This window comes from Megascapheus bottae, chromosome 15 (genome assembly GCF_031878675.1).
Source record: "Megascapheus bottae isolate mThoBot1 chromosome 15, mThoBot2.hap1, whole genome shotgun sequence".
NCBI lineage: Eukaryota > Metazoa > Chordata > Mammalia > Rodentia > Geomyidae > Megascapheus > Megascapheus bottae.
The window spans coordinates 58,517,267-58,589,355 of record NC_143523.1 but is presented as its reverse complement, the minus strand read 5'-3'; the positions used below and the strand labels follow the sequence as shown (position 1 = coordinate 58,589,355).

Genomic DNA, 72,089 nt, shown 5'->3' with positions numbered 1-72,089 from the left:
GAGATGAGAGATAACATAGTACATTAAGGAAAACAGTAACTCATTATATGTCTTTTGTTTCCTTCTCCTGGAGGTCCTTACATTTAGTGTCATACTATTTGGCCTTATGTATCTAGATTTTGTTCTATTGTAAATCTCTGCTAGGAGAGCCCAAGGTTTCTACTGATTATGACAAATGAGGGAAACCATTGAGCCTAAGTTCCTTTGAGTCTGGCTTACTTCACTTAATATGATTTTTTCTAAGTCTTTCCATTTCCTTACAAATGGGGCAGTGTCATTCTTTCTGACAGCAGCATAGAATTCCATTGTGTAAAAATACCACATCTGGTTGATCCATTCATCAACTGAGGGACATCTGGGTTGGTTCCATATCTTTGCTATGGTAAATAGTGCTGCAATGAACATAGTTGTGTTAGTGGATTTAGTATGCCCTTGTTTCTGGATGATTGGGTAAATGCCAAGTAGTGGAATTGCTGGGTCATAGGGGAGCTCTATGTTTAGTCTTTTGAGGAACTGCCATACTGCTTTCCATAGTGGTTGAATGAGTTTGCACTCCCACCAACAGTGTAGTAGTGATCTCTCTTGGCCAGATCCCCTCCATCATCTGTTGTTAGGTTATCTTTTAAAAAATTTTTTGTTGTAAATGAGGCATTTCCATTCAAGAATGTATGTGTGCATTATTACTTTACATTATAGGTTAAACTGCTAAGGAACAAAAAGACTAAATATATGGTATTGTAACTTTGCGCAAAACTTTAGGTGCATGCCTGGGTGATGTAGTGGTTGGAAGGCTGTTGGGCCAGCCATGCTCTGTTACATCTTTAGAGGAGCCAGATTTTTCCTGAGTCAGTGTTTCTCCATCTCCTAGGCCATTTTTTTCTTCACCATAACTGATACAACCTCAACTGTTTAGTTCAAAGGAAGGACAATAATCAGATAGCTCAGATAATGTAATTCAAGTTAACCATGTAAGTCAGATATTTCACCCATAACTTCTGTTCACTGTCTATTGATAAAAATGTAGTCACATTGCTTTACCTACCTGCAAGGGAGTCTAGAAAGTATAACCAACCAGGGAAGATATGTAATAGAAAAAGGAAATTACGTTTTGGAAAATGTATCAATTTAGAAATAAGACTTTGAGTGAGAGTAAACTTTATAGTACATTCAAAAAACACCAGACTGACCAAGAAACAAAGGGCAATTATCTTATAGATCTACGAAAAGGAGAGACAAAAGTGAAAAAAAGATGAAATAGAGATATTCTTATAAAATATGCATGAAGAGTCTCAAAATATTGGGCCTTTGTAAGGTTGTACAGTGCACCAACAGGTGCCATGGGATAGAGAATATTGGAAAACAGGAGTGCAGAGTAATGCAGCGGAAGAGGCAGGATCTGAGTTGAGAGACTATTGGCTATGAGAATGGATATCCTTGGAAGCTTGGGAATATCTTGGGAAGTTTCCTGTCTGAGGAATGATATGGCCCACTTTTCCTAGGTCCATGACCTAAGAATCAGGCCAGGCCACTGGAGTTAGGGTTCAGCTCTTCAGTCCCCAGAACATTAAAAATTCCTTTCAAATTCATTTTAGGTTGTTTCTGATCATCTAGCCACAGTCCTCATTTCATACTGAATAATACCCTCCCTTCCATTTTTTCTGCACCTCATTCAACTATAATTCTTGTTTCCTACATACCTGCAATCATGGCCCATCAGGGATTCTCATTTATCTTCTATGCACTTCAGTCTTTCGTGCATTTTTAAAATACTGTCTTTCCATTGAACCCTATCTTCTGTGCAGGATTTCTGAGTACCCAGCCGAGGAGTTAGGAAAACACATTATTCCCCTTAAGCAACCTGTTGGGCATTCTTACTTTCTTACAGTGTCTATATTGGCTTGGGATAAAAAATAATTTCCACACAAAGTATTATTTGCAAGTCATTTATTCAAATGAAGGAAACACACTCATAGCAAGAAATGGAGTCAAAACAACACAGAAATAACAAAATTAATAAAAAATAAAATAAATAGTCAGCCATTAGAGTAGTAACTTTATTATATGCATTCAAAGAGGGAAATGATTGAGCATAAATAGAGGCAGAGGAGATATGAAAGGAAATTGAATTCTAGAGATACAAACTACAATGTTAACAGTCAGCACTGTAGAAAAAAAGATGAAGTGATTTTGAAAGGAAACAACAAGCAGCAGTAACCTGACAAACACTGATGGGAAGAAAGAAAAGGTGTAAACACAACAACAGTACATTGGGGAATCATAAGGCAACTTTAATAGACTAGTACATACAAAATTAGTTCCTAAACATTTATGAGGACTTGGAGAACAGAAAAATACTTGCATGAAAACAACACTTACACGAATCTAACTAAACTTTTTCCAAATGTAATTAAAAATATGAACCTAAAAATCCAATAAGCTCAGAGAACCCAAGCACCATAATCGTGAAGAAGTCACACCAGATCCAGGCTGAAAAGCAGCTGCCAAATGGGAAACTTAAAAGCCACCAGAAGCAAAAAGGACACACTAAGCACAAAGGAAGTTGAGACTTCCAGATTATTTCTATAGACAAATGTGAATAGGGAGATAGTAAGTAAACATATTTAAAGTACTGAAAGAAGCAGGGTGCCAGTGGCTAAGGCATGTAATCCTACCTCCACAGGAGGCTAAGATCTGACGATAATGATTTGAAACCAGTTTGAGCTGAAAACTTTGTAGGACTTATTCCCAAATTAACTAACAAAAAGTCAGAAATGGAGCAGTGGCTCAAGTGATAAAGTGTCAGCAATGAGCAAAAAAGCTAAGGGCAAATGCCCAGACCTTGAGTTCAAGCACCAGCAGCAGGGTATATATACATACATACACACACACACACACACACACACACACACACACACACACACACACACACACACACATATATACATATATATATATATATTTAGCAGGGTATATTTTTATTTACAAATTAACTTTATTTACATAAATAAATGAATAAATACAGAGGGTGGAAGCAGCGTGGACGAATTCATAGAATCCACAAACAAAAAGGTGACCGAACTCCAACAAATGTTCAAAGAGAATAAAGCTGCTGAGCTAACCACTCAAATGGAAATCAAGGAGTTAAAGGGGAGTGGGTGGTGGGTGGGGGGAGTGTAATGGGTACCAAGACATGTGAAAGGGTATCAATGTATGTGAATTAATGCACCTTCTATCTGGCAAATATCATGTAACCCTTTTATTAATTACAATAAAAAATATATATATAAAAGAAATCCATACATGATCTAAAACAAGAGATGCAAGCATCAAAAATGAGCAATTAGAAGTAAGGGGATTGAAAAATAAAGTAGTAAGCATTGAAAGCAGGTTAGACAATTCAGAAGAGAGAATTTCCGGGGTTGAAGATGATTTAGTTGTTATAAAGAACAGAAAATGAGTCCATTCAAATCTAGAAATTATGAGAAAATGCTTCAGGAGGTCCAAGATACAATTAGGAAGCATAATTTAAGGCTAATTGGTATTGAGGAGGGCCTGGAGAAAGAGTTCAATAGTATTGGAAATATACTTCAGGGAATAATCTCAGAGAACTTCCCAAATATCCAGAAGGAAAGGCCCATCCAGATACAAGAATTTTTTAGAACCCCAAACAGACCTGACCAGAAAAGGACATCCCACTGCCACATTATAATCCAAACTGAATCAATAGAGACCAAAGAAAGGATCCTAAAAGCAGCCAGGGAGAAGAGAGCAATGACCTACAAAGGCAAACCAATCAGAATAACCACAGATTTCTCAGCAGAGACAATGCAAGCAAGAAGATATTGGGAGGATATATGCCATGCCCTGAAGTCAAATAACTACCAACCAGGAATATTGTACCCAGCTAAGTTCTCATTGATAATTGAAGGAACAATAAAAACATTCCATTCCAGGGAAAAGCTGAAACATTATGTAGCAACCAAACCAACAGTACAGAAAATTCTCAAAGATGTTCTACACATAGAAAACCAAGACAAATGTAATATAGAGAAAGAAATGGCACCCAAACATCATACCATCTAAGTACCACAAGAACTGTCAAGACACAGGCCCTAATGAAAGCTTTTAAAAATGGCAGGAACTAAGAAATATTTCTCAGTCCTGATTCTCAATATCAATGAACTTAACTCTCCAATTAAACAACATAGACTATCTAGGTGGATCAAAAAGCAAGTTGCATCATTCTGCTGTCTTTAACAGACACATCTTACCCCCCAAAAAACAAATATTTTTTGAAAGTGAGAGGTTGGAATAAACTCTATCAAGCTAACGGCCCCCATAAACAGGCTGGAGTTGCCATCCTCATATAGTTTAGATTTCAAACTAAAATTAGTGAGAAAAGACAAAGACGGTTACTGTATACTACTAAAAGGATCTTTCCTCCGGGAGGACATAACCATCCTAAACATCTACACACCTAATCCCGGAGCACCGAACTTCATCAAGAAAACTTTACTTTCACTGAAACCATACATAGATCGAAACACAGTGATTGTTGGTGACTTTAACACACCACTCTCACCTATGGACAGATCAACAAGGCAAAAACTCAACAGAGAAACCTTAGAATTGAACAACTGTATAGACCAACTAGATCTAACAGGCATCTGCAGATTATTCCACCCAGCGATAACATAATACACTTATTTTTCAGCAGCACATGGAACATTTTCCAAAATAGACCACATTTTAGAACATAAAACAAACCTGGGCAGATTCAGAAACACTGAAATTATTCCCTGCACTCTCTCAGACCACAAGGGCATCAAATTGGAACTGAACACACATCTCCACCAACAAAAACCCTATAACATATGAAGACTGAACAACACATTGTTGAATCACCAATGGGTCATCGGGGAGATCAGAACAGAAATACAACATTTCATGGAATTTAACAAAAAGGAGCACACAAAATGCCAGCTCCTTTGGGACACGGCAAAGGCAGTACTCAGAGGAAAATATATAGCTCGGAATGCCTATAATAACAAATTGGAAAAATCACAAAGCAACAATTTAATGTGTCACCTTAAGCGCTTGGAAAAAGAGCAACAAACCAACCCTAATCCAAGTTGAAGAAAGCAAATTATTAAAATCAAAGCAGAATTAAATGCATTGGAGTTCAAAAAAATCTATGGACAGAATCAAGGAGTTGGTTCTTTGAAAAAATTAACAAAATTGACAGACCCTTAGCAAATTTTACCAAAAAAAGAAGGGAGCATACGGAAATAAACAAAATCACAGACGAAAATGGTAATATCATGACAGAAATTACCAAGATCCAGAGCATCATGAGGGAATACTTCTCAAACCTTTATTCCAACAAATTTGAGAATCTAGAAGAAATGGATGAATTTCTAGCCAATATTAGCATAACCACACTGAAGCAAGAAGACCTAACCCAACTAAACAGGCCTATTTCAAGCACTGAAATAGAAATGGCAATAAGAGACCTTCCACCGAAGAAAAGTCCAGGGCCAGATGGATTCACGGGTGAATTCTATAAGGTGTTCAAAGCAGAGCTCACACCAATACTCCTCAACCTATTCAACGAAATTGAAAATGAAGGCTCTTTACCAAACTCATTCTATGAAGCCAGTATAACCCTCATCCCCAAACCAGACAGAGATTCATCAAAGAAAGAGAACTATAGACCCATTTCTTTGGTGAACATTGATGCAAAATTTCTCAAAAAATACTGGCCAACCATCTACAAAAAGTCATCAAAAAATATACACTATGATCAAACAGGATTCATCACAGGGAGGCAAAGCTGGTTCAACATACACAAATCAATTACTATAATTCAACATATCAACTGGAGCAAGGACAATAATCACATGATTATCTCAATAGATGCAGAAAAGGAATTTGACAAGATGCAGCACCCTTTTATGCTAAAAGCTCTGGAGAAACTAGGAATCCATGGAACATTCCTCAGTATAATAAAGGCTGTGTATGACAAACCCACAGCTAGTATTATACTTAATGGAGAAAAGCTAAAGCCATTTCCTCTAAAATCAGGAATGAGACAAGGATGCCCACTCTCTCCATTACTCTTTAACATAGTATTAGAATTCCGGCCAGAGCAATAAGGCAAGAAGCAAGCATAAAGCAGATCCAAATAGGGAAGGAGGAAGTGAAACTTTCCCTCTTTGCCAATGACATGATTCTGTACTTAAAGAACCCTAGACTCCACTCCCAAGCTACTTGAGCTGATTCAAACTTTTGCAAGGTAGCAGGATATAAAATTAACCATCAAAAATCAACTGCCTTCCTCTATCCCAACAGTGAGAGGAATGAGGCAAAAATTAGGAAAGCAACTCCTTTTGCAATAGCCTCAAAGAAAATGTAGTACCTAGGAATTATCTTAACTAAGAATATAAAGGATTTTTTTTATGAAAACTTTAAAACCCTGAAAAAGGAAATTAAAGCAGAACTGAGGAAATGGAAAATCCTCCCATGCTCCTGGATTGGAAGAATCAACATTGTGAAAATGACAGTCTTTTCAAGGCTATCTACAAATTCAATGCAATACTGATGAATATCCCAATGTCATTCATTAAAGAAATAGAAGAGTCAATTTAAAATTTCATATGTAATAACAAAAGACCCTGTATAGCAAAAACACTCCTTAGCAGAAAGAACAGTGCAGGAGGAATTTCAATACCAAACTTTAGACTATTACAGAGCTATAATTATCAAAACAGCTTGGTAGTGGCACAACAACAGGCCTGAAGACCTGAGGACCCAGGTATAGAACTGAGGACCCAGATATTAAACCACAAACCTATGGCCACCTAATCTTTGACAAGGGAGCCAAAAGAATAGAATGGAAGAAAGACAGCCTCTTCAGCAACTGGTACTGGCAGAAATGATTAAGCACCTGCAGAAAACTAAAGTTGGATCCTTCTTTGTCACCTGCACTAGAATTAACTCCAAATGGATCAAAGACATTGAGGTAAAAGCCAACACACTGAAATCTTTACAAGAAGGAACAGGAGATACACTAGGCCTCCATGGCACAGGTTGAAACTTTCTTAATAAGGACCAAGAATCACAAAAATATCAGAGAAAGACTGGATAAGTGGGACTGCATTAAATTGCAGAGCTTGTGTATGGCAAAGGACATAGCTAGTAAATTAATTAGGAAGCCTACAGAATGGGAGAAGATCTTCACTAACCATACAACAGACAAAGGCCTCATATCTAAACTATATCAACAGCTCAAAAAATTGAATCACTCCAAAACTAATCTCCAAAGTAACAAACATCGCATTACAAGATGGGCCAAAGACTTAAAGAGAGTCTTCTCTGAAGAAGAAACAAAAATGGCCTATAGACACATGAAGAAATGCTCCACATCTCTGCTCATAAAAGAAATGCAAATCAAAGCAACTCTAAGATTCCATCTCACTGCAGTTAGAATGGCCAGGATCAAGAAAACTACTAACAACAGATGCTGGAAGGGATGTGGCCAGGAGGGATCATTACTACACTATTGGTGGGAGTGCAAACTCGTTCAACCACTATGGAAAGCAATATGGCAGTTCCTCAAAAGACTAAACATAGAGCTCCCCTATGACCCAGCAATTCCACTACTTGGCATTTACCCAATCATCCAGAAACAAGGACATACTAAATCCACTAGCACAACAATGTTCATTGCAGCACTATTTACCATAGCAAAGATATGGAACCAACCCAGATGTCCCTCGCTTGATGAATGGATCAACCAGATGTGGTATTTGTACACAATGGAATTATGCTGCTGTCAGAAAGAATGACACTGCCCCATTTGTAAGGAAATGGAAAGACAGAAAAAATCCTATTAAGTGAAGTAAGCCAGACTCAAAGGAACTTAGGCTCAATGGTTTCCCTCATTTGTCATAATCAGTAGAAACCTTGGGCTCTCCTAGCAGAGATTTACAATAGAACAAAACCTAGGTACATAGGCCATACAACATGACGGTAAATGAAAGGACCTCCAGGATATTGAAACAAAAGCCATATAATGAGTATTGTTGTCCTTAATGTACTATGTTATCTCTCATCTCTTTTGCTGTCCCTTGGTTATCTCATATTGTTACAGTATCTCACTTTGTTATCTGATATATTGGATATATTTGTATTTGGTTATTTGAAATTGGATAGGGAAGGGGGAAAACAAGATGAAGTGTGGTGTGAGGGAGAGGGAAAGGGGGACCAAGAGATGAGAAAGGGTATCAATGTATGTGAAGTAATGCACCTTCTATCTGGCGAATATAATGTAACCCTTCTATTAATTACAATAAAAAATACATGGAAAAAACAAATTAACTTTTTTACATAAATAAATAAATAAATAAATAAATGCAGAGGGTGGAAGCGGGTATGTCCGTGGACATTTAAAGTTTACATGGTTCATTTGTATGTCTCAAAATACCCAGTTTCTGAGAAAATGCTCCCGGCTGAAGTCTGAGGTCCTTTGTCTGGGCGTCCTACCCTGGGGTCAGGGACTCTCTCCGAGGCAGCCAGCGGTGATAAGTCTGGACTGCAGGCTCTCTCCCTTCTCAGGGACATGGGAAGTCATGGGGGCGGGGAGGCAGCAGGACTGGCACCCCCTATCCCCCAGCCAGCACCTTGATGCTCCTCACCCCGGCCGTACAAATAGGATGAAATGGCAGCCCCGAAACAGAGCCTGCTTTCCTATAGCTTGGTGAACTGAAGGTTTTCCTTGATGCCTAATTGAGATGATTTTGTCCTGTGACATCGTGTCTTCTGCCTCATCCTGAAGCAGGTCTTGCTCAGATGTTCTCACAGGGATTCTTCCAGTAAGGCTGATTTCATTCACTAGGGCCAAGTGAGCCATGGATTCCCCACCCCAAGTCCCCCACAAAATAGAGTTGGGAGGAGGAAAACCCACAGAAGAAACCATATAATTAAGCAATTAACACATGCTGCACATTTCTCAAGTCCACCATTTCTTGTGTACTTGTAAAATGAATATTTAAGAAACATAAAGATGCATGCAAATTGTACATTTGTAAATGTCTGTTTTTTCTATTTTACCCCATATGCAGTAACTCATGTGGTTATGTCTGTAGAGAGCTCTCAGGGTACTGGTATTGCTTGAACCACGGAAGTATTATTCTTGGCAGTCAGGTGGATTTCTGGACTCCGAAAATTGTGTTTCAAGTGTTAGGATTCATGTTGTGGTGTTTACACACTCTGTGATGCTTAAATTGCTGTAGCAGATGGTTGTTTGTTCCCTCTCCTCATAATCTCAAATCATCATGTTATAAGAATCCAGATATAATTTTGTAGAGTTCATAGAAGATTGAAAAAATAAGCTGAGCCATCAGATTCTGCACAATTGTTTGGTGGTAGCTTGAGAACAATTTTTGTTCCTTCTGCATTGAAAATGGAAGCTACCTGGTACTGGCACAAGAACAGGCCTGAAGACCAACGGAATAGAACTGAGGACCCAGATATTAAACCACAGACCTATGGCCACCTAATCTTTGATAAGGAAGCAAAAAAAATAGAACAGAAGAAAGACATCCTCTTCAGCTAGTGGTGCTGGCAGAACTGGTTAAGCACCTGCAGAAAACAAAGTTGGATCCTTCTTTGTCACTCTGCACTAGAATTAACTCCAAATGGATCAAAGACCTCAAGGTAAAAGCTGATACACTGAAAACTTTACAAGAAGGAACAGGAGATATACTAGGTCTCCTTGGCACAGGTCGAAACTTTCTTAATAAGGACCCAGAAACACACAAATTAAAGAAAGTTTGAGAAAATGTGACTGCATTAAAAGGACATAGCTAGCAAATTAACTAGAAAGCCTACAGAGTGGGAGAAGATCTTCACTATCCATACAACAGACAAAGGCCTCATATCTAAACTATATCAACAGCTCAAAAAAATGAATCACTCCAAAACTAATTTCCAAAGAAACAACCATCCCATTAAAAGGTGGGCCAAAGACTTAAAGAGAGTCTTCTCTGAAGAAGAAACAAAAATGGCCTATAGACACATGAAGAAATGCTCAACATCTCTGCTCATAAAAGAAATACAAATCAAAACAACTCTAAGATTCCATCTCACTCCAGTTAGAATGGCCAGGATCAAGAAAACTACTAACAACAGATGCTGGAGGGGATGTGGCCAGGAGGGATCACTACTACACTGTTGGTGGGAGTGCAAACTCGTTCAACCACTATGGAAAGCAGTATGGCAGTTCCTCAAAAGACTAAACATAGAGCTCCCTTATGACCCAGCAATTCCACTACTAGGCATTTACCCAATTGTCCAGAAACAAGGACATACTAAATCCACTAGCACAGCGATGTTAATTGCAGCACTATTTACCATAGCAAAGATATGGAACCAACCCAGATGTCCCTCAGTTGATGAGTGGATCAACAAGATGTGGTATTTTTACACAATGGAATTATGCTGCTGTCAGAAAGAATGACACTGCCCCATTTGTAAGGAAATGGAAAGACTTAGAAAAAATCCTATTAAGTGAAGTAAGCCAGACTCAAAGGAACTTAGGCTCAATGGTTTCCCTCATTTGTCATAATCAGTAGAAACCTTGGGCTCTCCTAGCAGAGATTTACAATAGAACAAAATCTAGATACATAAGGCCATATAGTATGACGCTAAATGAAAGGACCTGCAGGATATAGAAACAAAAGCCATATAATTGGTGATTGTTGCCCTTAATGTCTATGTTATCTCTCATCTCTTTTGCCATCCCTTGGTTATCTCATATTGGTATAGTATTTCACCTTGTTATCTGACATATTTTATATGTGCTTAATTGATTATTTGAAATTGGATAGGGAAGGGGGAAATCAGGTGAGCAGGGATGGGGGGGCGGGAAATGGGGACCATGACACGAAAAAGTGTATCAATGTTTGTGAAGTAATGCACCTTCTATCTGGTGAATAAAATGTAACCCTTATATTAATTACAATAAAAATATGTCGAAAAAATGAAAATGGAATCTCCCCTGTAAAAGGCTCAATATCCCATGCAAGTGAAGCACCCATAAGCCTTCACAAAGATTGAGATTATTTTCTGGCTTTTGTCAGAATGCTCACATGATCAGACACATGCTTGGTTTCTGGCTGGGTCTGCTAAAATATTTGTAGTGGTACAGTCGCATACCATGTGATTTACCAAACTGTTTCATAAAACCATTTACACTCCAGATGAAAAGTGATATTGCAATGATGTGATTTTAACAACTCTAGGAAGAATACTGTCACAAGCAGTGCTTGTCTGCAGCTGGCTTCAGCGTTAGACTGTTGGTAGCTTGCTGTCATGGCAGTCTGTAGGCCACTACCAGTTTGGGTTTGTTACAATAGAGTGCTTAGAGTCCACATTTGTTTGTTGCTGACTGAATATGCAGTAGGATCCACAACCAAAGGGGAGTTCTTTGCTTCTCTTCTCTGCTTACTAGATTGGCTAAACTAAAAACCCAAAACAGATTTTTAAAATATGAGTCTGGACTATTCTATGAGGTTCTAATACTTTTTCACATAGCAACCATCGGAACATGATTCATCATGTTCAGTGAGTAGCTTAGGACCCAGTCTTCAGGCATACCAAAAGCTATGCTAAGTATCCTAAAAAGATTCATAGGCATATGTTTATTTCCAAATGCTTCAAATTGTATACACTAGATGTGGAAGGCTTTTTTTCCATGCCAGCTATACAGCAATAAACACAAAAGGCAAGATTCTAGGTACTTGTGCAGATCTGATCATGGTAAGAATATTTATATGCAGGTAACATTTATTAGATACCTGCTTTATTGTAGGAATCTCTACTTTGTCTTTATGCTTTCAATTAATTCTTATCCACTGAGGTAGAGAGAGTTTTAATGTGCAACTTATAGATAAGGAAACAGATTTAAAGGGGCAAAGTGACTTACTTCCAAGTCATACAATATGGCAGGGTCAGCACTAGAATTGGGCCAGGTCTTGTGGTACTATATATGGAAACTTTGGTACCAGGAATCTCCATCTAAGGAAGACACAGTGCAGAAGTCAATACAGGACATTCAGCGAGAGATTTGCTCCCCTAATTTGAGGTACCATGATCAAGATGCTGTCCTCTCACCCCTGGCTCTTTTTTTTCTCTTAAAGAAACACTGTGATGTTTAGCTACTTCTGAATTCTTGGAGCATTTAAACTCTAGCCCTTTAGGTAGAGAGTTGTTTTATTGATTGGACTCTCTCCCCACCTTATTACACAAAGAACTCTAATCTCTTCCTGTCTAGCCTCTTCATTATGTTTCTAGCTCCTTATATTCAGGAGCAGTATTTCCTCTTTTCTGGTACCATGACAATATAGTTGTTCAATAAATACTTATTTCATGTAAAAGTAAATAATACAACTGGTGTTTTTAGACTTAACAATATTTCAGTTGATTCACAAATACTGAGCTGTAGTGGATTATTTTTAAAAAAAACATAATACTTGGGGATGGGAGTTTGGCCTAGTGCTAGAGTGCTTGCCTAGCATGCATGAAGACCCGGGTTCGATTCCTCAGTACCACATGCATAGAAAAAAGCTGGAAGTGGTGCAGAGGCTAACGTGGTAGAACTCTAGCCTTGAGAAAGTCCAAGGGCATGGATCAGGCCCTGAGCTCAAGCCAAGGACTGGCAAAAAACAAACAAAAAAACAAAAAAAAAACCCAGAATACTTGTGTCTTGATTCTCATTCTGTTTTCAGGATATATCAGTGAGCCACTTTCCACAACATCTTTTTTGAAGACCTGATTAAGACACCTGGCTCCATAGCATTCTTGCTCTGTTGTTGTGAACCAATCCTTTTATTCCAGTAACCTAATCCAATTGGCTCCCTTATCAAAGATTAGGTCACCATAGGTCTGGTCTGTGGGTTGATGTCTGTGTCCTCAGTTCTATTCCATTGTTCTTCAGGCCTGTTGTTGTGCCAGTACCAAGCTGTTTTGATAATTATAGCTCTGTAATAGAGTCTAAAGTTTGGTATTGAAATTCCTCCTGCACTGTTCTTTCTGCTAAGAAGTGTTTTTGCTATACAGGGTCTTTTATTATTCCATATGAAGTTTTAAATTGCCTCTTCTATTTCTTTAAAGAATGACGCTGGGATATTGATGGGTATTGCGTTGAATTTGTAGATAGCCCTTGGCAAGATTGTCATTTTCACGATGTTGATTCTTCCAATCCAGGAGCATGGGAGGATTTTCCATTTCCTCAGTTCTGCTTTAATTTCCTTTTCCATGGTTTTAAAGTTTTCATCAAAGAAGTCCTTTACATTCTTAGTTAAGATTTATTTTCTTTGAGGCTATTGCAAAAGGAGTTGCTTTCCTGATTGTTGCCTCATTCTTCTCACTGTTGGCATAGAGGAAGGAAGTTGATTTTTGAGGGTTAATTTTATACCCTGCCACCTTTCCAAAGTTTTGAATCAGCTCAAGGAGCTTGGTAGTGGAGTCTACAGAGTTCTTTAAGTACAGAATCATGTCATCAGCAAAGAGGGAAAGTTTCACTTCCTCCTTCCCTATTTGGATCTACTTTATGCTTGCTTCTTGCCTTATTGCTCTGGCTAGGAATTCTAATACTATATTAAAGAGGAGTGGAGAGAGTGGACATCCTTGTCTGATTCCTGATTTTAGAGGAAATGGCTTTAGGTTTTCGCCATTTAGTATAATGCTAACTGTGGGTTTGTCACACAGAGCCTTTATTATACTGAGGAATGTTCCATGGATTCCTAGTTTCTCCAGAGCTTTTAGCATGAATGGGTGTTGGATCTTGTCAAATGCCTTTTCTGCATCTATTGAGACAATCATGTGATTCTTGTCCTTGCTCCTGTTGATGTGTTGAATTATATTGACTTGCATATGTCAAACCACCTTTGCCTCCCTGTGATGAATCCTGTTTGATCCTAGTTTATCAGTTTTGGAGAGTTGCTGAAGATGATTAACCAGTATTTTGTTAAGAAGTTTTGCATCAATATTCATCAAGGAAATGGTTCTACAGTTCTCTTTCTTTGATGAATTCCTGTCTGCTTTTGGGATGAGGTTCATGGTGGCTTCGTAGAATGAGTTTGGCAAATATCCTTCGCTTTCAATTTCATTGAAGAGCTTGAGGAATATTGGTGTGAGCTCTGCTTTGAAGGCTTTATAGAATTCAGCTGTGAATCTATCAGGCCCTGGGCTTTTCTTGGATGGGAGGTCTCTTTTTGCCATTTCTGTTTCAGTACTTGAAAAAGGTCTGGGTAGTTGAATTAGGCTTTCTTGGTTCAGTTTGGGTATGTTAATATCAGCCAGAAATTTATCCATCTTTTCTAGATTCTCAAATTTGTTGGCATAAAGGTTTGAAATGTATTCCCTTATGATGCTCTGGATCTTGGTAATTTCTGTGGTGATATTTCCATTCTCATCTGTGATTTTGTTCATTTGGGTGTGCTCTCTTGTTTTTTGGTAAGATTTGCTAAGGGTCTGTCAATTTTGGTAATTTTTTCTAAGAACCAACTCCATGTTTTGTTGATTCTTCCTATAGTTTTTTTTTTAGATTCCAATTCATTTACTTTTGCTTTGATTTTAATAATTTGCTTCCTTCTACTAGAATTGGGATTGATTTGTTACTCTTTTTCCAAGAGCTTTAGGTGCACTATTAAATTGTTGATTTGCGCTCTTTCCACTTTGTTAATGTAGGCACTCAGAGCTGTAAATATTCCTCTGCGTACTTTCTGTGTTGTGTCCCAAAGGAGCTGGTACTTTGTGTGCTCCTTTTCGTTAAATTCCATAAACTGTCAAATTTCTCTTCTGATCTCCTTGATGACTCATTGGTGATTCAACAATGTGTTGTTCAATCTCCATGAGTTACAGGGTTTTCATTGGTGGAGATTGGTGTTCAGTTCCAATCGGATGCCCTTGTGGTTGAGAGAATGCAAGGAATAGTTTCAGTGTTTCTGTATCTGCACAGGTTTGCTTTGTGCCCTAAAATGTGTTCTAGTGTAGAAAATGTTCAATGTGGTGCTGATAAAACCATATATTCTGGTGTTGCTGGGTGGAATAATCTGCAGATGTCTGTTAAGTCTAGTAGGTCTATGCAGTTGTTCAATTTTGAGATTTCTCTGTTAAGTTTTTGCCTGGTTGATCTGTCCATAGGTGACCGTGGTGTGTTAAAGTCACCAACAATCACTTTATTTGGATCTATGTGTGGTTTTAGTAAAGAGTAAACTTTGCTTGATGAAATTGGTTTCTCTGACACTAGCAATGTAAATATTTAGGATGGTTATATCCTCTTGGAGGAGAGATCCCTTTATTAGTATGCAGTAACCTTCTTTGTCTCTTCTCCTAATTTTAATTTGAAGTCTATTTTCTCTGATATGAGGATGGCAACTCCAGCATGTTTATGGGGGGCGTTATCTTGATAGATTTTTATTCCAGCCTCTCACTCTCAAAATACGTTTGGGTTTTGGATAAGATGTGTTTCTTGAAGACAGCAGAAAGGTGGATCTTGCTTTTTGATCCAACTAGACAGTGTATGCCATCTACTTGGAGAGTTAAGTCCATTGATATTAAGGGTTAGTATTGAAAAATATTTACAAGTTCCTGCCAAGTTTTTAGGGCCTGTGGCTTGTCAGTTCTTGCATTAATTAGCTGGTATGATTTTTAGATGCCATTTCTTTGTCAGTACCATGTTTGTGCTGATTTTCAACGTGTGGAACATCTTTGAGAATTTTCTGTAATGCTGGTTTGGTTGATAGGTGATGTTTCCACTTTTCCTTGCTTGACCAGTGATGTTCCCCGAAAATGGACCTTTCGGATTTTATGAAAGGGTGATACTTATTTAAATTTTTCTTTTGCTTCTTTTGGCATTGCTTTGACAGACAAAGGGAGAGGTCTTGACAGGTCAAGGTCTTGTTTCCCACTTGACCTCTCAATCAAACTTAGCAACATCATGCAACTTGAGATTTCATGAACCCTGCTAGGGTTGTACGTATTGCACTTGAAAAGCTTTGTATGGAGGACAATTCACAATGTCAGGAGTTCATATAATTACATTTCCACAATATGCAATACCCTTGTTAGAAGCACCTGTAGCAAGAAATTTCTGTTTCCAGCAGTGCTCAATTAGCAGCCACCAGAGATTAGAGGGACATTGGTCTCAGCGGCTTTGTTCTTTCTTACGCTGATGTCTGGTGTGTCCACTGCCCCCAAGAGTCCTGCTGGTCCCTGATTGTTATAGAGGCTAGCCAGGGCTGCATATATGTTAGGGCAAGCTCATACCTCTGCATATCCTCCTATCTCATGTGTATGTGTGTGTATGCGTGTGTTTCTCTGTCTCAGAAAGAGAAAGAGAGAGAGAGAGACACAGAGAGAGGGATCAATGAAATGCATTTTAGAGAAACACTATGCATTAAGTGAGGATCCTGTCTTTTCCCATCATGTCATGAATTTTGGCCCCAGAATAATGTTTCCCCCTGGTGCTGAGGCAGGAGCATTATAAGGTCTGGGTTTATTGTTGGGTGATATACATTTACATCCATCAGGTAGTATGTACATTCCTTCTTGAACATTGATATTCCTTCTTGTGTTTTCCTTACACTTTCCCTCCCCCCTTATTTCTTCCTTTCTTTCATTACTTCCTTTTCTTTCCCTCTCTATTCCCTCCCTTCTCCTTCCCTTCCTTTCATCTTGTCTTCATTTCTTTTTCTTTCTCCTCCTTCCTTTTCTTCCTTCCTTTCTCTTCCTTCCTTCTCTCACATCCCTTCCCTTTCCTTCCCTTCCAATCCTTCCTTCCATCCCTTTCTTCCTCCCTTCCTCCCTTTCCTTTCCTTTTCTTTTTCAGCACACAAGATTTTCTGTAATCATCACTTTGGTTTATTTTCTTACTCTAGGGAAGGGAAATCACTGAAGGATGTTAATGGACAGATGTAATATGCATGTTGGCTAACATTTCCCTGGAACAAATTAAGGCCAACTCAAATGGATTTCACTGGATTTCAGCTGCCTAGACAGTGTTGTGGATTTTTGGAGAAGTGAAAGAGAAGACACACCTCTGGTGACACTGAGCTTCCCATGGTATGTGCCCAGTGTGACCGTACAGCTGTGCACTCACTTGCTAACCTGATGTTGTCTATTTCTATCCAGGTTGATTTCATACATATGCTTTAAAGAACAAGAGGATTTGATTTGGCTAAATCAAAAGCTAATTCAAACATCTGAGATGAACACTAGTTGACCCTAACCATAAGAGAAAATTCTGTGAATTTAGAGGGAGAAGGAAAGCATGTGTTCTACTTAGGCAAATAAAAACAGAGAGAATGGACCAGAAAATGATAACTGAAGCCAAGCCATGCAATTTACCAGACTCTGCTAGGTGTGTCTTAAATACATCAAGTGGGAAGGTGAGGGATACAGTTTTCCCCCAGAACTGACAACTTAGCATGCACCAGACATAGAGGAAACATTCTCCCTCCCTCCCTCCCTTCCTCCCTCTTCTTTCTTCCTTCCTTCCCTCCCTCCCTACTTTCTCCCTTCTTTCTCCTATGTCAATCAGTGCTGGCATTCAGGACCTCAGTATTGCTCAACTTCCTTGCTCAGCTGGCTCTTGAGCACTTGAGCCAGGATTCCTGCTCTGTTTTTTGCTGGCTGTGTTGGAATTGGAATCTTGGGCTTTTCTGCTTAGCTTGGAACTCTGATCTTTTGAGGCTTTTACTCTCTAGAATAGCTACAAACAGAGCCATGAGCTCCCAGTGCCAGGCTTGAAATCACTTTAAAAAAACATAACTAAACTACCTCAGACTCTAGATGAACATGAACCCTGTTAGAATTGGCAGATAGTGCCAATTCACTTCAGGGGATTGTACTGGGATTACAAAAATTGGTTTCATTTGCTTCATTGGTTGGTAATTTGTACCAGTCCTGGGCATCATCTCAGAGTCTGGGAACTTCCCCTGAGCTTTTTTGCTCAGCCTAGCACTCTACCACCTGAGTCACAGCTCCAGTTTTGGCTTTTTGATGCTTACTTGCAGATAAGAGTCTCAGAGACTTTCCTGCCTGGGCTGCTTTGTACTGTAATGCTCAGAATGCAGCTTTATGAGTAGCTAGGATGACAGGCATGAGCTAAAGTGCCAGGCAAAAAGTCTGGTTTGCTAATGTATATTATGCGCCCAAATGGTAACAAACCCTCAGGCACAATGAATGAATGTATTTTTTGTGCCTTGCTAACCTTCTGTGCCCAGAGTGGGTATTCTTTTCTTTGTTTATTTTGCTTTCATCTGAGGTACGAGGGATGGGCCCCAGAGCCTAACACATACTAGAGAAGGATTAGACCACTGAGTCACAATCTACATCAACTTTTCTTTCTTTCTTTTTGTTATAATTTTAGTCTTGCAACATCCATCTTGTGGCTAATGGAGGGAATGCTACCTTAACAGAAACTGGTTCTGTGATCAAATATACAACCAAAAGAGTGGCTTTTTCCAACTAACCGATGATTTGTGAGACTGTAACTGACTACTGTTAAAATGACAATGCCCAGCTGGGTGCCAGTGGCTCACACGTGCCAGCCTAGTTACTCAGCAGGCTGAGATCTAAGGATAGTGGTTCAAAGCCACCCTGGACATGAAAATTTGTGAGACTTTTATCTCCAATCAAACACCAGAAAACTGGAAGTGGTGCTGTGGTTCAAGTGGTGGAGCACCATCTTTGAGCTGAAGAGCTCAGGAACAGCACCCAGACCCACAGTTCAAGCCCCATGATGGACCAAAATGAAAAAAAAAGAAAGATGACATTTCCCTTCCTTTCTGTGGCCACTACTTACATGGCTCTTCTTAAATGAGTACTTTAGCTGCATTCATTATGAACATGGATGCAGATAAAAAACCAAATGTTTCTCTTTACAATTGGCAAAAGCAATATGCCCCATTGGGTGTTGGTGGCTCACGCCTGTAATCCCAGCCACTTAGGATGTTGAGATCTGAGGATTTCAGTTCAAAGATGATCAAGGCAGGAAAGTCCATGAGACTCTTATCTCCAGTTAAACAATAAAAGGTGTGCTCAAGTGATAGAGGATCCAGGCCTTGAGTTCACACACACACACAAACACAAACAACACAATATGCTAATATAGAACTTAAGCACACCGATTGAACATGTCTGGTTTTTGTACATATTTAATAAAATTAAGTTATCTGTTATTCAGGAATTTTATTTTTGTTTTTATTTTATGGTAGTCCAGGGGCTTGAACTCAGCACCTCACATTTCTGCTCTCTTGGCTCAAGACTAGTGCTCTATCGCTCAAACCATAGCTTGACTCCCAGCGTTATGGTGATTAATTGAAAATAGCATCACGGACTTTTCTGCCTGGGCTGGCTTTGAACCACCATCTTCAGATCTCACCCTCCTGAGTAGCTAACATTACAGATCTGAACTACCAGCCCCTATCTAGTTTCAGTTTTGAAGTGACTACCTAGTTCAATGACAGGTGGAGAGAACAGAAAAGCTGCTGATGGAGGAAGTGAGGAATAGGACTGCAATCCAGGAATTCATCCTGGAGGGGTTTCCTGCCATCCAGCACCTGGGCATCATTTTCTTCCCGATGCATCTGGTGGCATACTTGGCCTCCATCCTGAGCAACATGCTCATCATCACCGTCACTGTCGCCGATCCTCACCTCCACACACCCATGTACTTCTTCCTCAGCAGCTTCGCCTTTTTGGAATGCTGCTGCATCACCATTGTGATTCCCGAATTGTTGAGCATCCTTTTGTTAGGCAGGCAGACCATTTCCTTTGTGGCTTGTTTTGCACAAGCCTTCCTCTTTCTTTTCCTGGGGACAACTGTGTTCTTCCTCATGGGAGTTCTATCCCTGGATCGGTACCTGGCCATTTGCAGACCTCTACATTACCCAACCATCATGAACAGGAAGGTATGTTTCTTGCTGGTCACTTCCTGCTTAGTGTTGGGATTTCTCTTCATGGTGACTCCAGTCCTGGCCCTCTCTCGCTCATCATTCTGTGGCCCCAATGTCATCAATCACTTCTTCTGTGATTTTGGACCCTTGTCAAGTCTTTCCTGTTCTGACACCAGGCCCATTGACAGCTTGTTCTTCATGTTGGCCATGTGTGTCCTCTTCACATCCCTAATGGTCACTGTGGTGGCCTACAGCCACATAGCAGCCATGATCATGCACCTCCCCTCCACCAAGGAGCGGCAGAGAGCTTTCTCCACCTGCTCCTCCCACCTCATGGTTCTCTCCCTTATGTACGGCAGTTGTGTCTTTATCTATGTGAAGCCGAAGCCAACAAGCAGGCTGGACTCCAACAGAGAGGCTGCCCTGGTGAACACGGTGGTGACTCCACTACTGAACCCTGTCATCTACACCCTGCGCAACAAGCAGGTGCACCGGGCTCTCCGAAAGACACTGTGCAGGAGGGGGACACAGAGGTAAGAAGGATCACGTGACCTGGGAGACAAAGGTCGCATGAAGTCATGAATTTTCCTGTGACCAAGATTTGGCCCCCATGAGTGACCTGGACACCTTGAGTCTTTATATATCTTGTGGAATGAACCCTCTGTTTTCTCATAGCTATGTTTCCTGTGATGTGCAATTCTGTCCTCTCCCTCAGTCATCTGCATGTTGGTGACTATTAATTACAAACTCCTTTACATGAGCAATTATCAATCCTGCATTGATACAGTGAATTTTTATTAGTCTTTGACATAAAGCATATGCTTGGTTTCTCTGAAATGTGTTGATTCATTCTCTCTCTTCCTTTCACTCTCTCTATGCACAAACTTGTTTACATGGAAATAATAATCATTTATTAAATGGTACTAAAATAATTTGAATGGAACTTTTGGTCGAGATTATGAGGAAAATGATTGAAAGGGTACCAATGGTAGATCCACATTCTTCACTGATTGTTTAGCCAAGATCAAAATGTTTCCACCATTCCTGTCCTTGGTGATCCATCTGTCACATCAGAAGTGCTCTTCCTTGCTTCCCTCAGCCATTTAATTTAGCCCCAGACCAAACAGCAAGAAAACTGTGTGGTTTCTCACTCCTTTCTTTAAGAAAAAGAATACAGGGGCTTGGAATGTGGCTTAAATGGTACAGTGCTTACATAGCATACATGACACCCTGGGTTCGATTCCTAAGTACCACGAAAAAGCCAGAAGTGGTGCTGTGGCTCAAGTGTAATCTTGAGCAAAAGCATTCAAGGACAGCACACAGGCCTTGAGTTCAAGCCCCACAACCAAGAACAACAATAAAAAAATATGACTAGCTAGGTTCTGGTAGCTCACACCTGTAATCCTAGGTACAAAGGAGGCTGATATCTGAGGATTGTGGTTTGAAGCCAGTCTAGTGAGGAAAGTCAGTGAGACTCTTTACCTCCAATTAATCAGCAAAAAGCCAGAAGTAGAGATGTGTCTCAAGTGGTAGAATGCCAGTGTTGAGCAAAAAGAGGCAAATAAGAGTAAGAGGCCCTGAGTTCAGGGCCTTTGGTATCTCCAAACTGATCATTACTTTCATTTTAATGCATTTTTAAAATTGATATGCCTGCAGAACCATGCTTATTTATGATAGGCTCTTCTCCCAGACCTGTCACCAACGGTCAGTGACTTTGCGAGCTGTGGTAGAGCACTGGTTCCTTACATGCATCCTTTGTCCAGAGGCTCAAAGGGATAGAATCTCAGTTATGTGCTTCTGTACTGTGTATTGATAATAAAAGTGATTAAACAAATGAAAGTTTTTCTTCTGATGGACAACTGCTGTGAACTGCAAAGAAATCTTCTGATCAATAATCTGCATCACATAAAGCACTAAAAGTTCATATTGAGAGAATCTCCTCCCTAGCTTCATTTAAAAGGAGGAGATGAGTACCTGTTTCTCATGCCTGTAATCTTAATTCTCAGGAGGCTAAGATCTGAGGATCACAGTACGGTGCCTACCTGGGCATATAAGCCCCCATGAGACTCTTATCCCAAATTAACCACTCGAATACCAGAAGTGGTGCTGTGGCTCAAGTGTTAGAGTGCTACCCTTGAGCACAAAGAGGCTCAGGGACAGCCCAGATGCTAAGTTCGATCCCCACAACTGACAAAAATAAAGATAGAAGGAAACAAAAACTTAGGTATGAATTTGATTAAGAATTTGAAGTAAATCTCCACAATGAAAAAACTATGAATAATGAGGAAGAAACCAAGGGGAACAAAATTGATCAATTTTTGTATAGTAGATCTTATTTCAATCTCTGATATTTCTGATTTTATTTTTGTTATTTCTGTCCTTCTAGTTGTTTTAGAATTAAATTTTTCTTGCTCCTCTAGGTGTTTCAGTTTTTTTAGGTTATTTACATGCTCTTCTTCTGTCTTTTTAATATGCACTCCTAGTGAGATAAATTTGCCTCTTAGAACTGCCTTTGCTGTGTCTCATAAGTTCCTTTGTGATGTTTCTTGATTGTCATTACATTCAAGGAAGTTTTTAATTTCATTTCTGATCTCATCTGTTACCCAGCAGTTATTCAGAAGTGTGTTGTTCAGTTGTCAAGTGATTGAATGTTTTTTGACTTTGACTGCGTTGTTTAGAATTAGTCTGACTCCACTGTGGTCTGATAGAATGCATGGGATTATATCAGTCCTCTTGTATCTGCTTAAGTTTTCTGTATGAACTATTATATGATCTATTTTGGAGTGTGTTACATGTGCTGCTGAGAAAAATGTAAAAAGTTTCGCCATTGGAAGGAAGACTCTGTGTATATCTGTTAAACCCAGCTGGGCTATGGTGTCGTTTAAGTAGATGGTATCTTTGCTTAACTTTTGTTGAGTTGACCTGTCATTTGTTGAGAGTGGTGTAATGAGGTCTCCCACTATGATTGTATTTGAGTCTATCTTGTTCTGTAATTCTAAGAGTTTGTTTGACAAATTTGGGTGCTCCCTTGTTAGGGGAGTAAATGTTTATAACTGTAATATTATGGGCATGGATTGTACCCTTTACTAATATATAATGGCTGTCTCTATCTTTATGTACTGATTTTACTGAGAAGTTAATTTTGTCAGAGATTAAGATTGCTACTCCTGCTTTTTTGCTTGGTGCATTGGAGTGGAAAATTTGTTTCCATCCTTTCACTTGGAATTTGTTTCTGTCTTTGGCAGTGAGGTGGGTCTCTTGGAGGCAACATATGGATGGGTGGTGTTTCTTAATCCAGTCTGCTGCTCTGTGTCTTTTGATTAGATTGTTCAGCCCGTTCACATTTAGGGAAATTATGGAGAAGTGGTCAGTGTCCATTGTCATTATTTATTTTTACTTCTAAGTTTCTTTCTCTCTCTTTTTCCCCCTTTTGTGTTTAGTGAATTATAGATATTCAGTTCTTGATGGGGGTTCTTGATAGTCTACAATTTGTTCTCGATTAATTAATATTTTTGTAACGCTGGTTTAGTGTGCACGTATTCATAAAGCTTCTCTTTGGAGTGAAATATTCTTGTTTCTCTCTCAAATGTAAATGCTAGTTTTGCTGGATATATCAATCCGGGTTGGCAGTTGTTGGTCTTCAGGACATCAATGATGTTTTTTCCAAGCTTTTCTTGCATTTAGAGTTTGCGTGGAAAGATGTGCTGTGATTCGAAATTTTTTTCCCATTGCAGTATAGCTCTTTCTTTGTTTTTGCAGCACTTAAGATCAGTTCCTTGGTATTCGGGTCTAGTGTCTTTACTATGATATGTCTAGATGAGTTCCTTCTAGGATCTTGCCTATTTGGAGTCCTGAAACCTTCAATAATGTGAGTATTTTCCTTTTTGAGGTTGGGGAAGTTCTCTGCTATGATTTTGGTGAATAGGGGTTGCATTCCTTTGTCCTGAAATTCTGTGCCCTCCTCAATCCCTATTATACGAAGATTAGACTTCTTTGTTGCATCTGCCAGGTCCTAGAGGTCTCTCTGGTGGATTCTGACTGATTTTTCCAAGGTGGCAATTCTCTGTTCCACCTCTTGTGTTTTATCTTCCGTTCCTGATGTTCTATTCTCCATCTCAGTCAATATGCTGCTTAATGCCTCTATTTTTGCTTGAAGTGTAGACACTGAGCTGATCATGTCTGCTGAGAGGGTATTGAACTTTTCTTCCACTTCTCTTTTGAATTCGAAGGGTTCCTTTGAAATTTCTTGCTTTTGTTTTGGGAATTCAGCCTTCATTTCCAAAATCAGCTCTTTGATTTGAGTCATATTTTGTGTCTCTTCAGGTGTCATTTCTTGGGATGGTGACATCTCTCTTGTCCCTTCGCTCTTGTTTCCCTTTGGGCTTTGTGTGGGACTTTGATTATTTATGTATGTCGTAATTCATCTTTGTGCTCTTCTAGGCATCGAGAACTCTTGCTCTGTGGTCGGTAGGTGGTGGTCTTTACTTGGATTGGGACCGGTGGTTCTCAGCCAAATTGATTCCGCTGCTGACTAGGTCAGTTTGCAGTTTTTGCAGGTGTTCGGCCGGTTCCCAGAGGCTGTGTGCCACTCTGTGACTAGCTCTCAGCCCAACTAGTTGCCTCACAGTGGGCCATGGGATGGGTCTGCATGCTTCAGTCTCAGGGGGCTGGACGGATGGTTGGTCTTCCTGCGCTGTTTCCAGGGGTGGGCGCCAGGCCAAGGGTCTGGAGTTTGGGAGTTTCCAGGGGCTCTCAGGTAGGCCAGCTGGTGTCCTCTCTGTTCCCAGGGGCGGGGCCCAGCCGGGGATGTGGGCTCCAAGGGCGGAGCCGCGCCTTTCTGGTTCTCAGAAGGTGAGCTTGGCTACTGGTCTGCCCTTCAGTTTCCTGCTGTGTTTCCACCACTTTGGGCAAGAGTCTGTGACCCTGGGGGTCCCCAAGGGGAACCAAATTTAATGGAAAGCTATCCCATGTTCATGGATTAGAAGACTTTGTATTGTTATACTATTCACAAAGCAGTCCATATATTCACTGCAATTTGTACCAAAATAATCATGACAGTCTTCATGTGTACTGAAAATAAAAAAGATCTTCTTAAATTTCTTTGGAACCACCAAGGACCAGGATAGCCCAAGTAAATTTGAATAAAGAGGGCAAGTCTGGGACATCCCTTCATAATAATCCTACAAAGTTATAGTAATGCCATGCCAGGAATTTAGTCTAGCAGTAGAGTGCTTGTCTACCATGCACAAAGCCCTGGGTTTGATACCTTGGTACTACATACAAAGAAGCAGCTGGAAGTAGTGCTTTGACTTAAATGGTAGAGTACTGGCCTTGAGAAGTTCAAGGGTGCCGGGGCCTACCGGCAGCAAATTGGGGTTCCTGAAATAGGGGGCAGGGACTGGAAAAATTAGAAGAGAGACAAACACATCGGGTCCGGGAGGTCTGCAGCACAGGCAAAAACTGCAGCTCTCGTTTATTCTCAACTCAAAGCTTATATCCCCTCCCCAGACCAGGGCACTCCCAGGTGTTACATCCAGATGGTTAATCAGGGAACTGTTGGGGATTACATTCATATGGTAAATCTCAGATCAATAGAACAAGAGAAGGCCAAAAAACAATAATACAATCAAGCAATTATCTGATGCAAATCAAAGTACAGTTTGATTCCACTCTTGCTCCCGACATATCCCCCATTTTTATTTTAAAAGAAACACAAGTGCAATTTCTATTCTTTCCACTATCTCTAATATCTCTAATTATCCTGTCTTACTTTCCAAAAATGACTGGTCCCTTCATCTAAAGGGGATTGATGGGCGGAGATTCAGCTTCTGTGACTTCTTCAAGCTGACTCAAGGGCGTTGTCTCTGTGCTTGACCAGGGACCTTAAGAAGCCTAGCCTGTTTTATCAGGGATTGCAAGGATTAGATATCAGGAATAATAATTTGCTCCAAACTGGAGATCATATTTAACATTTAACAACTGCACAAACCATCCTTGGGTACAATAGTGTAGCTTACCTAGCACCCATTTGCAAAGGCTTTTTCTTGATTGTCTGGGGAACTAAATTTCTGCAACCTTAACAATGCTTCAGTTGTCAGATCTAAACAGATTAATAAAGACACAAGCCTCAGATCCACAAACTTTTCCTGGATTTGTGGCTGGTGTCAAAAATAAATAAATAAATAAATAAAAATTTTGCTCAATTAGGACTTTAAACTACCCACTATCACAGAAGATTGACAAGTTCCTGCCCAGTTATGAAAGGCACGGGCACTAGTAAGGCATGCTTACAAACTATTCTATGACCTCCCGGCTCTGATTAATATTGAATGGCCAAGCACGAGTGACTCTAGGATCTGACACCATCTCTGCCATCCATGCAGAGACTTTCTGCATCTGGATACTTCATTGTCCCAGTAGTGTCTCTCCACACAGGGATAAACATCCCATGGGCATTTCACTTGCTTGGTTGCTGGACTTGAACTCGGGGTCTGGGTACTGTCCCTCAGCTCTCCAGCTCAAGGCTAGCACTCTGCCACTTTGAGCTCCAAAGCAACTCTGCCTCAGCATTCTGAATAAGGATTGCTGTCCTTCTCCATGGGCCAGCTGGAAATTGCTATAAGGAGACTTTATAAGAGCAGGCTAAATAGCAATTAAGCAATCATTTTGGTAGTCCTAATTTTCCTTTTTTCTCTTTCTTTAAACATTTAAGACAACTTCACTTTCAAATATTGTTTAGAGACCCATTTCCAATGTTCTTAATAACTTTTACTGATACTGGCTTAAACAATTCACACCTTAGCCTTTATTTGCAATTGAAAAACCTTTAAGGGCACAAAGAACTCCTTCTGTCCTCAGGCCCCCTAGGGCCCAAGGCACTCCTCTTGCCTTTTAGAAAAAAGGGGCTCTTTTGCAGTTTAGATTGCTGTCTAAAACTCCAACAACAGTTTAAACTCAAATAACAGTTTTTCCCTAATGCAAGAACTATAGACATCAGTGCACCAAAAGCCTAAGTCTGGACTTAGTTTCCTTCCCTTTTTTAAAATACACCCAATTGCATGGAGATAAACCTTTAAACATTCCTTTAAAATACTAATCACATTATCCACACTTTACCATCAGATTTCTAGTGTCAGTTTGCAAGAAAAGACAGACAGGCAAAGTTTCTGACGTTAATGAACAATTTTACATTGAAATCTCTAATACATGTTTCCAAACTTTAACTTAAAGTAATAAATCCCAAATTCCCTAACACCTCTGTGCTAAACAGGATACAGTGTTTACAATGTAAACAGCTGTATGCCTTGCAATAAAATGCAGATTTCAGGATCTAGAAAAATATTTACCAGCTTTTCTTAAGACAATGCGATAAACTTTTGAGATATAGGAAACATTCAAACCTACTAATTAGCTTTTCTTAAGACAATGCAATAAACCTTTGAGATATAGGAAACATTCAAACCTACTAATTTTTTTGAAGTTCAGACTTAGATTTACCCAATTCCCTTTGTGTTTCAAATGAGCTCAACCATTGTTTTATACAGCATGCTGACAATTTAACCTTGAACATGTTCACTCACACCCATTCGCACACACATTCATACTCAAAGATCTTAAAGCGCGCAAAATTAATATCGGCCGTTCATTTTCCGGAAAATTTTAGTATCATGAAGGTTTTTTGCTAATCTTATTCTTGTGGGTGACAACCAAGTTTTAAAACAAAGCCCTTTTAACAAAGCGACTAGCTAAAATTAAAGACTGAAGTTTGTGTCCTGCCACCAACTGTCTCTAGACTGTCACTTCAGCAGGTTGTAGGAAAAAGGAAATTAGACGAAGACTGCAGCTGCTTTGTCTGGCCTCTGCTCACCTCAGCTGCAGCCAATTGGGAGGGGCCATACCAGGCCCGAGTGGAGCGAAAAACTTTTTACTTCCCAGAAATATTCAAAAAGATACCAAGGATGTGCTTGTGTACACGCAGAAAAACCATAAGGATCCATATTTAGAACTGGTACCAGTTTTAAAGACAAAACTGGACAAAACAAAACAAAACAAAATACCCAAGGAAAACTATGTAACACGAACAAGACAGAGAAGCAGAGACTTTTAAACAGAATCAGACATTGACATATAACAAGAAATTTGGACTCAATCAGATACACTTAACATAAAAAACATGAGCTCAAATGAATGTTTTCACCAAACAGTTATTTTTAGATTTAGACATGTCTGGCTGGTGGGACTCTCAGGTATGCCTTGTTATTGACAAGAAACTCAGAAGGGGAGGGGGGGTCAAGGCGTCCCTTGACCACCCAGGCCTCTGTTTTAGGCCCACAGTGCACCTTTTCAAACAAACAAACAAAAATAAAATAAAATAAAATAAAACACAGACATACAGGGGGTCGGCCGACTTCTACTTACCTCTGGAGGCCTTTGCTTTTCACCTGGGCATCTTTTACAAAAAAGGTTATTAAGAAGAGGGATGGTAAAGACAAAATAATGTCACATATTAAATTGTGTAGAGTCAATGAATATGTTAAAAGGTCCCTACATAATAGTAAAAGGAGGAGAAACACAGCTCATATGAATGTGTGGAACAAGTGGATCAGTAGCAGTCCCAATTGACATGCACAAATAACTCAGGTCCTTCCCAGGTCGCAGGATGCATCACTGGAGGGTTGGGGGTGTAGGCCCAGTGAGTCGCTGCTTGGATGGCCACTGTCACTCTCCACGATTCGAACGCAGCGTTCAGGCAGCCAGCGGGCGTCATTTTCTCCTTGTGAAAAAACACATACATGCCCTCGACCCCAGGTTAGAACAGGATCGGGTCCATGCCAAGCACCAGTTAGGGGATCCTTCCACTTTACTAAGGCAAAAGCACGCTGCTCTCTTTTTTCCCAGAATCGCTGAGCAGCAGATAAATTATTTGAATCCAAATTCAAAAAATTTAAAACAAATAAAGCATGATTAAGTATATTCACAGGGGTAGCAGGATACGACTCTCTTTTCTGTATTTTAGCAATTTGATGTTTTAATAATCCATTAGCTCTCTCCACGATGCCTTGACCTTGAGGATTGTAAGGAATGCCTGTAATATGAGTGATATTATAGGAATGGCAGAAGGATTGAAATGCTCGGCCTGCATAGCCAGGGCCATTATCTGTTTTTATTTGCGAGGGAATCCCAATCACAGCAAAGCATCGAATGCAGTGAGAAATACAATGTTTAGTGGCTTCCCCAGCAAGGGGGGTGGCCAAGATAAAATTAGAATAAGTATCTACAGTAACATGAACATATTTTAATCAGCCAAATGATGGAACATGCGTGACATCCATCTGCCAAATGTGATTAGAAAGCAGTCCTCGTGGATTTATACCTAAATGGGGGGCTGGTGAAAAAGGGACACAGTTGGAGCAAGTCTTAACTATTTGTCGTGCTTCTTCTCTAGATAATTTAAAATGTCGGCGCAAGGCTCGACTGTTTTGATGGTGGATGGCATGTGACTGCTTAGCAAGTTCAACCTGAGTTAAGTAAACTCTGGTGGCAGAGTCAGTAACCGCATTGCCCTCATTTAAAGGGCCAGGAAGATTAGTGTGAGCTCGAACAAAGCCAAAAAAACAGGGGTGGTTGCGAGAACAAAGCAAAGTTTGTACATGGCGAAATTGGGTCTGGATATTGGAGTTAGTAGTTCCAATAAAGGGAACAGTTTCTATGACTTGTAGAGCACGAATTACATATTGACTGTCTGAGTATAAGTTAAAGGGCTCGTCTCGTAACAGGACGAGTGCTTGTAAAACAGCCTCCAATTCCACCTCTTGGGCAGAGGAAAAACCTGTAACCCAAGATTGAGTTTTCCCATTAATGGTCAAAGCAGCCGTTCCATTTGAGGATCCATCTGTAAATACCAAAGCGGCAGAAGATAAAGGCAAGGCCTGTACTATGGAAGGAAATAGAAACGTATGACACGCAGCAAATTGGAGAAGTTTGTTAGACGGGTAGTGATGCAAAATTTTTCCCGTATAATTGGCCCAAGCAATGGCCCAAGGATCGCAATGGGCGAATAGCCAATCTTGTTGTTGTAAATTATATGGGACACAGATAAAATGAGGTTCCTGACCTAAATATTTACGGGAATCCACTCGGCACATATGTATCAGAATAGCTACCAATTTGTAGTAGGGGGTCAGCACTTTGCCGGGTGTTGATGGTAGATAAAGCCATAAAAGTGGGCCATCCTGCCACAATACAGCAGTTGGGGAGTGAGAAGTAGCTAAAATGTAAACTCCCCATGGTTTAGAATAGTCACAATAGGTCACTTGTTGCTGAGAAATTGCCTTTTCTACAATTTGGATGGCCCTCCTGGCGTCAGGATTTAATTCACGCAAGGATGTAGGGTTGGTATCTCCTTTTAAGAGATCAAAAAGGGGTTTTAACTCTCCTGTGGAGAGCTTTAGATAAGGCCGAAGCCAATTTATATCTCCTAAGAATTGCTGAAAATCATGAAGAGTTCTTAAGTGTGAAGTTTTTAATTGTATTTTTTGGCTTTTAAAATAGTGTGGGCCCAATATATGGCCTAGATATGTAAAAGGGGGGTGTTCCTGAACCTTTTCAGCTGCTATTACAAGGCCAAAGAGGCTCAGATCTTGCTTTAGTTGTCCAAAGGCTTGTTGTACGACGATAGGGTCAGAACAAGCCAACAAGATGTCATCCATATAATGAACAATATAAACAGAAGAAAATTTTTCACGAGTGGAAGAAATGGCTCTAGCTACAAAACTTTGACATAAAGTTGGGCTATTTGCCATGCCCTGTGGAAGCACAAGCCAGTGATATCGCTTCATGGGTTCTTTAAAATTAACGGAGGGGACGCTGAAGGCAAAGCGCTTACAGTCTTGAGGCGCCAGGGGTATAGTATAGAAACAATCCTTCAAATCTATAATAATCTTATAAGTATCCTTTGGGATTGCCATGGGTGAAGGCAAGCCAGGCTGTAGGGCCCCCATCAGTTCCATTGTGGCATTTATTTTTCTCAAATCCTGTAACAGCCTCCATTTACCTGACTTTTTCTTTATAACAAAAATTGGAGAATTCCATGGAGAGTTAGAAGGGGCCACATGTCCCAAGTCCAGCTGTTCCTGTACCAGCTGCTGTACTGCAATGATCTTTTCTAGTGAAAGAGGCCACTGTTCGACCCATACCGGTTCTTCAGAGAGCCAATTTATGGGATCAGCATGAGGGGGAGGGCAAACAACAGCTCCCGTTAAGGGATACCCTAATCCTTGTCTCGTAGGGTGAGACTGGGGTTGGAGTGGCTCTAGCTCCCCCTGTGCTGCTCGGCCTAGTCCCCTAAAGGGGAGGAGGCCTTGATCAAGTAACTGCTTAGTGACCGCAGCACTAGGACTAAACATATACACTCCCATTTTTTCCATGATATCACGACCCCATAAATTAATTGGCAGATGATCCAGGACAAATGGCTGAAAATGACCAGAGTGCCCTTCCTCATCTCTCCAAACAAGGATCACACTGCTCTGCTGTGGGTCAGTTGCTTGCCCAACCCCCTGTAGGGAAGTCATAGAGGTTGTCAGGGGCCATTGGGCTTGCCAATGTTTTTTAGATATCACAGACACATCTGCTCCAGTGTCTAATATTCCTTTAAAGGGCTTTTCTTGTATAAATATAGTCATCTCAGGCCTCTCTTGTTTTATGCTTTGTACCCAATAGATATCAGAAGATCTAAATCCTCTCTGTCCACATGGGGAATTAGCAGTCTCCCCGGGAGGTAAAGGCACAAGTATTAGTTGTGCTAATTTTTGACCGGCTGGGATTGATACCATGTGTTTCGGGGCAGAGGCCATAACTTTGATTTCTCCAGTAAAATCCTGGTCAATTTTGCCAGGTGTAATCTGTATCCCTTTAAGGGCTGAGCTACTTCGCCCTAACAGCAATCCAGCCACTCCCGGGGGAAGGGGGCCGAAGACCCCCGTGGGGAGAGCTTGTGTCCCCATCTCTGGGGTCAATACTGAGCAGGTGGAGGAACAGAGGTCCAGTCCTGCACTGCCTGGGGTGGCACGGAGGAGGCTGGAGACTGATCTTGGGGGGTTGTTAGAAGATGCACTTGTGGCCGAGAAGAGGGAGGGACTGCCCCATGGTTTTGCAGGGCCAGGGGCTGGCCCCTTCTCCAGTTTCCCGAAAACGGGCGGCCATTGCGATCTGCTGCTTTCTTGCAATCTTTAGCCCAGTGCTTCCCTTTACCACAGCGTGGACATGTGCCAGGTGATTTTTCTCTCTTTAACCTGGCCTGGCGTGGGCATTGCGTCATCCAATGTCCTATTTGTCCACAAGAAAAGCAACGCCCTGGGGGTCTAGCATCCCGAGAATGCCGCTGACCTCTATATTTTAGAAATTCAGTAACAGTCTTTCCTTGAGGAGCGGCGGCTAAAGTAAGGCCTTGCACATGGGAGGGTCCAATATCAGCACACAGTGAAATAAAATCCGTGATTCCTCCCTTGTTCCTATGGGGTCTGATAGCAGCCTGACAGGCGGCGTTGGCATTTTCATAGGCTATGTGTCTAACTATAATCTTCCTTGCATTCTCATCTTGTACTAGGCGGTCTGCAGTCTCCATTAATCGAGACAAAAATTCTAGATAAGGTTCATTCGGTCCCTGTTTAACTTCTACTAGATTTTTTGTACGATTGGAATTGCGTAACCTTTTCCAAGCCTCTCTCGCCGCAGCATTTATTTGTAAATAGGCCTCCTTTGCATAACCCAATTGATCTTCGGTGTTTTTATAGGTTCCCTCTCCTAACAACTGATCAACAGTGTAAGGCAGGTTCTTAGACCCATTTGTTTCAATTTTAGCCCGACACTGTGCAGTGAACTCTGTCTCCCATAATAAGTACTCTCCTGCACTAAGGCATGCTCTGGCAAGCCGCTTCCAGTCATTTGGGCATGCAATACCAGCACACGCGGCTTCCAATATTACTTGAGTAAAAGGGGCAGTTGGCCCATATTGGGAGCAGGCACTTTTTAAATCCTGTAATAGTTTAACAGGAACAGGTTGATGGTATACTTGTTCATCATGATCAACTAAACTAGGGAAGCATCGAGGCCCTGAAATATCTTCCCTCTCTCTAGCAGCCTGAGTCAGGTTTAATTGCGATGCACTGTGCCTGGTTGTGGTGCCTGTTAAAAGGGACTTGTTGCTAGGGCTTTTAGGCTTGCCTAAAGGTTGAAAAAGGGATTGAGGCCGTAAGGCTGCAGCCGGTGGCGGTGGGTGTGAGGGGTAAGGTTTAGAATCAGACATCATAGTGGCCTGAGGGTCATCTTTCTTTCCTACTTCTGGGGGGGCTCTCTGCTCCAGCACCATTTTCGATAGAACATGTAGCATTTCTTCTAACTTCCTCTCCACCGTAGCCATCCGGCCCTCCATTGACTCATCATAACTTTTCTCCTTGATATTCAAACCTGAATTCTGATACTCAATATCTACTGGTTGTTGTTCCCTTTTCAAGATCTCACTCAGACTCTCTTGGGCTGCTGCATATGGCTCAGCCTCAGGTTTTTCAGAAGGGTCCTTTAACTCATAAATTTCCCTTAATTCAAGATTAAGTTCAGCATTCTCATGTTGAGGATCTATGCATTCATTTACTAGATTCCATACATCAATAGCCTCTACTGGGGTCTTTTCGGGGCCATATACATTATAATATTCTTGAATTCTTTTTCCTATCCGCTGCCAGGCTTTTTGGAATTCCTCCTCTATAGACCTCGGGCATGCCTCCTCGACAAACTGTAGGAAGCTCTGAAGCACCCCTTTTTCCACCCACGTTCCGTGGGCTTCAAGTAGGTCTGTTAAAATCGGTACAAATGACCTATGGCTATTAACTTGACCCATAATTTTTACTCCTGACTATACACTCTCTTAAGATCCTCTCTTAATAGTCCTACGATGTGTTACTCACCACAGCGGGGTCCTCCACCGTCGTCCCAGATTTTCAGGATCCCTGTTCGGGTGCCAGATGCCGGGGCCTACCGGCAGCAAATTGGGGTTCCTGAAATAGGGGGCAGGGACTGGAAAAATTAGAAGAGAGACAAACACATCGGGTCCGGGAGGTCTGCAGCACAGGCAAAAACTGCAGCTCTCGTTTATTCTCAACTCAAAGCTTATATCCCCTCCCCAGACCAGGGCACTCCCAGGTGTTACATCCAGATGGTAAATCAGGGAACTGTTGGGGGTTACATTCATATGGTAAATCTCAGATCAATAGAACAAGAGAAGGCCAAAAAACAATAAGACAATCAAGCAATTATCTGATGCAAATCAAAGTACAGTTTGATTCCACTCTTGCTCCCGACACAAGGGCAGTGCACAGGCCCTGAGTTCAAGCCCCAGGACTAGCAAAAAAGTTATAGTAACTCAAACAGCATTGGAGTGGCATAAAAACAGATGTATATATACTATACAGGCATAGTAATTCTCAAACTAGCCTTAAGATTTTAAATTATACTAAAGGAAAAAAACAAAATAATACACCAGGCGCTGGGGGTCACACCTGTAATCCTAGCTACTCAGGAAGCTGAGATCTGAAGATCGTGGTTCATAGCCAGCCTGGGCACTAAACACTATGAGACTCAGGGCTGGGGTGTAGCTCAGTGATAAAGTGTTTGCCTAGCAAGTGCAACATCCTGGGTTTCATCCCCTATACCAAAAAAGAAAAAACAAAAAAATAGACTGTGAAACTCTTATCTCCAATTAATCACTAGAAACGGGAAGTGGTGCTGTAGCTCAAGGGGTAGGATGGTAGCCTTTAGCTGAAGAGCTCGGGGACAGCAACATGCCCAAAGTTCAAGCCCACCACAGACAAAAAAAGGCAAAATACCTAAATAGAAGACAACAAATAATTAATAGGTATATGAAGTGACTCCATTATTTTTATTTTATTTTTGAGATAATGTATAGATGGGTTACAGTTATATTTGCCAGGTGGAAGGTGCATTACTTCTCACACATTGATACCCTTTCTCGGGTTTTTGTCCCTATTTCCTTCCTCCCCAGCCCCTCCCAATCATCTTGTTTTCCTCCCTTCCCTTTTGTATTTCAAATAAACAAATAAACATATAAACAGTACGTTCTGTAACAAAGTCAGATATAATAACAACATGAGATTAACCATAAGGGCTAAAAAGAGAAGTGAAATAACAGTAGATTAAGAACAACAATTATGAAAGATAAAACTATTGCTTCCATATCATAGAGTTCATTTCATTTAGTCTTATCCTATATGACCTTATGTACATAGGTTTTGAGCTATTGTGATCCTCTGCTAGGAGAGTCATGAATATATACTAATTATTACAAATGAGGGAAACCATCGAGCCTATGTTCATTTAGGTCTGGCTTACTTCACTTAATATGATTTTTTTCATGTCTTTCCATTTCCCTATGAATGGGGCAATGTCTTTCTTTCTTTCTTTCTTTCTTTCTTTCTTTCTTTTGTGGGTCATGGAGCTTGAACTCGGCCTGGATGCTGTCCCTGAGCTCTTCAGCTTAAGGCTTCTGCTCTACCCTTGAGCCAAGCCTCACTTCCCATTTTCTAGGGATTAGTTGGCGATAAGAGTCTCAGGTTCTTTTGTGCCCATGCTGGCTTTGAACCTTGATCTTCAGATCTCAGCTTCCTGAGTAGCTAGGATTACAGGTGTGAGCCACTGTGCCCGGCTCAACGTCACTCTTTCTGATGGCAACATTGAATTCCAGTGTATATAAGGAAGTGACTCAGTTATTAATCGGTAGAAAAGCAAATCAAACTGCAGTGAACTGTATCATCTTACTCTATGAGAATGGTTACTATTAAAAGACAAAACAAGATTTACAAAGAAGTTAGAGAAAAGGGAACTCCTTACACGGTGTTTGTGGACTGTAAGTTGGCATAGCCAACAGGATGGATATTCCTCAAAAAATTAAAAATAGGTCAGGTGCTGCAGCTCACATCTGTAATCCTAGCTATTCTGAGATCTGAAGATTCGAAGCTAGCCTTGACACAAAAAGTCCATGAGACTCATCTCCAATTAACAACCAAAAAAGAAGTGGAGCTGTGGCTCAAATGGCAAAATGGTAGTTTTGAGTAGCAGAGCTCAAGGACAGCATCCAGGCCCTAAGATCAAGCCCTAGGACACACACACACACACACACACACACACACACACACACACACACACACACCCTAAAACAATCTGGTGCTAGTGGCTCAAGTCTGCAATCCTCAGGAGGCTAACATCCTGAGGATCATGATTGAAAGATAACCTTGACAGAAAACTGATTCTCCATCTTTATTTGCAAAAAGCCAGATGGAGGCATGGCTCTACTGATGAGCCAAACAGCAAGTATAAGTCTCTGAATTCAAACTCCCTATCAGCAAAAAGCTAATCAGAACTAGAACTACCACATGAACCAGAAGCTGTACTGTTTCTAAAGGAAGGGAAAGCAGCATGTTAAAGACATCTGACTCCCCTGATTATGGCAGCAGCGTGCACAGTGGCCAAGACAAGAAAGTAACTTGCCAACACTGGTCAATAGGCATTCTATTCTTGAAATGACATGTCAAATTGAAGCCTCTGCACAACTATTTACAAATAATTTTAAAAGTCAACAAGGAAAGCAAAAAGACATTAACCTGTCACAACCATTGGAAGAATGGACACAAAAATGAGATCCTCAACTACAGAAGATGGCACTGAGACAATAGGGACCCAGCCTAGCTCTCTCCCACAAAAAGAGAGAATCAGGGAATCCCATGAGCCAACTATCTTAAGAAACCTACAACTACAAACTCAAGAAGCAATGGAGAAGTACACAAACCGGAAAAGAAATCCAGATGCAATCTTAATCTCCGACAAAATTAACTTCTTAGTAAAATCAGTACATAAAGATAAAAGCGGACACTATATAATAGTAAAGGACACAATCCATACCCACAATATTACAGTTATAAACATTTACTTCCCCAACACGGGAGCACCCAAATTCGTCAAGCAAACTCTCTTAGAATTACAGAACAAGATAGATTCATCACAATCGTAGTGGGAGACTTCACCATGCCACTCTCATCAAATGAGAGGTCAACTCAACAAAAGTTAAGCAAGGACACCATCGACTTAAACCACACCATAGCCCAGCTGGGCTTAACAGATATACACAGAGTCTTCCATCCAAAGGCGAAACTTTATAATTTTTCTCAGCAGCACATGGAGCACACTCCAAAACAGATCATACAGAAAACTTAAGCAGATACAAGAGGACTAATATAATCCCATGCATTCCATCTGATCACAGTAGAGTCAGACTAGTTCTGAACATTGCAGAAAAAGCCAAAAAACATTCAAACACTTGGAAGCTGAATAACACACTTCTGAATAACTCCTGGGTGACAGATTAGATCAAAGAAGAAATTCAAAACTTTCTTGAATGTAATGACAATCAAGAGACTTCACAAAGGAACTTATGGGACACAGCAAAGGCAGTTCTAAGAGGCAAATTTGTCTCACTAGGAGCGCATATTAAAAAGACAGAAGAAGAGCATGTAAATAACCTAAAAAAATTGAAGCACCTAGAGGAGCAAGAAAAATTCTAAAACAACTAGAAGGACAGAAATAACAAAAATGAAATCAGAAATATCAGAGATTGAAATAAGATCCACTATACAAAAAATTAATAAATCAAAAAGTTGGTTCTTTGAAAGAATCAACAAAATAGACATACCTCTGGCAAGATTAATCAAAAAAATGAGAGGGGAGACTCAAATAAACAAGATTAGAGACCATACAGGAATAATCACAACTGATATCCAAGAAATTCGGTCCATTATGAATAAGTACTGCCAGGGCCTGTATTCAAAGAAACAAGAAAATTTAGTAGAAATGGATGATTTCTTAAAAAATATATAGGCTGCCCACATTGAACAATGAAGAGGTAAACAAATTGAACAATCCAATTTCATACAATGAAATTGTGGAAGCAATCAGGGACATACTAACCAAAAAGAGCCCAGGTCCAGATGGTTTCACTGTGGAATTCTACAAGACGTTTAAAGATGAAGTAACACCTATATTCTTGAAACTCTTCTGAGATATAGAAGCAGAAGGAGCAATACCAAACTCATTTTATGAAGCTAATATTACTCTCATCCCCAAACCAGGGAAAGACCAAACAAAAAAAAAAAGAAAACTACAGACCTGTCTCTCTAATAAACACAGATGCAAAATTCCTCAATAAAATACTAGCCAACAGAATCCAGAAACAAATTTTAAAAATTGTGCACTACAATCAAGTAGGCTTCATACCAGAGATGCAAGGCTGGTTTAACATTCGCAAATCAGTCGATGTATTTTGTGGCTTCATAAAACATCATTTACTGAGTCATTTACTGTTAGTCCTGGGCATGAGCTCAGGGCCTGAGCACTGTCCCTGAATTCTCTCAAGGCTAGGACTCTACCACTTGATCCACAACACCACTTCTGGCTTTTTTTCTATGTATGTGGTACCGAGGAATAGGACCTGGATCTTCATGCATGCTAGGCAAGCACTCTACCACTAGGCCAAACTCCCAGCCTCTGAAAATCAATTGTAAAAGTAAACATTACTGGAGCAAGTCAGAATTATGATGACCCGGCAATTGCTTCCAATGGAACAGAATTTAGAAAGTAGACTTCCACATTATGTTTAGTCTGTGCTGGTAAGGCTCACCATAGTGTAAGGACAGGTGTTTGCAAAGGTTCAACCAGTTGGGAGAATTTAAACAACCAGTTTCTGAATGCATGAAACACAATATTTTCTTTATAGTAATTATAAATATATCATACAATACTGTCTCCTGTTATGTAATATATCAATATGGCATTGTACAACAAGCATGGTGCCATCTGATTCTTACAAAGGCAAATCATTTAAACAAGTCAGTAAAATAAACGGTAGTTCCTGCTTTTAGGCATACAGACTGTAAAACAAATTTACTTCCCTTTGATCAATTTTGCGTAGCAACAGAGAAGTAAAAATCAAACAGGAATTAAAATGGCTAAATATACAAGAAATTGTTATTCATAGTGACACGGCTACATCAGAATCACATCTAGTTCATCATCTTTTATAGCTAAACTCAATGTCACTACAACAAAGCAAACTGGACAATAGTCACATGTATTAGCATCTATAAAGCTGTAATGGCATGAAAATATCTACATAAATCGGGGTTTTAAAATCATTCCCTCCATAGTTTCAGGAATCAGCCGGATGAAGTTGCTGATGACCCATTTACTGATGATTTTCAAGGTCTCTTTGCAAAGGAAGATTGGTGGTTACCGCTGGGGCTGTTGCTGGTTCCATTCATAGTGCTGGAGATGTGAGGAAGCTGAGGATGAGGAGAATGTACTGGAGTACTGGGGCTAGGCAAACAAGAAGAGGTGGAGGGAATACCTCCTGCTGGGCTGTTGGCCTTGTCACTCCCAGAGTCATTTTCCAGTTCCCCAGCATTTGTCAGTCCATCTCTCTGGTGACTCATCTTCATCTTTTACAAGTAGGTTGAACTCTATATTTCAAAGGAAGTGGCCCATTCCTTCTCCATGTGTAAATGTAGGTAATGTCCACTAGGGAATAGTAATCCCTTAAAGGTTCCTCTTCATACATGACATCCATCTGGAAAGTATTGGGATTATCCATTTTACTTCTGAGGAATTTTCCTAAGTGCATCACAATCATTGTGTCTGGGCATCTTAAATATCTTTTATCATTCACCTCCTCCTTAGATTTCTGCTTGCTTACTTTCTGATGAAATCTGTTCTGTTCTGGTCAAAGAATTCAATGGATACACTTATTATCTCATCTGGTATAATTCTCTTATCTTCACCTGCAACTTCTCAGTCTTCATTAGAGCCATTGGTAGCATCAGCTGAAGGATGAGCTGCATCAAAATCCCTTCTTGTCTTCATTTCATTTTTGAAATTAGTCCTGGAACTAATTTGTATACAATATCTCGAAGTGTTTTATCTGACCATATGTTCAATGGTGCTCTGGTTTTGTGAACTCGGACATCACAGCTAGGACAATCTTTGCTGGTCTCCAGGTAACGTACAATACATGTTTTACTGAAGGAAAGCTGTCGGGAGCAAGAGTGGAATCAAACTGTACTTTGATTTGCATCAGATAATTGCTTGATTGTCTTATTGTTTTTTGGCCTTCTCCTGTTCAATTGATCTGAGATTTACCATATGAATGTAACCCCCAACAGTTCCCTGATTAACCATCTGGATGTAACACCTGGCAGTGCCCTGGTCTCAAGGAGGGATAAAAACTTTGAGTTAAGAATAAACGGGAGAGCAGTTTTTGCTTGGGCTGCAGACCTCCTGGACCCGATGTGTTTGTCTCTCTTCTAATTTTTCCAGTCCCTGCCCTTTATTTCAGAAACCCCAATTTGCTGCCGGGAGGCCCCAGCATCTGGCGCCCGAACAGGGACTTGAAAATCTGGGACGAAGGTGAAGGACCCCTCCCTGTGGTGAGTAACACATCGTAGGACTATTAAGAGAGTATAGTCAGGAGTAAAAATTATGGGTCAAGCTAATAGCCATGGGTTGTTTCTACCGATCTTAACAGGCCTATTTGAAGCCCACGGAACGTGGGTGGAAGAGGGGGTGCTTCAGAGCTTCCTACAGTTTGTCGAGGAGGCATGCCCGAGGTCTATAGAGGAGGAATTCCAAAAAGCCTGGCAGCGGATAGGAAAAAGAATTCTAGATTATTATGATGTATATGGCCCCGAAAAGACCCCAGTAGAGGCTGCTACTGTATGGAATTTAGTAAGTGAATACATAGATCCTCTACATGAAAATACTGAACTTAATCTTAAATTAAGGGAACTTTATGAGTTAAAGGACCCTTCTGAAGAACCTGAGGCTGAGCCATATGCCGCAGCCCAAGAGAGTCAAAGTGAGATCTTGAAAAGGGAACAACAACCAGTAGATATTGAGTATCAGAATTCAGGTTTGAATACCAAGGAGGAAAGTTATGATGAGTCATTGGAGGGCCGGGTGGCTACGATAGAGAAGAAGTTAAAAGAAATGCTACATCTTCTATCGAAAATGGGGACAGAGCAGAGAGCCCCCCCAGAAGTAGGAAAGAAATATGACCCTCAGGCCACTATGATGTCTGATTCTAAACCTTACCCCTCACACCCACCGCCTCCAGCTGCAGCCTTACGGCCTCAATCCCTTTCTCAACCTTTAGGCAAGCCTAAAGGCCCTAGCAACAAGTCCCTTTTAACAGGCACTACAACCAGGCACAGTGCATCGCAATTAAACCTGACTCAGGCTGCTAGAGAGAGGGAAGGTATTTCAGGGCCTCGATGCTTCCCTGGTTTAGTTGATCATGATGAACAAGTATACCATCAACCTGTTCCTGTTAAACTATTACAGGACTTAAAAAATGCCTGCTCCCAATATGGGCCAACTGCCCCTTTTACTCAAGTAATATTGGAGGCTGCGTGTGCTGGTATTGCATGCCCGAATGACTGGAAGCGGCTTGCCAGAGCATGCCTTAGTGCAGGAGAGTACTTATTATGGGAGACAGAGTTCACTGCACAGTGTCGGGCTAAAATTGAAACAAATAGGTCTAAGAACCTGCCTTACACTGTTGATCAGTTGTTAGGAGAGGGAACCTATAAAAACACCGAAGATCAATTGGGTTATGCAAAGGAGGCCTATTTACAAATAAATGCTGCGGCGAGAGGGGCTTGGAAAAAGTTACGCAATTCCAATCATACAAAAAATCTAGTAGAAGTTAAACAGGGACCGAATGAACCTTATCTAGAATTTTTGTCTCGATTAATGGAGACTGCAGACTGCCTAGTACAAGATGAGAATGCAAGGAAGAGTATAGTTAGACACATAGCCTATGAAAATGCCAACGCCGCCTGTCAGGCGGCTATCAGACCCCATAGGAATAAGGGAGGAATCACGGACTTTATTTCACTGTGTGCTGATATTGGACCCTCCCATGTACAAGGCCTTACTTTAGCCGCCGCTCCTCAAGGAAAGACTGTTACTGAGTCTCTAAAATATAGAGATCAGCGGCATTCTCGGGATGCTAGACCCCCAGGGCGTTGCTTTTCTTGTGGACAAATAGGACATTGGATGACGCAATGCCCACGCCAGGCCAGGCAAAAGAGAGAAAAATCACCTGGCACATGTCCACGCTGTGGTAAAGGGAAGCACTGGGCTAAAGATTGCAGGTCAAGAACAGATCGCAATGGCCGCCCGTTTTCGGGAAACTGGAGAAGGGGCCAGCCCCTGGCCCCGCAAAACCATGGGGCAGTCCCTCCCTCTTCTCGGCCACAAGTGCATCTTCTAACAACCCCCCAAGATCAGTCTCCAGCCTCCTCCGTGCCACCCCAGGCAGTGCAGGACTGGACCTCTGTTCCTCCACCTGCTCAGTATTGACCCCAGAGATGGGGACACAAGCTCTCCCCACGGGGGTCTTCAGCCCCCTTCCCCCGGGAGTGGCTGGATTGCTGTTAGGGCGAAGTAGCTCAGCCCTTAAAGGGATACAGATTACACCTGGCAAAATTGACCAGGATTTTACTGGAGAAATCAAAGTTATGGCCTCTGCCCCGAAACACGTGGTATCGATCCCAGCCGGTCAAAAATTGGCACAACTAATACTCGTCCCTTTACCTCCCGGGGAGACTACTAATTCCCCATGTGGACAGAGAGGATCTAGATCTTCTGATATCTATTGGGTACAAGGCATAAAACAAGAGAGGCCTGAGATGACTATATTTATACAAGAAAAGCCCTTTAAGGGAATATTAGACACTGGAGCAGATGTGTCTGTGATATCTAAGAAACATTGGCCAGCCCAATGGCCCCTGACAACCTCTATGACTTCCCTACAGGGGGTTGGGCAAGCAACTGACCCACAGCAGAGCGGTGCGATCCTTGTTTGGAGAGATGAGGAAGGGCACTCTGGTCATTTTCAGCCATTTGTCCTGGATCATCTGCCAATTAATTTATGGGGTCGTGACATCATGGAAAAAATGGGAGTGTATATGTTTAGTCCTAGTGCTGCGGTCACTAAGCAGTTACTTGATCAAGGCCTCCTCCCCTTTAGGGGACTAGGCCGAGCAGCACAGGGGGAGCTAGAGCCACTCCAACCCCAGTCTCACCCTACGAGACAAGGATTGGGGTATCCCTTGACGGGAGCTGTCGTTTGCCCTCCCCCTCATGCTGATCCCATAAATTGGCTCTCTGAAGAACCGGTATGGGTCGAACAGTGGCCTCTTTCACTAGAAAAGATCATTGCAGTTCAGCAGCTGGTACAGGAACAGCTGGACTTGGGGCATGTGGCCCCTTCTGACTCTCCATGGAATTCTCCAATTTTTGTTATAAAGAAAAAGTCAGGTAAATGGAGGCTGTTACAGGATTTGAGAAAAATAAATGCCACAATGGAACTGATGGGGGCCCTACAGCCTGGCATGCCTTCACCCATGGCAATCCCAAAGGATACTTATAAGATTATTATAGATTTGAAGGATTGTTTCTATACTATACCCCTGGCGCCTCAAGACTGTAAGCGCTTTGCCTTCAGCGTCCCCTCCGTTAATTTTAAAGAACCCATGAAGCGATATCACTGGCTTGTGCTCCCACAGGGCATGGCAAATAGCCCAACTTTATGTCAAAGTTTTGTAGCTAGAGCCATTTCTTCCACTTGTGAAAAATTTTCTTCTGTTTATATTGTTCATTATATGGATGACATCTTGTTGGCTTGTTCTGACCCTATCGTCGTACGACAAGCCTTTGGACAACTAAAGCAAGATCTGAGCCTCTTTGGCCTTATAATAGCAGCTGAAAAGGTTCAGGAACACCCCCCTTTTACATATCTAGGCCATATATTAGGCCCACACTATTTTAAAAGCCAAAAAATACAATTAAAAACTTCACACTTAAGAACTCTTCATGATTTTCAGCAATTCTTAGGAGATATAAATTGGCTTCGGCCTTATCTAAAGCTCTCCACAGGAGAGTTAAAACCCCTCTTTGATCTCTTAAAAGGAGATACCAACCCTACATCCTTGCGCGAATTAAATCCTGACGCCAGGAGGGCCATCCAAATTGTAGAAAAGGCAATTTCCCAGCAACAAATGACCTATTGTGACTATTCTAAACCCTGGGGAGTTTACATTTTAGCTACTTCTCACTCCCCAACTGCTGTACTGTGGCAGGATGGCCCACTTTTATGGCTTTATCTACCATCAACACCCGGCAAAGTGCTGACCCCCTACTACAAATTGGTAGCTATTCTGATACACATGTGCCGAGTGGATTCCCGTAAATATTTAGGTCAGGAACCTCATTTTATCTGTGTCCCATATAATTTACAACAACAAGATTGGCTATTCGCCCATTGCGATCCTTGGGCCATTCCTTGGGCCAATTATACGGGAAAAATTTTGCATCACTACCCGTCTAACAAACTTCTCCAATTTGCTGCGTGTCATACGTTTCTATTTCCTTCCATAGTACAGGCCTCGCCTTTATCTTCTGCCGCTTTGGTATTTACAGATGGATCCTCAAATGGAACGGCTGCTTTGACCATTAATGGGAAAACTCAATATTGGGTTACTGGTTTTTCCTCCGCCCAAGAAGTGGAATTAGAGGCTGTTTTACAAGCACTCGTCCTGTTACAAGATGAGCCCTTTAACTTATACTCAGACAGTCAATATGTAATTCGTGCTCTTCAAGTCATAGAAACTGTTCCCTTTATTGGAACTACTAACTCCAATATTCAGACCCAATTTCGCCAAATACAAACTTTGCTTTGTTCTCGCAACCACCCCTGTTTTTTTGGCTTTGTTCGAGCTCACACTAATCTTCCTGGCCCTTTAAGTGAGGGCAATGCGGTCACTGACTCTGCCACCAGAGTTTACTTAACTCAGGTTGAACTTGCTAAGCAGTCACATGCCATCCACCATCAAAACAGTCGAGCCTTGCGCCGACAGTTCAAATTATCTAGAGAAGCGGCACGTCAAATAGTTAAAACTTGCTCCAACTGTGTCCCTTTTTCACCAGCCCCCCATTTAGGTATAAATCCATGAGGACTGCTTTCTAATCACATTTGGCAGATGGATGTCACGCATGTTCCATCATTTGGCCGATTAAAATATGTTCATGTTACTGTAGATACTTATTCTAATTTTATCTTGGCCACCCCCCTTGCTGGGGAAGCCACTAAACATTGTATTTCTCACTGCATTCGATGCTTTGCTGTGATGGGGATTCCTTCGCAAATAAAAACAGATAATGGCCCTGGCTATGCAAGCCGAGCATTTCAATCCTTCTGCCGTTCCTATAATATCACTCATATTACAGGCATTCCTTACAATCCTCAAGGTCAAGGCATCGTGGAGAGAGCTAATGGATTATTAAAACATCAAATTGCTAAAATACAGAAAGGAGAGTCGTATCCCGCTACCCCTGTGAATATACTTAATCATGCTTTATTTGTTTTAAATTTTTTGAATCTGGATTCAAATAATTTATCTGCTGCTCAGCGATTCTGGGAAAAAAGAGAGCAGCGTGCTTTTGCCTTAGTAAAGTGGAAGGATCCCCTAACTGGTGCTTGGCATGGACCCGATCCTGTTCTAACTTGGGGTCGAGGGCATGTATGTGTTTTTTCACAAGGAGAAAATGACGCCCGCTGGCTGCCTGAACGCTGCGTTCGGATCGTGGAGAGTGACAGTGGCCATCCAAGCAGCGACTCACTGGGCCTACACCCCCAACCCTCCAGTGGTGCATCCTGCGACGTGGAAAGGACCTGAGTTATTTGTGCATGTCAATTGGGACTGCTACTGATCCACTTGTTCCACACATTCATATGAGCTGTGTTTCTCCTCCTTTTACTATTATGTAGGGACCTTTTAACATATTCATTGACTCTACACAATTTAATATGTGACATTATTTTGTCTTTACCATCCCTCTTCTTAATAACCTTTTTTGTAAAAGATGCCCAGGTGAAAAGCAAAGGCCTCCAGAGGTAAGTAGAAGTCGGCCAACCCCCTGTATGTCTGTGTTTTGTTTTATTTTTTTTATTTTATTTTATTTTATTTATTAAAAAAAAAGGGGGTGCACTGTGGGCCTAAAATAGAGAGGCCTGGGTGGTCAAGGGACGCCTTGACCCCCCTTCCCCTTCTGAGTTTCTTGTCAATATCAAGGCATACCTGAGAGTCCCACCAGCAAGACATGTCTAAATCTAAAAATAGCTGTTAAGTGTATCTGATTGAGTCCAATTTTCTTGTTATATGTCAATGTCTGATTATTTAAAAGTCTCCGTTTCTCTGTCTTGTTCGTGTTACATATTTTTCTTTGTCCAGTTTTTGTCTTTAAAATTGGTACCATTTCTAAGTATGGATCCTTATGGTTTTTCTGTGCGTACTCAAGCACACATCCTTGTTATTTATTTGAACATTTCTGGGCCTAGCATGGCCGCTCCCCCATGTCTGCAGTTGTAACATACCCTGGAAAAATAAATTCCAGCTAAGTTGCCTTGCAAAAAGTTTTGTTTCGAACCTGGTTCTCACCTGTAAGAGTAAAATTAGCAAAACTCTCTTGACACAAACTTCCGGAAATTGAACGGCCGATATTAATTTTGCGCACTTTATGATCTTTGAGTATGAATGCGTGTGAATGAGTGAGTGAACATGTTCAAGGTTAAATTGTCAGCATGCTGTATAAAACAATGGATAAATTTATACTTAAACACAAAGACAATTGGGTAAATCTAAGCTTAAAACTTCAAGAAAAATATTAGGTTTGGATGTTTTACAATGGCTCAAAGAATTATTGTGTTGTCTTAAAGAAAAACTGGTAAATATTTTTCTAGATCCTGAAATCTGCATTTTATTGCAGGGCATACAGCTGTTTACATTGTAAACATTGTATCCTGTTCAGCACAGAGGTGTTAGGGAATTTGGGATTTATTACTTTAAGTTAAAGTTTGGAAACATGTATTAGAGATTTAAATGTAAAATTGTTCATTAACGTCAGAAACTTTGCCTGTCCTTTCTTGCAAACTGACACTAGAAATCTGATGGTAAAATGTGGATAATGTGATTAGTATTTTACAGGAATATTTTAAAAAGGGAAGGAAACTAAGTCCAGACTTAGACTTTTGGTGCACTGATGTCTATAGTTCTTGCATTAGGGAAAAACTGTTATTTGAGTTTAAACTGTTGTTGGAGTTTTAGACAGTAATCTAAACTGCATAAGAGCCCCTTTTTTCTAAAAGGCAAGAGGAGTGCCTTGGGCCCTAGGGGGCCTGAGGGCAGGAGTTCTTTGTGCCCTTAAAGGTTTTTCAATTGCAAATAAAGGCTAAGGTGTTAATTGTTTAAGCCAGTATCAGTAAAAGTTATTAAGAACATTGGAAATGGGTTTCTAAACTATATTTGAAAGTGAAGTTGTCTTAAATGTTTAAAGAAAGAGAGAAAAGGAAAATCAGGACTACCAAAGTAATTGCTTAATTGCTATTTCAGCTTGCTCTTGTAACTTCCAGCTAGCCCATTGGAGAAGAACAGCAATCCTTATTCAGATGTAACTTTGGCCTTTTCCAGGTTCTAGGTAAGCTCATGCTTAGAGACTATTTCTGTGTCGACCACCTTGTTGCTCTAATTGGAGAAACGTGGCCTTTTGTAGGACTCACTGATCTGAAAACTGCAGTTTTGAGCCAACCCCGGGCAAAGCAAAGTCCCTGTGTGATTGTGGTGTCTAATCTGGCAGCAGAGTGCTATTAAGGCAGAGTTGCTTGGGAGCTCGAAGCCGCAGAGTGCTAGCTCTGAGCTGAACAGCTGGGGGACAGCACTCAAGCACCAAGCTCAGGACTCACAGTGGCAGGGTGCTAGCCTTGAGCTGGAGAGCTGAGGGACAGTGCCCAGGCCCTGAGTTCATATCCAGCAACTAAGCAAGTGAATTGCCATTGGGACATTTATCCCTGTGTGGAGAAACTCTACTGGGACACGATGCAGAAAGCCTCTGCTTGGATGGCAGAGATGGTGTCAGATCTTAGTCACTTGTGCTTGGCCGATCAAATTAATCAGAGCCGGGAGGTCATAGAATAGTTTGTAAGCATGCCTTACTAATGCCCGTGCCTTTCATAACTGGGCAGGAACTTGTCAATCTTCTGTGATAGTGGGTAGTTTAAAGCCCTAATTGAGCGAAATTTTTATTTATTTATTTATTTATTTATTTATTTATTTATTTTTGACACCAGCCACAAATTCAGGAAAAGTTTGTAGATCTGAGACTTGTGTCTCTATTAATCTGTTTAGATCTGACAACTGAAGCATTGTTAAGGTTGCAGAAATTTAGTTCCCCAGACAATCAAGAAAAGGCCTTTGCAAATGGGAGCTATGTAACTACACTATTGTAGCCAAAGATGGTTTGTGCAGTTGTTAAATGTTAAATATGATCTCCAGTTTGGAGCAAATTATTATTCCTGATATCTAATCCTTGCAATCCCTAATAAAACAGACTAGGCTTCTTAAGGTCCCTGGTCAAGCACAGAGACAACGCCCCTGAGTCAGCTTGAAGAAGTCACAGAAGCCGAATCTCCGCCCATCTATCCCCTTTAGATGAAGGGACCAGTCATTTTTGGAAAGCGAGACAGGATAATGAGATAATTAGGGATAGTGAAAAGAATAGAAATTGCACTTGTGTTTCTTTTAAAATAAAGATGGGGGATATGTCGGGAGCAAGAGTGGAATCAAACTGTACTTTGATTTGCATCAGATAATTGCTTGATTGTCTTATTGTTTTTTGGCCTTCTCCTGTTCAATTGATCTGAGATTTACCATATGAATGTAACCCCCAACAGTTCCCTGATTAACCATCTGGATGTAACACCTGGCAGTGCCCTGGTCTCAAGGAGGGATAAAAACTTTGAGTTAAGAAGAAACGGGAGAGCAGTTTTTGCTTGGGCTGCAGACCTCCTGGACCCGATGTGTTTGTCTCTCTTCTAATTTTTCCAGTCCCTGCCCTTTATTTCAGGAACCCCAATTTGCTGCCGGGAGGCCCCGGCAGAAAGCAGGCCTTCGACCATGGTGGTGGCATCAATAAAGTACCCTCCACAAAGCACACACATTAGGTAGGGTTTAGCTCAGTGATCTTGATTATGGTTGTTCAATGCATTTCTGCTTGATAAAAGATCCCAGGAAAAGCAGTGGGCACGAGGCGATCGAAGTGAGCAGAAAAGACAAGGAAAGTTAAAAGTCGTTCAGCAGAAAATGAATGTGAGCCAAGCTGCCATCTTGAAGAAAGCTGCAATAGGCAACAAGCGCAACCCAGAGGAGCTGCTGTCTCCCAGACCGGCCTCCTCCTCCCTCTCCCCTTTACCCTTCTCCTCCTCTACCCCCTGTCCCTCCGTCCCCCTCCGTCCCCCTCTCCTCTTATTCTTCAGCATTTTTTTGCTCAAGGCTACTGCTCTATCACCTGAGCTACAGTGCCACTTCGGACATTTTTCTGAGTAGTTTATTGGAGTCTCACAGCCTTTACCACCCAGTGTGACTTTGAACCTCAATCCTCAAATCTTAGACTTCTGAGTGGCTAAGACTGTAGGCATGAAACACTGGCAGGATTTTTATTCCCTTATTGCAATAGAGAAAATGCTACATTAATGGATGTGCAAGTCTCTCAAAACCTGGCAGAAGATGGACAGAGGGAGGATGGATAGAGAGAAGAAGGGAAGAAAGATGGAAAGACAGGAAGGAAGGAAGGAAGGAAGGAAGGAAGGAAGGAAGGAAGGAAGGAAGGAAGGAAGGAAGAGAACCTGACACATTATAAAGAAAAAATAACCTCAATCCAGGAGTGTGACCTAGTGGTAAAGTACTTGTCTAGTATACACTATGCATATTAAATTGCAATTCCAGGCACATATTTCAATTAATGTTCTTGGACATGGTTGGGAGAAAATTGTATAAAATTAGATGGGAGTGTGGCTCAGTGGTAGAGTGCTTGCCAAGCATGCATGAAACCCTGGGTTTGACTCCTGAGTATCACCTACCAAGAAAAATCTGGAAGTGGTGCTGTGGCTCAAGTGATAGAGTAGTATCCCTGAGAAAGCTCAAGGTTAGTGTCCACGCTCTGAGTTCAAGGGCCAGGATTGGCACACACACAAAAAAAAAACTTCACTTCAAAATGAATCAGAGACTTAAACACAGAAAGAAGCATAGGAGTTAACATTTCTAGGAGGTCATCATGATGAAAAGCTATGTGAAGAGCTGTTGAATTTGTCATTAATAGTATGATACCTCAACACAATTAAAAATTTGTGCAGGTACTGCCGGCTCAGTTTTGTAACCCTAGCCATTCAAGAGATAGACACAGCAACAATGGTAGAAGCTAGCTTACACAGGAAAGTTCATAAAACTCAAACCCCCATTTAATCACCAAAAAAGCCAGAAATAGAGCTGTGGCTCAGATGATAGAATATTAGCCTCAAATCCTGCCAGCCAGGTAGAAAAATCTCAGAGAATCTTATCTTCAATGAACCACCAAAAGACAACCCAGGAGACCACAGAAAAGTGAAAAATTATTTGATTTATATATGTTAGGGTCTACATAAATGTTTCTGAATTGAATCTATATAAAGCTACCTACAAGAAATCATAGAAGATAATGTTCAGCACACTATAAGAGAACCGATGTGAGCATTCAAATAGTAGACTGGGTTGCAAGATAAAGTAGTACTCATGTAGGTGAATTTTAGCATAAGATAAATCCCACCTGAAGGAAGCTAGTAAGGAGATTTCTACCCAGGTGGGACATTGAAGAAAATGAACATGAAGACTCACCCATCCAAAAGCTTCTGTTTCTTTTGTGTTGTCTTTAAAAAAAAATGAGGGGGGGAGTTTGGCTTAGTGCTAGAGTGCTTGCTTAGCATGCACAAAAACCCAGGGTTGATTCCTCGGAACCACATACATAGAAAAAAACCTGGAAGTGGTACTGTGGCTCTAGTGGTAGAGAAATAGCCTTGAGAAAATCCAAGAACAGTGCTCAGGCCCTGAGTTCAAGCCCAGGGACTGGCAAAAAAAGAAAACCTTTAAGTAGTTGTCATTCAACAAATGCATCATCATCCAACACTTCTTTCAACATTCTCACCCATCCCTCCCAACCACCTCTTCCCTCCTTTATCTTAGTAGGCATCTATAATTGAGAACTTCATTGCAGACAGCGTATTCTGGAGAACCCTGTGTATCTGCTTGTTCGAATCAGTTCAATTAACTTGGGAGTGGAATCTATAGGATTCTTTAAATATAGAATCATATCATCTGCAAAGAGGGAAAATTTTACTTCCTCTTTCCCCATTTGGATCCTCTTTATGCTTGCTTTTTGCCTTATTGCTCTGACTAGGAATCATAATACTATGTTAAAGAGGAGTAGAGAAAGTGGGCATTCTTGTCTCATTCCTGATTTTAGAGGAAATGGCGTTAGCTGTGGGTATGTCATACTCAGCCTTTATTATACTGAGGAATGTTCCATGGATACCTAGTTTCTCCAGAGCTTTTAGCATAAGGGGGTTTGGGGATCCTGAGTTTTGATCCAACAGTTTATGCCATGTAATTGGAGAGTTAAGTCCGTTGAAGTGAGAGTTAGAATTGAAAAATATTTACTACTTCCTGCTATTTTTTATTTTGTTGAGGCCTATGACTTGTCAATTCTTGCTATAATTAGCTGTCAGTAACATGTTTGTGTTGATTTTCAATGTGTAGAACATTTTTGAGAATTTTCTGTAATGCGGGTTTGGTCGTTACGTAATGTTACAACTCTTCCTTGGAATGGAAGGTGTTTATTGTTCCCTCAGTTATGAATGAGAGCTTAGCTGGGTACAGTATTCTTGGTTGGTAGTTATTTGTCTTTAGGGCATGACATACATCCTTCCAATCTCTTCTAGCTTGCATGGTCTCTGCTGATAAATCTGTGGTTATTCTGATTTGTTTTCCTTTGTAGGTGATTGTTCTCCTCTCCCTGGCTGCGTTTAGGATCCTTTCCTTGGTCTCTATTGATCCTATATGGATTATAATATAGCGGTGCGGTGTCCTTTTCTGGTCAGGTCTGTTTGGGGGTTCTAAAGGCTTCTTGTATCTGGATGGGTCTGTCCTTCTGGATATTTGGGAAGTTCTCTGAGATGATTCCTTGAAGTATATTTCCAATTCCATTGACCTCCTTGTCCAGGCTCTGCTGAATACCAATTAGCCTTAAATTAGGTTTCCTAATTGTATTTTGGAGCTCCTGAAGAGGTCTCTCATATTTCTTAGACTTGGTTTGAATCATTTTCTGGTCTTTCTCTATAACGTCTATGTTATCTTCAACCCCAGAGATTCTCTCTTCTGCATTGTCTAACCTGCTATCAATGCTTTTCACTTTATTCCTCATCTCCCTTCCTTCCAAGAGATGCCTGTATCTCTTGTTTTAGATCATGTATGGACTTCTTTACCTCATTGATTTTGATTTGAGTGCTCTCTTTGAAGTCCTTTAGGCTGAGCAGCTTTACTCTTGTTGGACTTTGGAGTTCAGTCAGCTTTTTGTTTGTGGATTCCATGAATTCATCCATTATTCTTTTATTGGCTTCCTCAAGTTCACATATCTCCTTCTTTATGGCTTCCTCATGGACATGTATATCCTTCTTTATGTTTTCAATTTTTTCATTGATCATGTTTATTAATTGCATTTGTATAGTGTTGGGAGCCAGAGTGGAATCAAACTGTACCTTGACTTGCATCAGATGATGGCTATATTGTCTTATTGCTTTCTGGCCCTATTCTATGTAAATGACCTGAGAATTACCATATGAATGTAACACCTGGAGGTTCCCTGGGAGAGGAGGAGGGAAGAAGGGGGAGTGGAAAATAAACGCGGCAGTCTCGGCAGTCTTTGCCTGGACTGCGGACATCCCGGGCCCGGTGTGTCTGTCTCTCTTCTTTTTCTTCCTAGTCCTTGTCCCCTATTTCAGGAACCCCAATCTGCGAACCCTGGTTTGCTGCCGGTTGGCCCCGGCAGTATAGCATTTGGAGAACTCTCCTCTAGGTTTGCCATTAACTGCTCTATTGCCTGTTTAATTTGAGTGGGAGATGCTATTCCTTGATTTGCTTTTTTTTCCAGCAGCAGAATATTTAATATTCCAATGAAAAAGTATTTAAAGAAAATCTGTACATTATATAATGAAAAATCTATGAACTTATTAGATGGGAATGTTACAAAAATCACTTATTACATAATAACTTATTCTGAACTTATTGTATGGTTTCCTCCTTTTTTGAGGCTAGTACAGTTCTCCATTACATCTTTTCCTGGCTATAGGTAAAAATTATGTAAACTGGTTTGCTGGTTTCCTCTTGTGACATACCACAACTAGCAGTCAATAACAATAAAATAAATTTGTCTTTTAAAAACAAGAATGTCAATTTTAAAACAGTAAATATATAATAACTGGATCAATTAAGAACTTTGTGTATGAGGACACGTTGAAAACAGATTCTTATTTCCTGAGAATGCAAACTTCATTTTATATCAAAGTAAGCTAAACTTCCAAAAACACAGATTTTTCCACATCAACTAAAAAATAGGAATATACTTCTTCACATTAAGCAAAATGCTAAGGAAAAATGAAGACAAGCCTCAAGGGTTGTGTAAAATCCAGAATGGGGAGCCAAAATTTTGTATCAGTAAATAGCTCAATTAGATAGTTCTCAATAAACGTCAACTTGAAACTTAAAAAGTACTGCTTACCAACAACAAATATAAGTGATGTCCTTCATATCATCCAATTTTTAAAAAAATGTAACCATGAAAAAATAACCACATACACATATACACACACAAAATAAAGGCACTCAATCTTCCCAGGTTCAAAAGGACATGATAGACTTAAAAAAAAAATCCTAAATCACTAGCATGTAATATGTGTAGAAAAGAAAACTATAATTTAAACAAGGTACTCTTTATTAGTTCCATTATCTAAAACCAAGAAGAAAATTTGAACTATACTTCTAAAAGATCATAGTTATCAAATACACAGTTCTTGAGACAATGGGCAGAGTTCCCATTCATGGGAAATATGTTCTTTTTTTACATAGTGAAACTGAGAAAAACTGGATCAAATGAGAAATCTTTTTCTCTTAGTTTTAAATATCCAAATAATGCAAGTCATTGGAAATATAATTTTTCATCTCATGTTTGAAACAATAAATATACACAAATCTTATTGCTTGGCACCAGATTTTCCAAAACTAAATATTAATCCACTGCTATGTAATATTCTTAGATCATACTGAAACTTTTATATCCACTTTATTTTCTGAATGAAAACTCTTCAATTTAGACTAAGCCCCACAATATATAAGCAAGTCACAGTTTTCAAAACAAATGATCAACCTTTTGTTTTGTCAAGATCCTGTTGCATACAGAGATGAGCTAGGATTTACCTGTGGCCAAAGAAGAACCCACAGTACGTTGTCTTATGGTATTCTGTGTAAAGTCTTTGTTTGTTCCTTCTTTCTTTTCCACTTCTTCTGAAACATCTTCATCAGCCTCTTGTTCCTCCTCCATTTTTTTCAAAAGTTGAACAAATTCTGGTAATGTTTTCCTTAAGAGTATGGCTGTGATTTCTGCCTTTTTGAAGGACAAAGGCAATCTGCTACAAATATCATACAAAGTCATAATAATAGTCCTGAAAGGAGAGTCACTGAAGCAAAAACTGTGTATGAGCCCCAAACTGGTAACCCATGGTCTTCAATAAAATAGTTGTGGCAAGTCCTGATGTACATAGACAGCCAGAAAAGTGCTGACATACTACTCATCAGAACAGAATCTGGACCAAACCATGGAGAAACAGGTTCAATATTCTTCCATGCCTTCTCACTTATGAAGTTTATGAAGTCCTTCTTAGTCCTTGGACCGTGATAGCACCTAAATTCACCATCTTTACAATGATAAATACTAGGAAGTGCAGTCATGATAAATCGTCCACTCGGTCCTGTTTGCTCTGTGACATCTACTTTTCCAATATTAACCTCAAGATCTTCTCCCCATTTAGCAAAACGTTCCCATTCTGGTTGAAGATGTTGACAAGCAGGATACCATGGAGCATAAAATTCTATCATCCACTCTCCTTCCAGCAACTCCGTCCAGTTCCCGTCCATGATGTCACACACGTCGCTCTGCCGTCCGTGGGCTCAGGGAGCCCGGCAAAGCAACAGCACCAACACTACCAAGGGAACCACAAACACCCCAAGAGCGACATGTCAGCGGATCGCCCACCCCTCTGATTGGCCATTTTTGTTGTTTCCTGTTCTGCCCATTTGAAAATGGGAGCAAGACTTATTAGTCTTAGATTACAGTTAAGATAATAACCAACCTAGTGCTCTCTAGCTGCCCAGACTATAGAGGTTCACAATTTTTGACACTCTTCCTCTTCTCTCTCTCTCTCTCTCTCTCTCTCTCTCTCTCTCTCTCTCTCTCTCTCTCTCTCTCTCTCTCTCCCCCCCTCCCTCCCTCCCTCTCCCCTCCTCTGTCTTTGTGCCCACAAAGACAAATCTAACACCACCACCGAACATAGTTTTATGACCAAAAAATCCACAATCCAATCTCCATGATATTTAAGTCACTCTGGACCTACAGTATATTTGAACAAATACATATATACATATACGGTCTTGGTCAACAACAATCAACTGTAGATCCATGCATTATGAAAATTGCAAAAGGAACAAAGGACCAGAGATAGAAAGCTAGGGGAAATAAGGAAAGAGTAAGTAGGAATGAAAGAGTAATATAGTAGTGAAGGAAAAGAATTGAGTGAAGACAACTGTGACTTAACGTGATAGAAAGGGGAACTAAATGAATAAAAAATTTAAAGACTTATAAAAAATTAAAACAGCAATAAAAAGAGTATATAAAAGAAAAATAGGAAAATATATACAAAAGAGATTAATGATTTAAAAAGGACCCCTCACAATTATGAGTTCCTAAACAAGAAATACTACAATTAGAAACCAAAAGATGGAAAAGGAGGCTACCGACAGACTCAGACAATTGAGTCAGTAAAAATATAATTTGTGACAAGTCTGTACACAATGAAGGACTACTACACATTGCTGTCACTATGTTTCAAAGACTGACCACAGTGATAGAAGAGGAAAAAAGGGGATGGAGAAAAAATGGCAAAAAAAAAGAACAAGTAAAAATGCAAATGAAAAAAGTAGTAAAATTTAAAAAAAAATTGATTAGAAAAAAAAGTATTCTTTGGGGGGGAACTTGTGTCTCCACTGAATTCGAGATCCAGGTGCTTTAGGAAGCCTTTTGCTCCTGTGATTTGTCTTAGTTAGTTTTTCCAATCAGTTTGCTTGATTGGGCAGAAAAAGTTCTGCCTTACAGACTTGGGGTCTCTGTGACTGCCCACCCAGGTTAATTTACTAGCAGGGTGATGAGCTTTATGTGTCCTTCAGGAGAAAGTTGGCTGTTTTGGGGTAGCTTGAATGAGAATGGAGTCATATTCTTTCTGGAGTCTGTGGTGAGCTTCAGAACTCACTCTGATCCAGCCTGGATCCACTATTCTTCTGCACAGTTCAGCAAAGAGTCTTGGGGTGGAGTCGCCTCTGGCTCTGTTTACAGAGAGATGAGAGCAGCCCTGCACAGGGAGGAACAGTTGCCTTCAGGAAGGGAAGCAGTTACCTGGGTTACCTGGCTAAGCTGACTTTGGAAGAAAACCTATGCCCTTTTATTTTTTTGCCAGTCCTGGGCTTGAGCTCAAGGCCTGAGCACTGTCCTTAGACTTTCTCAAAGCTAGAGTTCTACCACTTGTGCCTCAGCACCATTTCCAGCTTTTTTCTCTGTATGTGGTACTGAGGAATCTAACCTGGGTCTTCGTGCATGCTAGGCAAGCACTCTACACCTAGGCCAAACTCCCAGCCCCAGCCCCAAACCTATGCCCTTTTGAGAGATGGCACTGCCCAAACCACTTCTCAGACTCTGGTTATCTGCTAGTTAGTCTGGCAGGATCTTTGCCAGTAGCCAAGATGGTACTACTGTGTTGGGGGAGGGGCTGCCTTCCCAATGCCATTCTGTGAGGAATGCGAGTGTCTTTAGTGAGGTACTCACAATTCCCCTGGGTTGTCTGAATCTGTCGGTAGCTGGCAAGTCTGTGCTGCTGGTAAATGAGGTGCTGAACACTTTTTTTTTTGGCAAATGTTTTTTCCTTCTTTATGGTTGAATAACAAACTGGTATGTTTATATAATGCACTTTCCTGATCTGTTCATTGCTTTTAGGGAACTTTAATTCTACTGTGAACCCACATACACACTCTTGGATTCTATTGTTTTGAAACTAATGCAAAGGATGTACTATGGCTCCTTCCTGTAGCTTGGGCTAGATTGGGAAATGTGAAGCAATAGCTGTTTTTCCATCTCTATGGCTTCTGCAGCTGAACCCTCGAGCTGTGGGTACTTTGCCCAGGCAAATGTGTCCTCCCTAGATGGGCTTCAGGTATTGGGTTTATTCTTTGTACCTAGATCTACTTCAAGAACACACTTTGGACCAGGAGCATGACCTAGTGGTAGAGTGCTTGCCTAGCATGCATGAAGCCTTGGGTTCAATTCCTCACTACCACATACACAGAAAAAGCCAGAAGTGGTGCTGTGGCTCAAGTGGTAGCTCATTAGCCTTGAGAAAGCTCAAGGAAAATGCTCAGGCCCTGAGTTCAAGTCCCAGGACTGGCAAAAGAAAAGACAGCATCTTATCTCAAAAAGCTGTCTTTTATTAGAGAAGAAAGAAGTTTGGGGATTATGGGGTTTTTTGTGGGGGGGGGCGGTCATGGGGCTTGAACTTGGCCTGAGCACTGTCCCTGAGCTCTTCAGCGAAAGGCTACTGCCCTACTCTTCAGTTAAGCCCTACTTCCCATTTTCTAGAGGTTAGTTGGAGATAAGAGTCTCAGGTTCTTTTGTGCCAGGGCTGACTTTGAACCTTGATCCTCAGATCTCAGCCTCCAGAGTAGCTAGGATTATAGGCGTGAGCCACCTCTGCCCAGCAGGCAATTGTATTTTTACCAAGCTATTAGGGCTAGAGCCAGGCTGCATGCTGCTGTGGTAGTTGCCTGCATTGTAATAGCCTTTTATGTCCTGTTTATGAAATGAATTCAAAAGTATTCAGCTCAGCAACTGCTAAACAAGAGGACAGAGTGAAGAGCCTGTCTGAGGTTTTACCTGTGGGGGAGAGTCTGCTAAAATCTAATCAGTTTCCCCCAGATGATGCCACGGCACCATCTTGGGGAAACCTTTCTATGGTCACAAATATTGCTTACAATTCAGAGGACGCTACTTAAGTCAAACTCAGGTGACAGCAGAGTGCCCACATGAGTTTTTTGGTGGGGGGGGAGGGGGTTGTCAGTCCTGGGCTTGGGCTCAAGGCCTGAGCACTGACCTTGGACTTTCTCAAGGCTTAGCACTCTACCACTTGAGCCTCAGCACCACTTCCAGCTTTTTTTCAATGCATGTGGTACTGAGGAATCGAACCCGGGTCTTTGTGCATGCTAGGCAAGCACTCTACCACTAGGCCAAACTCCCGGCCCCTACATGAGTTTTGAAATTAGGTATCTCCTTATTAAAACCTGTCACTCACTCCAGGCTCGGCTGTAGCTCATGGTAGAGTATTTGCAGAAGATGCTCAGGTAACTGGGTTCTATCCCAAACACTGCTGAATCAAACAAAGCATCTTCCTCCCTACATTGTTCTTCAGCACCCAACTAGCACCTGTGGAAGCTGAGACCCATTAGGGAAGGATGCAGGATGTGTTCAGAATTTGGAAGGAGAGCATGTTTTCTTTTTTTTCATGTATTTTTATTGTAATTAATAGAAGGGTTACATTATATTTGTCAGATAGAAGGTACATTAATTCACATACATTGATACCCTTTCTCATGTCTTGGTCCCCATTTCCCTCCCCTCACCCCCACCCCTCATCTTGTTTTCTCCCCTTCCCTATCCAATTTCAAATAACCAAATACAAATATATCCAATATATCAGATAACAAAGTAAGATACTGTAACAATATGAGATAATCAAAGGATAGCAAAAGAGATGAGAGATAACATAGTACATTAAGGACAACAATCACTCATTATATGGCTTTTGTTTCTATATCCTAGAGGTCCGTTCATTTAGCATCATACTATATGGCCTTATGTATCAAGATTTTGTTCTATTGCAAATCTCTGCTAGGAGAGACCAAGGTTTCTACTGATTATGACAAATGAGGGAAAACATTGAGCCTATGTTCCTTTGAGTCTGGCTTACTTCACTTAATATGATTTTTTTCTAAGTCTTTCCATTTCCTAACAAATGGGGCAGTGTCATTCTTTCTGACAGCAGCATACAATTCCATTGTGTGTAAATACCACATCTTGTTAATCCACTCATCAACTGAGGGACATCTGGGTTGGTTCCATATCTTTGCTATGGTAAATAGTGCTGCAATGAACATCGTTGTGCTAGTGGATTTAGTCTGACCTTGTTTCTGGACAATTGGGTAAATGCCAAGTAGTGGAATTGCTGGGTCATAGGGGAGTTCTATGTTTAGTCTTTTGAGGAATTGCCATACTGCTTTCCATAGTGGTTGAACGAGTTTGCACTCCCACCAGCAGTGTAGTAGTGATCCATCCTGGCCACATCCCCCTCAACATCTGTTGTTACTAGTTTTCTTGATCCTGGCCATTCTAACAGAGATGTTGAGCATTTCTTCATGTGTCTATAGGCCATTCTTATTTCTTCTTCAGAGAAGACTCTCTTTGTCTTTGGCCCATCTTTTAATGGGATTGTTGTTTCTTTGGAGATAAGTTTTGGGGTAATTCAATTTTTTGAGCTGTTGATATATTTTAGATATGAGGCCTTTATCCATTGTGTGGTTGGTGAAGATCTTCTCCCATTCTGTAGGCTTCCTAATTAATTTACTGGCTATGTCCTTTGCCATACAAAAGCTCTGCAGTTTAATGCAAACTTTAGACTCTATTACAGAGCTATAATAATCAAAACAGCTTGGTACTGGCACAAGAACAGGCCTGAAGACCAATGGAATAGAACTGAGGACCCAGATATTAAACCACAAACCTATGGCCACCTAATCTTTGACAAGGGAGCCAAAGAAATAGAATGGGAGAAAGACTGCCTCTTCAACAAGTGGTGCTGGCAGAACTGGCACCTGCAGAAAACTAAAGTTGGATCCTTCTTTGTCACCCTGCACTAGAATTAACTCCAAATGGATCAAAGATCTCGAGGTAAAAGCCGACACACTGAAAACTTTACAAGAAGGAATAGGAGATACACTAGGCCTCCTTGGCACAGGTCGAAACTTTCTTAATAAGGATCAAGAATCACAACAAATCAGAGAAAGGCTGGATAAGGAGAGAATGCTTTCAAGACTTGACTTTTAACTGGATGCCCTAGATTTGGCAAATTCTCTTTTTTTCCCTCTCTTTGCAAAAAGAGAATAGATGAGGTGCCTTCCACTATGCTCATAACTTGAGTTTTGCTGAGACAATCTGACCTTTCATGAAAGTTTGGAATTACCCATCAGCAATGAGACAAGAAAGCAATGAGTGAGATAAGAAAACCTTTTCTGTTTACCAGGGTCCTCAAAAGACTTGACCCAATCAAATAGTATAAAGAAAAAGAAGTCAATTTTACTTCCTGAAGCTTTTCTATAGTTTCTAAACTACTTAGTGCTAAATTCGATTACTCAATTCTAAACATACCACAGAAGGGAGAAGAAACTATTGAAAATATAGTGTATGGCAGTTATGATAGAAATGAATTAGCATACTGATTCATATACAAGTAAATAATTCATGTACTAGTGTAAGGATTGATTGTGACAGTGAATACACATGTATTCTTTAAGTCTTATTTATGGCAATATTTGGTTGATTACTTGTTTCTCTTGGGCAACTCAATCATACTGCTGTACTCTTTCATTATCTGAAAATTCTGTTTACTGGAAGAATGTGAGAAGTTCAAAGAATAACTCTTCAAATTATCATTTTAGATAACTCATCAGTAAGGGAAGACTTCATGCCTGTATATGTCAAAAAGAATCAACTATTGGATTTGTGATGCCTAGAACATCTATATTTAAAAAAAAAGACTAAAGCAACTATAATAAGAAGAGACCCAGATGTTTCAGTTCAGATGTCACTTACAGTAGAGCGTCACTGTGGACAAGCCAGCTGTGATTTGACTTACTTCTGTGAAGTCATAAATTATATTGTCTGCATCTTCTAAAAGAATACATGCTGCTTATAAGTGTAGGTTCAGAAATACTGTTTGTTGCCTGTGAGATTTTTCTAGAAGTATGAATCATTAAATCAGCACAATATGTCTAATCATCTCAGAGCTGAGGCTGTTATCTCTTCAAGAATTGATCCATGAGTCAACTTCAATAACTCATATTTTTACCATTGACATTTCTGAGGATCTTTTTGTTTTTTTGCCCATCCTAAGGCTTGAACTCAGGGCCTGAGCACTGTCCTTGGGCTTTTATCAAGGCTCTTCCACCTGAGCCACTGCACCACTTCTGGCTTTTTCTGTGTATGTGGTACTGAGGCATTAAATCCAGGTCTTCATGTATGCTAGGCAAGCGCTCTACCACTAGGCCAAACTCCAGGCCTCTGAGGATCTTTTATGTAGGTGAAAGGAAATCCAGTGGACCATGAAAAAAGAGTTACAGCCTGTGGGTGTGGCCTGGTAAAGGGCTCAGCATGCTTTGTGTTTGTTATTTGGTAGCTTTAATGGTGTCTCCAAGCTTAGAGCTGCTTCAAATTTTAAACTAGTCTCATTCTACAGTTCTAATTCAAACAAGTTTTTCCAGCTTTCTGAGTGGGTGGTCTTAGCCTCAGCTCTTGAGTTGTTACAGTTTTTTGAGACGTGTTCATAAACCAGAAGGCACAAAAAAGTACACAAGTTTTCCAGGCACCTCTGGTTCATGTCTCTGATCCTAGCCACTCAGGAGGCTGAGGTGTGAGAATTGTGGTTCAAAGCCAGCTCTGACATGAAAGTCCATGAGACTCTTATCTTCAAGTAAACATCAAAAAGCAGGCAGTAGAGTTCAAGTAGTGCAGCAATAGACTTGAGGGAAAAAAACAAAGGTTTGGGGACAGTGCCCAGACTCTTGAGTTCAAGCTTCAGGATGAGCACAAATAATACACAAAATGATGGTAATTTCCAACAAGTAAATGCACAGCCCATTACATTTCTTATGGAAGCAGGTTAGGAAGGAAGGGAAGGAAGACCACTATCAGAAAAAAACGTAGTATCTTGGGGCTGGGAGTTTGGCCTAGTGATAGAATGCTTGCATGTCATGCATAAAGACCCAGGTTCAATTCCTCCATACCAAATACATAGAAAAAAATCCACAAGTGGTGCTAGTGGTAGAGCTCTAGCCTTGAGAAAAGTCAAGGACAGTGCTCAGGCCATGAGTCCAAGCCTAGGACTTGCAAAAAACTATAGTATCTGTACATAATGAAATTTACACAGCCATTACAAAGAATAATATGACATTTTCAGGGAAAGGGATGGGCCTGTAACAAGTCCTATTAAGTGAGGTAAGCCAAGCACAGAGAAACAAATGGTGCTTGTTTTCTCTCATATGTATAATTAGACTTAATATATACTGGAACATGGTAAATTATACCCCTGTGCTCTAGGCATTCACTCACAGTGATACCAAAGAAAGATATTCTTAGGAGAAGAACACGAAGGCACAATGCCAATGTGCATCTGATCCTATAAAATAAAATCTATTGAAATGACCTCCAGGAAATGGAAACAAGAGAATTTTGCTTTGATGCTGTTTTTGTTTTAATTCTTTTTTTGTCTTCTTTGTTCATTTATTTGTCTTTGGGAGGGTAAGGAGGGGCACGGAAATGAAGGAACAAAGGGTGAACAAATTTAGAAGTGGTACCCGCTAGACACTATGTGGAAAATGAACTATACAACTTACGGGTGGGGATGGGAGAGAAAAACTGGAAGAGAGCAAGGGAAGGGATAGCAATGTCCAAAAAGAAATGTACTCAATATCTCCCTTAAGTAAATGTAATCCCTCTGTACATTACTTTTTTGCCAGTCCTGGGCTTGAGCTCAGGGCCTGAGCACTGTCCTTGGGCTTTCTCAAGGCTAGAGCTCTACCACTTCAGCCACAGCACATCTGGCTTTTTCAATGTATGTTGTACTGAGGAATTGAATCCAGGTCCTCAGAAAAAATTTCTATTTCAATATAAAAAAGATTAATACAGGCCCTGGAGCATGGCCTAGTGGTAGAGTGCTTGCCTAGCACGCACAAAGCCCGGGGCTTGATTCCTTGGTACCACATACACAGAAAGAGCCAGCAGTGGTGCTGTGTCTCAAGTGGTAGAGTGCTAGCCTTGAGAAAGCCCAAGGACAGTGCTCAGGCCCTGAGTTCAATCCCAAGGACTGGCAAATAAAGATTAACACAAATTGCAGATCCATTTGTTAGGTAAATGAGCTATTTCAAAACAAGTGGACCCTGGAGAAATAACACAGTCTACTTCTATAGAAAATTCCCAAAGGCCCTGAGGAGGATGCCTTCCACTTCTGAACATGTATGTCCTTACTTCTTCAACTTCACCCTGACAGTGTCTCCTGGAGAGCCTGGTGCACCTGCTTGTTGGTGTAGATGACAGGGTTCGGCAACGGGGTCACCAGTAGACCAGTAACAAGTGTGAAGCTGGTAGCAGGGGGATGACCAGCAGGAGGTAGGCCCTCGGTTCATGTTGCTGGGGTCATGCAGAGGATTGCAGATGGCCCTGTACTGGTCCACAGACACCACAGCAATTATGAAGAAACCACATGATCCCATGAATATAAAGACAAATGCTTGTATGAAACAGGCAGCAAAGGAAATGGTTTGCCTTCCAAGAAGCAAAATGATGAGCAACTTGGGAATAACAGCGCTGGTGAAGCAACACTCAATAAAAGAGAAAATACAAAGAAGAAACACATTGGTGTCTGGAGACAGGCAATGGTGATGATGACCGAGTCCTGTGGTGGTAACCATATAGCCAGCAGGTACATAGAGAAGAGACCCTTTCTCAGGTGCTGAACTTCAGGGAAACCCTCCAGGGTGAATTCCTGGATGGTGGTTCTGTTCCCTAGGTCCAGAGACATCTCTTCCTCTTCTGTATGAAACTGGGGTTAGCAGATCACAAGCTGGGTGGGCTTCTGAGGTGTCAAGACTTAGTCATTTCCCAGCATGCTCAGGGTCAGGTGAGGGTAAAGTGAGACACTCGCTGCTGCTCCCTGATGTGGCCTGTCAGAGCCTCCTGTGTGTCACTCCAGTCCAGTGATATGATCGGTGACCCGTTATTGTTTCTCTCAGGTCATCCCCTCCACCATCATCACCATCACTGTCACCATTACAGTCCATGGCCTCACCCTCATCACTGCTTTTTAATAAGGAGTAGCAATCTGCTCTTCAGTGAACGTCAACGCTTCTCTCCCTGCTTCTGCATCAGAGCCATCTCAGCCTCCTCCAGCCCAAAGCAGTCAGATGGGATTTAGCTAAGAATCCCTCAGAGTGCAGCGCCCACTGTTTCTACAGGGGACAACAATGTCTGTAACGGGACCAAACATGACAGGCACCGTATCTCAAGAAATAAGAGGTTAGCTGCATTTGTATTACTAGTTTTCTACCCTTTGGTTAATGAATGTGGGTATCTGCTCAGATACCCAAATCAGATATCTGAGCAGATCTGGAGTATCTGTGGGAATGTGTGAGGGTCTGGGGTTTGAACTGGGGGCCAGGGTGCTGTCCCTGAGCTCTTCAGATCTAGGCTAGTGCTCTATCACTTTAAGCCACAGTGCCACTTCTGGGCTTTTTTTTTAATTCACAATTAGTGCTCTACCACATGAGCCACAATGTGATATCTAGCATTTTGGTTGTTAATTGAAGATAAGAGTTTTATGAACTTCCCTGCCCAGACTAGATTTGCAATCCTCAGATCTCAGCTTCCTGAGTAGCTAGGATGACAGGACTAAGCCTTTGGCTCATCTTAAAAAATCAGGTGAAAGCCTGTAATCCTAGCTACTCAGGTTTAAAAGGTCTGCCTCAACTTTCCTCTTGGTGAAGCCAGTCTTCCATGAAAAAGGGTTCTATTCTGCCATGCCAGCTGCCAGGGGCAGGCAGGTCTTCCTGAGGATGAGGATGAGATTAGACAAATATTTCCTGTGTCCCTGAGCACCCTTGTCTTAGGGATAATTCCTGTTACGCACCTTCCTCTCTCGTGTCTCCCATGACCGATGTATACAAGCAGTTGTGTTCATCACCTCCAAGATAAGATCTGCCAACACACAGGTCAAATGTCTGTTCCATGGTTTCCCCACATGTACTGGGTGGCAGTACATGGATATCCCCAGCCAGCCAGCAGAATGCTGTGGTCCCAGGTCTCATTAAGAGCTGTTGGAAGGACAGGAAGCCCACATAGGGCATGTCCCCAGAGGCAGCTAATTGGTCACATATGAAATAGTGGTTTGCATGGCCCTGTTGTTTATCTTCTGGGCTGATCAGGCACTCTGATATTCTCTTTGGTCCCTACCAAGATTATTTTTGTGCTGGACCTGGTGCTTGAACCTGGTCCTGGGCACTGTCCCTGAACTTTGTGGTCAAGCTGGTGACATGCTACTTGACCCACAGTTCCACTTCTCTCTCTTTTTTGGTAGTTAATTGAATGCAAGTGGCTCATGGACTTTCCTGCCTGGGCTGTCTTTGAACCTGATCCTCAGATCTTAGCTTCCTGAATAGCTAAGATGACAGGAGTGAGCCATGGGTAGTCTGCTTTGATTTTGATTGCAAAATCCTTTGCAATCTGTCTTTAATGCAAGACCTCTGGCCCAGCTACTAAAATTAAGACTGAGCAATGATTATTTTTTGTAAGTCTTCATTTATTCCAGCTCTAGCCCATCAAGGCCATTCTCATTTCTCTCTATCGTGAGATGTTAGTGTGGAAAGTGTGTACCTTTCAGGAGGGAAGAACATATACTACAGAAGTATGCCTTCTCTAAACTCTGTGTGGGGCAGGGATGGGGGGATGTGTAGCAGTATTGGGGCTTGAATTCAGGGGCAGGGTGCTGTCCCCAAGCTTTTTTTTCTATCAAGGTTAGTACTACTCTATTTCTGGCTCGTTGGTGGTTAGTTGGAGATAAGAGTCTTTGGAACTAGATGCACCTCTCAACCAGTGAAGTGCATTCTCTCCTCTGGCCCAATGTTTCACAATGCCTAAGGCTTCTCAAAAAGTAAGGAAAACGTTAAAATATTTCAAAGAAATGTATTAGTTTTGATTGTCTGCAGTTTTGTGTTAAATTTAGTTGATACAATTTAGCTTTAATGAGCATAGAATCTTAATTGGAATTAAATAATAAACATTTTTTAAAGAGTATTTGAAATTTCCTGCCAGGCTAGCTTCAAATCACAATACTCAGATTCAGCTTTCTACATATATGAGATGACAGACAAGAACCACTAACACCAGGAAGTGTATGCTAAACTTTAAATGTTTTTTGCCAGTCCTGAGGCTTGAACTCAGGGCTAGGCACTGTCCCTGGGCTTCTTTTGATCAAGGCAAGTACTCTACCACTTGAGCCACATATGCTAAATGCTTTTACAAAAGAAAAAGTAGAAGTTAGTGTTTTCAAGCAAATTATGTGTAGATACATAATTTTTTACAAAATACAATGTGCTAACAACAACAACAAAAAAAACCTAAAGACATCCAGGCATTGATGGCTCATGCCTCTTAACCTAGCTACTCAGAAGGCTGAGATCTGAGGGTTGAAAAGCCAACCCAGGTAGGAAAGTCCAGGAGATGCTTTTCTATAAAAGCCAGAAGTAGAACTGTGGGTCAAGAATGCCATCTTTGAGCAAAACAAAACAACAACAACAACAAACCCTGGAAGACAAATGATTTGTTCTTCAAAATTCAAGTTGTACCAAAAATATATTGTAGCCATCTACTTATGGTACTCACTTAACATAATATATATATGTATCTATACATATATATGTATCTATATTGTTGTTGGGGTGCTGTATAGAGGGGCTACAGTTACATTCATCAGATACATTACTTCTTGAACAATTTTACCCCTTTCCATGTTTTTCTCCCACTTTCCCTACCCCATCCCCTCCACTCATCTTGTTTTTTCCTTCCCTAATTCAAATAAACAAAAGTATATGCAATATACCAGGTACCAAAGTCAGATATAGCAACATGAAATAAACGGTAAGAGAAAAAAAGAGGAAAGAAATAACTTCACATAGTACATTAACAACAATCACTAAGATAAACCTCTTGTTTCTATAGCTTAGAGTTCATTTTGCTTAGCCTCATCCCTATATGGCCATTTGTACATAACTTTTGAGCTATTTTGATCCTCTGCTAAGAGGATCCTAGATATGTGCTAATTGTTACTAATAAGGGTCAGCAGAATAGCTGTTTTTGTCATGGGCCTATTTCACTTCTTGAGAATGTCTCTGAAGCAAAGAAACAATTTTCCTGGTAAAGAAGTTGCCTTTATCCCATTGCCCTTTTCCTTTCTTTTCTTTTCTGTTCCTTTCCTCTTTTTGTTGGTCATAGGGGTTGAACTCTGGGCCTTTGCTGGAGCCAGCTGGCAGCAAGGCAGGATACCTGATTAAGGGGTAAGGATGAGAAAACAAAAAGAAAAGACAAGACAAGTAATATGTGGGTTAGGGTGGTCTACAGCCCAAGACTAAAGCCGGAAGCTTAAGACTGCAGCCACCATTTATTTCCCGTTCCAGTCTTATATAGTCTCTACAAAACAAGAACCTGTCAGGTGTTACATTGTTAATCAAGTCTCAGCAAAAAGTGATTCACAATACAGATGATATAGCTCAAAGTTCATAGGCAAGGCATCATACACGTTTCTCTGTGTGGTTATCTTACTCAGTGATGCAGATTCATGGGCCAGTCTGACCCTGTAATCGGCTCACACCAGGCCTTGGCACTGTCCCTGTTCTTCAGCTCAAGGCTACTACCCTACCCCTTGAGCCATGGCAGCACTTCCGGTTTTCTAGTGGTTAATTGGAAATAAGAGTTTCATGGACTTTCGTGCTCGGACTGGCTTTGAACTAGGATCCTCAGATGGAAGCTTTCTGAGTAGCTAGGATTGTAGCCATGCCCATCGCCATTTTCTTATTTCTCTTGAGGATGGGTGGCTTTGGAAGAGTTCTTACTCTGTACTGTCATAAAATTCTTGTCCTAACAAAATACCTGAGCCTGATCATGTGTAAAGCAAAAAAGTTCATAGGCCTGCAGTTCTGAACAGCTGCTTCTGCTTGCCTCCGGGATCACAGGGGTGGGAGCAAGTGCAAGACAGATCACATGGAAGGCTGGAAGGCAGCATGGGAGGCAGCGTGGGGAGGTTCGCTAACAAAGAAACGGATCTTCATTTAGTAAGACCCAACCCACCAAAATGTCCTTTAAACCTGCCTCTGGCTTACCATTCACAGTTTAATGACATCCCTTGTGGAGGCAGGGATGGGAACACCTTACATTTAAGAGTGTTGTGCAGAGTGACAGAAATACTGTATTTGGTGACCAGCATATTACTAAGTATTTTGTGTGTGTATGACAGTCCTGGGGCTTGAACTCAGGGTCTAGGTAATGTCCCTGAGATTTCTGTCCCTACTGCTTGAACCACAGCTCCACTTCTTCTTTCGGTATGTTTGTTGTGGGGGAGGCAGGTGGTGATTAAATTGAAGATAAGACCCTCATAAACTTTCTTGCCCAGGCTGGCTTTGAATTGCGATCCTTAGATCACAGCCTTCTAAGGAGCTAAGCTTATAGGTATGAGCCACTAGCTCCAGGCAACAGAGTATTTGAAAGTCACCCAAAGTGAGGCTGACAATGAAAAGGATTGTCATGGTGACAAGTACGAAGTGAGTGATAATATGGGACACACTGTAATGTGATATTGATCAGATCAGTAGATGTCAGGAACACACAGGGACCACACTGAGGCAGCACCATATTCAACCTCCAGAGAGCTAGGAAGTCCAGATCATAGAAGGAATGCTACAGCTGGAATCTATCCACGGCTCGCCCCGAGTTCCTGTTAGGTTCAAATGCAGTGAAAAAATTATCTGGAACAAGATCAACTCTTATCAACCTTTCAATAAAGAGCATGTAATCCCCACCTACATTACTTTTTCTAACCAATCAGAGGACCTACTTTTAGCATAGCCATCTTACAGAAACATTGAGCTGATCAGGCACAAGTCTGCTCAATGACTTGGTGTAAATTGCTCTTCCAGGGAGGGTCTCTCTCGAGGGCTCCAGCTGACACATGAGGTGCGCTGGGGTCACCTAGGCAGGTCCCCCAGACCAGGCAATCAATCACTCCAAGTAGGACTTACTCACGGCTATTTGCTAAGTGCTTGGAAGTTCATCCTGGCCCAGGGAAAGGGAAACAAGAGGACCCCCTGAGCCACTGGGCCACTTCTGACTTTTGTGGGGAGTTAATTGGAGATAAGTCTCATGGACTTTCCTGTCCAGGATGGTTTTGAACTGTGATCCTCAGATCTGTTTCCTAAGCAGCCAGGATTGCAGGCATAAGCCATAGTGCCCAGCTGGATGCTTCGTGTGTTAGCAGCTGTATCTACCTGGCAGCTTGTTCTACTGAGGCCTGGAAGGATGAGAGCAGAATAGAACCACTGGATGCCCCAGCTCAGCTGTCTGGCCTACTCCAGGCCCCCACCAACCCCTTAGGGTCTGGTGACATAGCTGGCTCAGCCTCTCCACCAGCAAAGCCAGCCTGCTGTGCCAGTGCTGTGCCCTGCCTTGGCAAGGAGCAGTCAGTTCTGGCCAAGGGCCAAGATGGAGAACGTGGAGACAAGACTGCTTCTGCTCTGCTCTCCTTGCCTCTGAGGTGACCTGCTCAACCAGAACATCTGTGCTGTTTGGTTGTCTCCAAGATGCTCTCTGCCAACACATGGGTCAATGTCCTCTGCCATGGTTTCCCCATGTGTATTGAGTGTCAGGCAGAATGTCCCCAGCCAACCAGCGCGGGGCTCCTGTCCCAGACCTCGTTAGGAGGTGAAGGAGCAGCATGAAGCCCAGACAGGGCTCGTCCCCAGAGGCAGTTAATTGGTGACTTTTGAGAACGAGACTATAAAGACCCTTATGTGTATCTTTCTACCTTCTGAATTAATATTTTCCCCACATTTTTATTAGCATCAAGCTTTTTTGAGTCTTGTACTCCACCACTTGAGCCACAGCTCCACTTATGGGTTTTGGGGCATTTTAATTAGAGATAAAAAGACTTTGCTGCCTGGGCCGGCTTTGAATAGGGATTCTCAGATATCAGCCTCCTGAGTAGCTAGGGTTAAAGGTGTCAACCACTGAGCTACACATGGGTTTTATCTGTCATAGCTATACATGAATGCAATGAGCTCAACAACAGACTCAGCCCCCAGGTCATTCTCCACAGATTCTTTCCTGTTCTCCAGAATAGTTTCAACAAGTGTCACTGCTCTATTATTATACAGTAATGCAGTGTTTCCACCATACTCACTCTCTTTCACCCTCTGTCTTCGCACCTCCTCATCCCCAGTGCAGGATTTGTTTTCTATTTCTGATGTTTATTTTTGTCAGCATATTTTAATCATCAATAGGGATTCATCCTGGTATTTTATGCATATACATCTTAATCAAGACAACCACCCCTTTCTTATTCTCACTAACCTTAGCCTTACTGCCTGCTATTATTTGCAGGCTTGCAGTGAATGTTATTTTGCCATCTTCATTTACAGATACTCTGTATTTTGGTATTATTCAGCTTCTAGTATTCTTTTTCTCTCCCTCAATCCTTTGAATGTTTCACAGTCATAAACTTGTTCTCTTTCCATTTCCCTCTATGAGATTTAAAGTTATAGGTAGATATAGATTGAACCACTGATGCCTGGCTGATTGTTGACTTTTTGGGGCAACTTATTGCCTATTGATTAAGAGGGTCTGAAAGATTGGTTTCTTATCTTGCCTCTACACATAATGTTGCAGAAAAATAGGAAGTACAGCTATCCATTCACTCTAGTGATTTCATTTATTTTAGAAACATACCAATTTGATTGTTGGGATATGTGGTAGCTCTATTTTTATAGTTTGGAGTAATACTATTTTATTTCTAGAATATGTCAATTTACATTCCTTTCAATAGATTGTTGGAGTTTTCTTTTTTCTTTTCTTTCATTTTTTTTGTGGGTCATGGGGCTTGAACTCAGCCTGGGCATTGTCCCTGAGCTCTTCAGCTCAAGGCTACTGCCCTACCCTCAAGCCAAGCCCCACTTCCCGTTTTCTAGAAGTTAATTGGAGATAAGAGTCTCAGGTCCTTTTGTGCCTGGGCTGGCTTTGAACCTTGATCCTCAGATCTCAGCCTCCTGAGTAGCTAGGATTATAGGCATGAGCCCCACTCCCAGCAATATTGGAGTTTTCTTGATTCCAAATCCTTGCTAGCAGTTGTGATCTCATTGTCTTTTTGACTGTAGTCATAAATGAAGTAAGTTTATATTGTATTGTGGTTTAAAGTTGTATTTCCTTGGTGACTAGTGAAAATGAACATTTTTTCCTGCATGAATTATTGTTTGTCTTCTTTTGAGACATGTCTGCTGCTCATTTTTAAATTGGATTTTTTATATGCTTTTTTAAAATTTTATTAGATGGTATCTCACCATGCAGGCCCAACTGTCCTTAAACTCCAATCCTTGAACTCATGGTCTTCATTTAGTCTCCTAAGAGCTGAAATCACAGCTCTACACAATATACTTTGTATATTTCTGTTTATAAGTTTTGCTATTGCTATTGTTACTAATTATTGTTATTATTCTTTTAACATATATGATAAGTTATGTATGTTAAACAATATATATGATGTATATTTAACACATATGCAATATGTTAGAGTAATATATACATTGAATATATAATACGATGATATAGTTACACATAGTATATAATATATGCCAT

At 41.0% G+C, this 72,089-nt stretch overlaps 1 protein-coding gene and 2 pseudogenes across 1 annotated transcript; 1 reads left to right on the top strand and 2 right to left on the bottom strand.

Annotated features, from left to right (window-relative positions):
- Positions 1-14,132: 14,132 nt before the first annotated feature.
- LOC150054444 (olfactory receptor 6E1-like) lies at positions 14,133-20,501 on the top strand. Its single transcript, XM_090347023.1, has 3 exons — positions 14,133-14,144; positions 18,713-18,739; positions 19,593-20,501. The coding sequence occupies exons 1-3, from the start codon at positions 14,136-14,138 to the stop codon at positions 20,499-20,501; spliced, it is 945 nt and encodes a 314-aa protein (XP_090203149.1). The 5' UTR covers positions 14,133-14,135.
- An 18,740-nt stretch (positions 20,502-39,241) lies between these two features.
- Positions 39,242-49,196, bottom strand: LOC150054443 (polycomb complex protein BMI-1-like; annotated as a pseudogene).
- Positions 49,197-54,354: 5,158 nt separating this feature from the next.
- On the bottom strand, positions 54,355-55,285 carry LOC150054442 (thioredoxin-related transmembrane protein 1 pseudogene; annotated as a pseudogene).
- Between the last annotated feature and the right edge of the window lie 16,804 nt (positions 55,286-72,089).

Excerpts from the sequence above, each read along its gene's own strand:
- LOC150054444 (XM_090347023.1), top strand. Across the intron at positions 18,740-19,592 it reads GAAGTGGTGCTGTGGTTCAA|GAATTCATCCTGGAGGGGTT; the intron begins GTGGTGGAGCAC and ends ACTGCAATCCAG.